The sequence below is a fragment of the Clupea harengus genome, chromosome 4 (genome assembly GCF_900700415.2).
Source record: "Clupea harengus chromosome 4, Ch_v2.0.2, whole genome shotgun sequence".
Classification (NCBI taxonomy): domain Eukaryota; kingdom Metazoa; phylum Chordata; class Actinopteri; order Clupeiformes; family Clupeidae; genus Clupea; species Clupea harengus.
The window spans coordinates 12132465-12199491 of NC_045155.1; the positions used below are offsets into that span (position 1 = coordinate 12132465).

At 42.4% G+C, this 67027-nt stretch overlaps 1 protein-coding gene across 1 annotated transcript; it reads left to right on the forward strand.

Annotated features, from left to right (window-relative positions):
* Nucleotides 1-45677: 45677 nt before the first annotated feature.
* npbwr2b (neuropeptides B/W receptor 2b) lies at nt 45678-48277 on the forward strand. Its single transcript, XM_012826101.3, has 2 exons — nt 45678-45881; nt 46292-48277. Exon 2 carries the CDS (start codon nt 46424-46426, stop codon nt 47435-47437), a length of 1014 nt encoding a protein of 337 aa, XP_012681555.1. The 5' UTR covers nt 45678-45881; nt 46292-46423; the 3' UTR covers nt 47438-48277.
* The last annotated feature ends 18750 nt before the right edge of the window (nt 48278-67027 follow it).

Consider the following 67027-nt stretch of genomic DNA (forward strand, 5'->3'; position numbering starts at 1 on the left):
CTTTCTAGTGACGTGCCGTAGTAACAGAGATGTTGATGGTATTGACAGCACTGGCTATCAGGAAATATTATATGAACTTTAAAAAAAAAAGATCTAAGCATTTGAAGCATCACATATACACATTTCACTAAAGACTGAAGTTTGATACAGGTGCACAAGTTATGAGTATGTCAACATGTACATCAAGGTTTGTACTTTGGGTCTATCATAGTTGCTAGATAAATATAAGGAATTTAAAGAACCACATGTTACAAACATTAGTGATGCATGGGTTACTCTAACTCTAAAAGCAAAATGACTGGAACAGTTTGTTTAGGCATAATGGTTTTGAGCTGACAGTGATTCAGGGATTCAGAAGATCAGATGTGGACGGTGGAGGAAGCACATCAGAATTAAGATTTCATGTCACTCTTCTTTCCCATCACCTTGGGCAGAATGGATCATAGCTGGTAAGTGTGGTGCTGTTGGTCCCTTTGAAGGCCGTCTTCAAAGACTTGATAAAGCTACAGAGGCCTGCTGCTCTGAGATGAAAAGAGGGTGAGGTGCTCTTTTCCGCTGACTAAAAACCAGGCATGCATCCACGTTCTGAATTACACGCAGGAGGTTTTGGTGGTGCACGCTGGCAGAATGGCCTGTAGGGCACTGTAGTAGCCTGGTTGTGTAATGAGATGACAATTGGCTTGACAAGGAGTTTCACAGCATACCATGGTTTTGCACCATGAGAAGTGAAGTAGGCCAAATGCAATGCAAATCCTGGTGCATATGCTCAGTTGCTTGCACTGCTTGCACTGTCGCCTCACAGCAAGAAGGTCATGGGTTCGCAGAAAATAAATTCAGAAAAGCAGAAAATAAATTCACCGCGACCTCAGGCCTACCTGCGTGTGTGTGTGTGTGTCCTGTGTCGGCTCCATATATGCACGTGTGTGTTCCAGTGTGTCGTGTGTGCCATTAAAAAAACCTGACAAAGGTCTTAATTATTAATTATTATTATTATATGGTATGATGTGGACATCTCTCCCAGCCATGACACTTTGAAGTATCATTTACAGAGCTAAGCCTCAAACCAGTGGAGAGCAACACCAGCAATGACCAGTTCAAGGGTGAACAAGAAGATAATCACTGACATCACTGTGTTGAAGGGTGGACACAGGTTCAGCAGGGTGAACATTGACAACTTGGAAGCAGGTCTTGACAAGGGTGTGAATTAAGAGCTACATGTGGGAAAGATGGCTAGAGAAGAAGTTTGGAGTACATGGTCTGACAGTGGTGTGGGTGGATGGCTGTAAAAAGGTGTTGAATGTGGAGAATAATTTAGATGTCTTTCGAGCTGCTGTTTATTAAACTACCTTGGGATGCATCAGCTTCATCACTGACTTGTGAAAATGTTGGAGGCACTGATCAGTAATGTGCAACATCACTTTAGGTTTTAGCAGCTCCTTGAAGACTCTAAAAATGTGTAATTTCAGTCAGGGTAATACATATATTTTATCACCCTGTAGCGAAGGGAGAGCTTAGTCACCCCACCCTGACTTGAACCCAGGTCTACAGGGTGCCAAACATGCACTCTGACCACAATGCCAAAGAGCGAGGCTTGTTGGTATGGCAGTCAGAGCACACAATCATGTGTAGTGACGGCACATCATCACACTGCCCTCACCTTCGGGAAGCGCACCCTTGAGCTTCACACACACAGGCTTTCCTCACGCATCCACCAACCGTACTTCTCCCATCCAAAGGCGCCCCATACACAAGTGCTTCACCAATCTATGGGGTCCCTCACACAGGGGTCAACCAACCTGGGGGTCCTTCATACATTTTACGGGCACGCCTCTGATGACCTCACGGCAAGCCATCCCACTTCTGACACCATTTGTGGCGAAGGGAGAGCATAGTCACCCCACCCGGACTCGAACCCAGGTCTACAGGGTGCCAAATGCACTCTGACTGCAACGCCAAAGAGCCAGGCTCGTTGGTATAGCTGTCAGAGCACATACTCATGTGTAGTGATGGCATATCACCGATCACACAAAAAAACACTGTTTAAATACAGAACTTAAGCGGAGTTAAGCGTTGACAGCTTTACAATGCCATGCTAATTCAGCATCCCAATGTACAACAGCTAATGCTAATTCAAACATTTTTCACCACTAGCTCAATCACTCTGATCTCGAAAGAATGCAATTACCATTTTATGAGGACCTGCCTGCTGAGAATTAGTACATTGGTTCAGGCCTTATTAATGCAGACCCATTCTATGTCACATGTCAGAACCAGTTTGCCCCACCATCACACTTCTAACTCCAGCCTCATCCTAATTGCGCTGCTGAATGACAATGGCCCCTGTGAGACCTGACCAACTGCTCCTCTGTTAACATCGGCTGCCTAACTCCACCGAGCTGCTGATGAGAATGTGTTGCCAGCCGAGGTGAGTAGAGGAAGCAAAAGCTGCACTCAAGTAAAAGTATTGTTACTTTATAATAATAGTAATAATAATAATAATAATAATAATAATAATAATAACTCAAGCAGAAGTAAAAGTATCTGTCAAAATACTTACTTGAGTAAGGGTAAAAATCTATCTCATAAAATGACTACGACATATGATGATATTTGATATACCTATTAGGTGTATGTATTATATTCAAATGTGGGGTTATGCCAGAAAAAATTATACAATTTGAAAAGGCTTACCGTAGCTGCACATTCAAGTACTCAATCACATTTAACCAAATAAACAAATAATAAATGGTGGGCTGGCCAATATAACCTAATGTTGTAGGCCTATTATTAGTGTACAGGCTGCCCTTTCAAAAGGCGACACAAGTGACTCAGAAGAGCAATGACAAAAGAGCAAAAAGATAATTTTCCATACATCTTCCATACAGTGCTACAATATGTACATCCCCATGCAGCTCATTTTCCCAGCAATATCCACTCAGACACTAATGATTGACTTCCAATGATTTCCACTGCCAAGTGCCCTGGTTCACAGCCTATCTACCACAGGTGGTCAGTGCCAGGACTATAATGTTTATGCTCTCTACCCTAAACACATATTTCTCCTTAGTGCCCACCTTCCATGACCTTTGAGCTGTGGTGAAGGTACAACTGCTGGACACTTTGGAGAGAGGGGAATGAAGTAGAATAGAGCAGTGAGAAAGAGACAGGTTTTTTTGGTGAGGCCTGAAACATAGACACATGCACGCACATAACCCCATAGTCAGCTTGCTGCAAGTTTCTTCTGTTCCATCTCTTACCACTGATTTGACAGCCATTTCAATCTCTATTCAAGATGAAAAACTGAGGATTAATTTTTCACAGAGGGGGATTATCCTTTACTCTCATGCAAGAATATACAGGGGGATGATACATATCCATGGATGTGCTTATGCTAGATAGTATTTAAATGTCTGCTGCAACACGTGAAAGCTTGAGTTTTCTGATGTGTTTTTGTACAGTGCTGTGCATGTCAGATTTCAGGGAGAGAGGCAATGTCCTCGGAGGAGCTGCGTCATCTAAGGGTTGCTATGCAGAGTGTGACCAAAAATAACTACGGAACAACTAAAGAAACACAACTAAGCCCATTATGTTGACTGGCAGATGTTTGAATGACTGCAGAACTCCACCTAAGACATCCATTCTTACCAAACGACTCCACACTCTAATCCTTAGTCCATTTGTTCATCAGCACCATGGAAACAAACTAATTCAAACAGGATGTGTTCCTGTGAAGAAAAGAATACAAAATAAAATAAAGAGCTGTGAAAAAAACTAGGACTTGAACATTTCATTTTGTTGCTGTAAAACTTCACCTTTCAAATAGAAATATTAATTTTTCTCTTCTCGGAGTTGAGGTGCAAATTGAACCATCATTAAAAGAGATGAATAGGATGATGAATGGCTCGATGAGTGCTCTCAGGATAATGTGGGGAGGAAATTAGATGGAGGGATGACTACACGTTCCTACTGTGGGTGGTAAAATAAGCTGCCTCTCTCTCTCTCTCTCTCTCTCTCTCTCCTTTCTACTATGTTGGAGAGGAGTATGAGAGGCACTCACCCCTGATCTGCTCTCCAAAAAGCTCCATCTGAAAAGGGTCAATCTTTTACCCCCAATCCCATGTTAGAAAAGGGCAAATACACTTATCAAATGCACTATTCTCATGTCTCTCCTGGAAAGTGTATTTTTCAACTACTTGGTGTGATGTACTGTATGTATCTGACTATCGTCTGCAGAAGGTACATTTTAAAGATACATTTACTCCAACTGTTAAACTGGAGAAGCTTTAACAATAATAGCTGCAGCTCTAATAACTTTGGTGTAGAAGTTAAGTATTAAAGCTCTATGGTGCCCGAAAAAGTGAATGACACTTTAAATTGATAAATTGAGGAATTAATAAATTGATTTTAAAAATGAAATTATCTGAAACCAGTTGAATCAATTATGATTATTATCTCATTGATGGTATTTCATGTATATTGGGAAGCTGTGCTGTTTTTGACGGAGAAGAGCTCGCAAAGAAATGCACAGCTTCTCCGTCTGCCTCTGAACAATTTCTGTCACCAAAGCCTGTTATGATAGAGTTACCAGACACGTCCATCTGCATTCAACGCAGACCTGACCCAGAAACTAGGGCCTGACAATGCGTTTATACAGAGCAGATGTTGGTGTAGGTATGATGGGTGTCCTCAGAGACAGAGGGTTTAAAAATAAGGCACAGACGGAAACAACGGCATCCTACTCGCTTGCAGACTTTTGATCTGAGCACTCCTCATGCCTGTAGATGTACAGAAAAGGGTAAACATAAAGGGTCAGAAAAAAGATTAAACATTAAGGGTCTTCTCTTTACTTCGAAAACCTTTGCATTTAGTAAATGCAATGTATGTGTGCTGACAGATTCATCAAGTAGTCAGAGTAATCTGTCTACCCCCCTGCCTACATGTCTTTTTAGCCATCTGACTGGCTGTCTTTGTATTCATGCATATATACTGTTCATGTTATGGATGACAGATGACAGAGGTTGCCAGGTGTTGTGAGGGAGCAGCCTGTGATTGGCTGAAAGCTCTCCCCTCACAGAGCTGGCTGCAAGTCTGAGAGGCCAAGCTCAGAGCCGGAGCTTTCCTCAGAGACACAACAGGCGACCCCGGAGGGCAGAGGCATGGAGGATCCAACTAGTGCAATATTTCAGAAGATCATTAAGGGGTTATGCTGCTGTGAAGGGGAATTTAAAATTGGAACGCACTGCCAAGGACGTCAGTGAAATGACCACAGAAATAACTAGATGGGCTGAGATGCAGACAGGAAAGTCATTATAGAACAGGACAGGATAGAGTGGTATGAGCTTTCTATTAGAATCAAGTTTCAGGGTCAAATTACAGTACTTTTTCCCCCAGAAATCCAAGGGCAGTTATGATTATTTGTAGGCAACAACTGTTCTGTCACAGTATGAGAAAAAGCCAGAGAACAGCATCGACCCAAAAGTAAAGTGTCATATGCTGTTATCAGAACAGGCAGTGGGGGAGAGAGAAACAGGGCCAGACACTGGCAACGCCGCTGAATATGATCAAACCTCAGGGGGGGCTTAAGAGGCAGCTCCACACTTAAATACAACCAGCATTTTACACAGATCTAAACAGTACCACACACCACTGTAGCTCACAAGGTGGGTAACTCACACAAATCACCTACACAGACATGACTGGACCTGACACAAGGAAAATAGTACAAATAATACACGCTATAAGATTTATAGCATTGTTGCACAGGGAGTCACCTATCAATGTATTGTTGGCCTAATTGGCAAAGCTGTTTTTAGTTTTGTTTCTTCTTCAGACAGTTATTGATTATTGAAGACTATTGAAGTATTTTCTCAGTCAGTGCAGCTTTGACATACAGAAGGGAAGAAAAAACCCACTCAAAATGGGAAATGGGAATATAGAGTGTGCTAGCTCCAGGTGTTGCATCTGATAACAACCCCAGGACTGTTCGAGAGGCCTATAAAGCTCACAGTGCCAGGATCAAGATGAAGGACGCGTCCCGGTTGCATTGAACAAGCCAAGGCCCATCTCCAGTGCAGGGTGGCGAGGGGTAATTTCCATCGCAGAAATCGGATTTGCACATCAAGCTGTGCTCCTCCATGGACCTCCACAATTTCATCATGGCTGTCCAGCCCAGAGAGGCGGTGAATTGTGAGCCAATTTTAAATCTTGAAGGGCCGAGGCATTCAGAAATGAGAAAAAGACTGGATTAAAGGAGGGAAGCGATGAGACACATGATGCTGCGACACATTTATGGGTAGATTTTAAAAAGATAAGGTCAATATGTTCATCTTGTTAACACATTGGATGATATATGTGCTCTTAAAAGCATCTCAAATTAAGACGAATAAACTTACACCGGTAACATTTTGTTCAATTACATAATTGACTCACATTAGTTACAACTCTCATTTACTAAAATGTTCAGTCAGGTCAGGTCCTTGTTTCTCAAAAGCAGTTTCAATCAGGCTAAATCATAGAATCCAATACAAATCAGTATACATTGCTGGACAGCTTCCAAGAATCTTTGTAACTAAACTAGTAGTAATTCAGAATGAGAATAAATGAATTCCAGAACTTTTTTACTAGCAATTAGTAACAATACTAAATACTTGTATAAACTGATTAGTTTTCAGTGTGCCACAGTATAATTGATAAAATAGGTTGTTGATGTTTATTTGTAACATGTAACATCTTAAAAATGGTCCACCAGATCCTTAATATTAACAGCTTCATAGACATACAATATAACAATGATAATGTAACTGCAATCCATGATTCATTAAGTGGTCATAAAAGAGGTTGACACTGAAAGGGTACTGCAGTGGGTATTTTTCAACTGACCTGAGACAAAGTTAAACTCTACAACAACTTTATTGATTAGTGTTCCTACAGGAAGTGGTGTCAGAAAGACCTGGTATGGGTGGGGCTATCTCAGTCTGACTCATCCAGTTTTTCCTGATTACTCATCCATGCTAGCCTGATTTATTTGAAGGCATAGCTTTGGATTACCTCATGATGTGGACGAGGGTGAGTTTTGCTGCTGACCTCTCTTGACCTCTCTCTCACGTCACGTTTGTCCGCTACGGTACACTGTAGACATCTGACCAAGTAAACTGTGGTCAGATAATGATCAAAGGATTCTCTCTGTATGAAAATAATATCAAACGGAATGTTTATTAAACAGCGTCTAGGCCTAATACCAAAGGGGATTACAAGAACAATGAATCAGTGGATCAACAAATTACAGACAACAATTTATTCTGCCAAACAGCCAAGGGATCAAACATCACCTGGCACCCTCTCATTACAAGTTGTTGGAGAACGAAATTGGTAAAATGGTATAAAAAAAAAAAAAAGATTGTTCACCCCTATTACGTATTGGTACATGAAGTAACATATCTTAGGTCCAGACCAAGTAAACCAACTGAATGTAAAAATGGTAAGATGATGGGAAAATTGAACTACAATATGTTTTTTTTCTATGTGCCCCCTGAATAAATACATTTAGCCTGAAAGTCAACAACATGTACAGAGAGCTCCAAATACTTCTACCATTGCTTATATTTTAATTGTCCTCATTTGTTAAGATCAATATTGGCAACTATAAGGCATGAAGATGAATCTTTTAAGGACGGTGTCGACTCATCCAACAATACATGATTTAATATTTAAAGTGTTTTGTCTGTTTGATCAGTAAGATTAGGATTAATGACCAAGATTAAACAGGAATACATAATACATGAACAATTGTCAAAGAAGATTTTTTTTTGCAAATATTACAAATAGTTCTTCAAATATTTGAACCAAGGCCAGCTACCAAGCCAAACATGCTTATTACCACCACTCTCAATCAAGCATTCTGATGGGTGATACAGTGAAACTTCACTTAATGTCCCACTTAATGTCCCCAGTCATATATCACAATTTTAGAGGCAGCTGTAACTCTGTGGCCAGAGTATTTGTATAAACTCTGTCCATCAACTGTGAGAATGGAATGTGTCGTGATATAACAACTTTAAGATTTCCAAATTAATACATGAGAGTATAAGAAATATCCATTAGTATTGCTATTGCCATCTGGCAGTCAAAAGTAAACCTATCACCCCATTTTTGTTCTTTACTCTTCAAACATTGTGTGCTTGATTGAGCAATCCATTGCTTCATCTTTGGACTTGACTGTTCTGGCATCTCTAAAAGACAGCTTTGCTTTTTTATAATGGCTGGTCACAATTCAATTTTAAGCTTATCACAATCTGTCATGTGTGTCATTCCTGTTCAAATGTGTATTACTCAGTCCATGTGAAGGGAAGAAAAAAATATCTACACTTTAAGGCCTCACAGACGCAGTTTCAGAGACACAACCCAACTCCCAACTAGCTTGACAGTCTTTATTTTTCAAGTGCTCTTGCGTAATTCTGTTCTGAAAGATTACTTACATGGAGTGAGACCCTATCTTACTAGTGAGAAAAGTGATGCACTTATTGATTTTCTTCAGCTTTCACACCTGGTACAACAGGCGGCATGTCTTTTCATGAAATAGAGTCATAGGGACTGGCTTGAACGGTTTAATAGAATAGACAGGACAATTCATCTGACATTAGCTGAACTGGGAGGTTATCTAACCTGTGGTGTCGATACATTTCATAAGAGGCTACTAGGTATCTTATGCAATAGGCTGGCTGACTGATCAGAACCCTGAGATTCACTTATTTGTTTGTCGTCATGGTTGCTATAAGGGTGTCTGTCAGTTTGTTTGTTTTTTACATCCAGCTTTAATTAAATGTGATTTTTACAATGCAATAACTATATTGCAAATTTGTTTTAAGATCTCCATGACATACCAAATTGAGTTTCCTTCCCTCTCCTGGGAAAGGCAAACGCATTTAATCATAAATGGGATCCCAGCTAATTATATGAGCTACAAAGATAACATTTACCATGCATGACATTCCCTGAGCTATATTTCAAAAGTGCATGATGAACCAAATACATTAACACGGTGAACATGTTTGACACTGCAACCTGATTTAAGTAGTTTCCTAGTTGGAGGCTTCAGTGGCTCTTCAATCATTTCAGTCAGGCAAAGCTGTGGGACAGAAGAGGGCCACACCAAGATAATGTACGTCAGAAGATTAAAAATGCCTGTCTGTCCTTAGCTTTTGTGATGAGTTAGCCTCTACGATGTAGACTGAATTTTTGTGTCCCTTTCAGGGAAGAATTCGTTTTTTTAATTCAGTGGTTCCCAAAGTTTCAATGGCAGCACTGTCAAACTTAATTTGACCAGTAATTGGTCGTTTAGAGTTCTCATTCCATTTTCTGCAGTCAACCAGCATACACAACAGATCAATACTCAGTTACAGAGCCTATAAAAAGACACAAACTATTTAGATTTTGTGGTGGAAAAAATGTAAACTCATTAATCAATGTATATTAACCAGTGTGTAGATTATTAACTCATGTAATAATCAGTATAAGTAGAACATTTCATGTACTCATGTATATTAACCAGTGTGTAGATTATTAACACTCAGTATAAAAGGTCATTATAAATGGAACACGAGCAAATCAACATAATCACTGGGATTTACACAAAAACATCATTGTCAAAATGATTGTGCTATTATAAAATAAGTTAGAATGCCCAATCTGTGCTCAAATATAGGGCTGGGCACAGTGAGAGTAAGGAATCAGTACATCAAGGACTATTAGATCCGCTACATACAGGCCGGAAGGTCTGAAGACCATGTAACTCAACCCTGTTACTGGGCAAAACTTCTAAACTTCAACTCAGAGTTCATCTAGGGACAGTGCATGATTCCAACCTAGAGGTTACTTAGAGTATATCTTGGTGCAGGTGGCCCAAGACCCATCCCTCAAGGCCTGTTTTGAGTTTCCAAAGGGTCAGAGGTTTTCAAAAATTTTACTGTCATGCCATAGCTATAGCCGCGGTCATACAGGCCCAATTAATATTAAGTGATACATGGTGACAGGATAAGCACCAATGCCAAGCTAATGTATAAAAGGATGTTCAAACCATTGTAACAGCAGTATAGTCTTGCGGCTTGCTCAGGTTTATGATGTTGGTATTGCACTGGCAAAATAAACCTTTTTTGCTCCACACCTTGCCAGTTTGCTGAAATTATTGAAGACGTCTTCCGAAACCAACAAGAACAATGAATTTTAATCGGGTCAGAAAACAGAGTTTTTTCCTTATCTCAAACCTACAAATCTGACACAACAATATGAAGAAAATGCACTAAGATGAGGTAGGAAGATAAAGAGTGGCTGTCTGTCCTTTTCCCTGCTGATGAATGATCCTAAGCCATTTAGGAGCATGACTGCATTTCTGTGTGTCTTTCAGGGGCAGAAAGGCTGAATGCCAGCCACATAAATTGTTATACACGCATAATATATCAATGATCAGTTTCAGAGCAGAGAAAATGACAACATTACAATGACAACATTATACTCACAAGGACAACATTTTACTAATCCAGAGATAAACATGCTGAAGTCATCGACCAGGGCATCCAGCCAAACAAAAACTTAATCCAGCCGTTGCATATTTGTGTGACTATACCAGGAGGGAAGATCAGGCATTTCTTTGCCCGTTGGCAAATGTGACTCATACTGTACTTCATTGTTAAGTTTGTTAACATTGTCACAGCGCTTGATTTTGTCACTGTTCACCAGAGCTTGCATAATTTGTTCATTTCACAGAAAGGATGAAAGGAACAGGATGTTCAGTGTAATTTAATGCGTTGCAATGCATTGTTCAGGACATATGTACGTGTCTTACAATGCACATGAAAAACATCAGATGACTTTGTTTTAAGGTAAGCATTTCATTTGCTGCAAAAAGCTGCATTGCCAAAAAGACTCATAGTTTGCAAGATGCTTTTTAGACTCAGACAGATGTAGTATTTTGTCTTGTAGAAACTTACAACATACTTTTTTGAGAAGATATCTGATTGTTTTACACCCACAAAGCCATACATAATTTCTGTGCATCAGGGAAGCTATTAAAGTCTATCTGTCAACCTGGGAGCCTTTTCTGTGATATTTCTCAGGACTGATAAAAACAAAAAACATTTACCGCAGTTTCTGTATTTTCTTGTTGACTTGAAGATGATCTCTTGTTATAAGAACTATGTTTGTCTCGTGAAACAGCACACTTTTGCACATGCACTCTGTATTAAATGTTAATTCACATTTACATAAAATCTTCAAATGACTTTTGAAATTACAAAAATCACACAAGCTGTTCATCACTTGTGTTATCTTAAAGCTTTATTTTTGGTTAATGGTGAAAAGAGCCATAGCTGTTGGTCACCTTGGTTACCGTGGGTTGTCAGTGCAATTTCATTTTCTACCCTGATAGTCCCTTCCCTGTGCAGTAGTGTGAGAAAAAGGAAGACGATTAAAGTCTTGCATGGTCAAACCATCTTCACACTCAACAAAATAGTGCTAATTCCGTGGGAGTTTCATCCCACTTCCAGCTTGTAATGTGCAGAGGTTAACAAGGATATGACAACTTCAAATACATTGTATGCAGCTACTCCCATATTGAAGGCCATAAAAGAGATGCCATAAAAAGAGAAGAGAGGAGTTGGCTAATGAGACTGAAGCAGGACTGAAACCCCAAAGTTGAATTGATGCTGTGTTCATTGTACTGTTGCACACTGATTTTTAATAGTGTCAAAGCCAGATCGTTAACCGTGTAGAGGAGGTAATCAGGAAGGTCAACTTTATGACACACACACTTTTGGCTTTCCCAATAGTTGGTAGGATAATTACAGAAGGCATTTTACAGAAGATTATTTCACTCTAAATGAATCATTGCCATCCATGAATTCAACATGTAATGTTTTAATTGGTGCACCTAGTCGTAGCATTTCGATATCTAAATTGGTACTGTTATCCAAGCAATGTGTTCCATTTTCCATCCGTTACATTAAGAGACAGACCAATTTACATCTATCAAATAAATCCAGTAGATTACAAGATAAAAAATCATGGACCCTTGGCACAGCAGAGTTGCTGTAGATTTAAGGATTTAAAATGAAAGGGAAGCTAACCAGAAGAAAAGTTAAAAGAAACAGTATGTCTCTTTTATAGGTGCATATAACTCGATGGCACTCTTAATAATTTATTATGTGTTGACTCCTCTTTTTTAACCTTTTGCTATTTGTGCTCATTTCAAAATACTGCAAGTGAAAGACACACATACACACACACACAAACACACCTTCATTCATTTTAATGCATTCTATCCAGTTCTGGTTGCCCCACCACCATGCATCGCATTAGCATTCAATACGATAGCCAGTAGCTTAACCTCACCTTGCCTGAACCTTGCCACCCCTCCACCCTACTGGCTTGTCATGGCAGGGTGACTCTAACACCAAAATGTATTGACAATAAACTGCAAAATCAATAAAGTGTGGAGTTCTGGCCACTAATACCATCTGTGACGTCAACTGGAGTGGGAAGTAGTGATGGCAGCATTGAGAGACCTTGGTCTTGGGTGTGTTTTGTAAGGGACTTCTATACTTGGTCACGCTTGCACAGTCCTTGAGGGCAACAGGGTGTGATGCAGCTTGTCATGAACCCAAACAGGGAACAGAATTGGTTCGCTAAGGCAGGTTCACACCACACCATCCAATGTGATCAGATCCCCTCTGGGCAGGCCAAGACCTGGCTAAGCCCTATTTGCCATTGCCACATATTGGCCCCTATTTGTTGGGATCGATCCTTTGGCCTGTGAATTAGTAATAGCAAGGGAGTCAATGCTGACAACTTTGGATTGGTATAAAGTGATGACTCATGGAAAGGTCAGGTCACCACATGAGTTTTTAGGGTGGCCAGCATCTTTGGGTGCTTTTCCACTGCAGGAACTGCTCTTGTGGGACCTGTTTCATGGCTGTTTTCGGGGGCAAAATATATGAATGAACACAAGCAAAAGATCAGCTGAATATGCTTATATAAATCATGAAGCCATTTCATCGAGTGTCACACAACTTCATAGCAAAATTGTGATGATACGCTATCTGGCATAAGAGGCCTGGGAAGTTTTCTCATCTGTATCTGTCCTCCACTGTACTACAGAATATATCACTCTTTTATCAAGATGTCCTGGAAGTCTCCTGAAGAGACAACTGTTTCAATTCGAAGGAGCTATAGTTCTGGAATGAAGGCCACAAGTAGTATATGCCATGCTTCTCTCTACTTTCCTGAACCTGTGAAGACTGTAAACATTACACATTTGTCATCTGTAGCATTTAGTTATCCTCCAAGAGCCCCCAGACTTTACAGATTTTATGAAGGCTCACTCCCATGAAGTGTCAGAAAGTGCAAATTGTAAAGCTTCACATGCCCAGATGGCAATATTTCTTACATCTTCCCATTAATGTCCTCCAAACTAATAGTTGTTGTTAATATCCACTAATGAGGAGATATGATGCTGTTGTAGGGCCTCTGCAGGCCATTTGGGTGCCCTCAGCGGTCAGTGCTGTCATCAACTAATAGCTAACACTGATCATTTCAGGAGGGGCTCTTGAAACTAGTAATTTACCAGACAGGGACATTGCTACTTGCCATAGAAAAACAGAGTATATCTGTCCCTGTTGTTGAGGCAAGCATTATCAGGATGTAATTACATTTTTTACATCTTTTTTCTTAAGCCAAAGAAAAGCCTGACACCTGCGCAATTGCTACAATATTCTACTTCCACATTTGCCTCTATTATTAACAGTGCAATGTATGTAGTACCTGTGCTTCTAAATATATGTTGCATTGCATTGGCTTTCTTAAGTCTTTTCACAGCATTTAGCATTTAGAACAACTAAGCTGTTTTAAGTGCCAATGCACCCATATCTGGTTACTGACAAGTTTGAAGTGGTCCTCATGCTGAAATGATAATTATTATTCATAAGTTGATGGTGGTTGTGACGCGTGTGATCCGTGTTTAGCGCAAGGTGTCAGAGGCACTGGCCATAAGTAGCCATACCCTGGAGCAAATTATATCTGGGTGAAGTTTTGTGATAGGTGATATTCATTATAGGGCAGGGACTTACAAAAAAGTCTGGCCAAGGCTTTTTTCAGGCTACACAGAGCATGGAAACATTGGGGGGGGGGGGGGGGGGGGGGGGTGGACTCTTCCATTGTATTACATCAGGACTACATCAGGTTCTGTGAGGAGAGCATTGTACCGACCAAAAAGGTACGCTGCTTTCCCAACAACAATCCCTGGATCAATGGGGACATTAAAGCCCCGTTGAACAGGAAGAAGAGGGCTTTCATGGCAGGGGACACTGAAGAAGGAGCTGAGGGCAGCCAAGGACAGCTACAAAGGCAAAGTAGAGGGTAGGCTACAGGTCCAAAGGTCCAGGGCGGTGTGTGTGTGTGTGTGTGACCCTGGAACATGCTAACGAGCTGAACCAGTTTTTCAACAGGTTTGACCTCCCAACCCCCATGAGCTCAGCAGGGCAGACTGGGTCCAAACTCATCACCTCCACATGTGCCCCCATTAACACCTCGCCTCCCGCCGCCCCCAACCTCCCAGCCCGGAATGGATCCTCACTCACCACCACCAGTGCCCAGACTCACACCTTGTCTTTAGTAAACATCTTTAGTAAATTGTAGCAAATATCCTTCATATCATCACTGAGGGTTGTCAGGTGCAAACAAAAACACAGGGAGAGAGGAGGGGGCTCCACAATCTTTCATGTTATTATTTCAGTAAAATATACTGTATGTCACAGGTTGAAACTGAGACCCTTAACTCCACCCGACACAGGTGGATATATAACCTCTCCACACCCTACTCCACACAGAAGACCAGGACAGTGTTTAAAATAAATATCTTTATTTATTGCCCACACGGAGCAACATGTATAAGGTCTCCCACACCCTCCCCTACTCAGCTCTCATGGGGCAAAGAACCTCCCTCACCTTGTCAATGGGGGTGGGCATACGCTTGGAACCCGAGCAGGACAAGTCACACAACACACGTGATAAACATTAACAACCTCAAACAATCAGGCAATGCAGACAGTCTACCTAGGGCACTGCGAGGGAAAAGTGAAGGCACTCCACTGCACTCTAAAATATTTGGGCACTGCAATTTATTTCCAAGGCCCTTGTAGAACCTAGCCCAACCCGCACCCCCTTAACTTGGGACCCCCAATGGCGATGGAAATGCAGGAGGGGCAAGGAGACACACACAAGACAGACAACAAGAAAGTTAAAAAAGTGGGGATCGACCCTCGAATCCCCACAAATAAAAGAAAAACAATACAAATTGTCCATTAGTGGCTCCCGCGATGCCACTTCCCTCTGCTAGGCACGGTCCTGGTGACGTCACCCACTGCTCCGTGTCCGCGACCAGGGAAGAAGGAATCCAGCAGTAGATACGGTGAATGGCACAGCAGAGAAGCCTGAGGAGTGCACAGCCTTCAGTGTGGACAGTAACGAGAGGCAAATAAAAAGAGACTAGCCACCAGAGTAGAATGGACACGTTCCTTACTGTTTGGAGCTTAGCTCCAGTTGTGCGGTGTATAGCCCCATCGTCGCCGATCTGCCCAGCTGTCACTGCCTCCTCGTCCCAATCACGAACCGGGAAAACAGCCACCGCTCTCTCCCGTGAAATCAGCAGACGCACAGTTGCAGACGCACAGTTCACAGTTGCAGACGTCCAGAGTGCCAACCTGCACCTAAATCCACCAACCTCCCGCACACCAACACAGGGCCTTTTAAAAGAGGATAAACCTATCCCCACCATGCTCTACCAATGAATGAAATGGGCAACAGCTGTGTCTCAATCACTGCCAATGCCAATCACTGGCATGGGCAACAGCTGGGCCCAACTCCCTACCAATTCACCCTGTGACACTCAGGAAGATTGGTACCTACTTGGTGGTCTCCGATTCTCCCTTTGAGATCTACGAACTGACCCATCTCCCCCTCACCTCTATTCGGTTGAACCTCTGGGGAAGTGGCAGACTCTCTGTGGGCAAGTGGGGCCACCGGGGCATATACTGGGTACCAGGTATAGTTGCGCCAGTCAGCATTGGGTAGCTGGAGGACCTGGGGGTCATCTGGTCGACTTGGTTCTGAGGAGTCGGTCTCTAGGGGTGGATGTGGTACAGCATAGGGGCATGGCCGCACATTATTCCGATGTATCGTCCGTTCGGGTCCCCCTCCCTCTGGTCGGATCCGCAGAACAGGCATCCCAGGGCAGAGATGTCCTAGAACAACAAAGGGCTGGGGCTGCCATCGAGGAGCCAATTTACCTTGGTTGCGCCGTCTGAAGTTCCTCAGCAGCACTCGCCAGGCATTAATGGGAGGTCCTTGACTCGCCGATCATACCGCCGTTTGTCTCGGTCTTGCTGGTGCCGGGCTCTGGCCTCCACTTGGCTGTAGGCTCGGATGAGCTGGTCGTGGTGATACTGCACCCACCCATCCAGGTCCATTCGAGGCCTTGGAAACTCCACACCTGAAATCACATCCACAGGAAGTCTGGCATGTCTGCCACACATTACAAAAAAAGGGGTTAGGCCAGTAGTGCTGTGTTCAGAGTTGTTGTATGCCTGGAGGAGCCGAGGCAATTGTTCAGGCCAGTGTCTCTGCTCATTGTCCCCAAGCGACCCTAGAAGAGACAGAACTGTTTGGTTAAATATCTTGCAGGCCCCATTCCCCTGAGGGTGATAGGGAGTGGTACGCATCTTGGTGCACCCATAGAGCTTACAGAACTGGGCCAAGAGGTCTGACTCAAAGGCTGCCCCTCGATCAGTCAGGATCTGTTCAGGACAACCCCAATGCTGTACAACAGCTGACCAAAGGGATTTCACAGTCGTGGTTGCCGTTTGGTCCTTAGTGGGGACAGCCCACCCGTATCTTGATAACAGATCTGTCATTACAAGTAGGTAAGGGTAAGTGTCATTAGGCCGTCCAAGAGAAAGATAGTCAATAGCCAGCGTCTCCATGGGGTAGCTTGTGGTGATTGGCACTAAAGGTGCCCTTACCTCAGGTCCAGGCTTCCTCTGAACACACTGGGGGCACTCTGCAACCCAACATCTGACGTCCTCCCCTAGCTTAGGCCAGTAGAATCCTCGCCTCAGCGCTGCTTCGGTCCGACCCGCACTTAAATGTCCTAGGGCACCATGGTACCTTTGAAACAGACCCTTAGTGGCAGCCCTGGGGACTAGGATCTGCCACCACCAGGTGTCCCCAACGGCATCCCACACCTTCCGGCCAATGACCCCTTCTCGCACACTTAACCGCTCCCACTCTCTCCACCATCGCCTTTCTTCAGGGTGAGCCTCTTTCCTTATAATCCCAGTAGGTGGTCCGCCTTGGCCAAGCCTTTCAGCAAGCTGGCGGAGAGATGGGTCCTCTTGCTGGACTTCCCGCCAGGCAGGTCCACCCCCATCTGCTTCGTTCAGCAGCCGACCTTCTCCTGTTGCCTCCATAGTCAAGCACACCTGCCCCTCAGTCCTGGGTAATCTGGAAAGAAGGTCAGCGTTTTGATTATTATGACCAGAGCGGTACTTCACTTGGAACTGGAAGCTGGCCAGCTGTGACACCCAGCGTTGTTCAACCGCCCCCAGTTTGGCAGTGTCCAGGTGGACCAAGGGATTATTGTCAGTATATACTGTGAAATCTGTCCCCCACAGATAGTCCTTGAACTTATCAGTCACTGCCCATTTCAGGGCCAAACGCCTGTTGGCACTCTGGGGTCCAGTCTACAGGGCGGCTCTTCTTCCCCAGGGGTGCCATGCCAGATGTTAGACTAGCAACCTTAGAAAAAGAGGGGACAAAACAGTGGTACAGGAGGTAAAGAAGTCGTTTAGTAATCAGAAGGTTGCTAGTTCGATTCCCTGTCGAAGCGTCCTTGAGCAAGACACTGAACCCCTAATTGCTCCTGATGTGCAGTGTGCCATCAGTGTAAATGTAAAATGTGTATACATTGTAAGTCGCACTTAAGTCGCACTAAGTCGCAATTCAAAGAGGCCCAAGGGTGTGGTGAACGCCGTCTTCTCCCTGTCTAGCGGATTCACCTCGACTTGCCAGTAGCCACTGGCCAAGTCAAGGGTCGAGTACCAGGTGGCCTCCTTCAAACAGGTCAAAGACTCTTCTATGCGGGGAGAGGGTACGCATCTTTGTGCGTAACAGCGTTGAGGCGGCGATAGTCGACGCAGAATCTCCAACTCCCATCTTTCTTCTTTACTAGGACCACAGGTGCAGCCCAGGGACTGGAGCTTTCTGTGACGACCCCCGACTGTAGCATTTCCTCCAGTAGCTGTCGCAGTTCTGGATACAAACTCGGTGGAACGGGCCGGTGACGTTCACGACTGGGAGGAGCAGTGCCCGTAGGAATGTGGTGTAAGAGAGCATCTTTTCGGCCATAATCCTCTTCGTCCGCAGCAAATACCCCGGCTCAGCGAGAGAGGAGGGCATCAAATCTTTGCTGTTGTGTTGGATCCAGGCCTTCTACTGGGTGTGGGTTGAGGTTATGGCCCTTTTCCGGCTGCATTTGGACAGACCGCACTGACCTCGACTTCCCCTGGCCCCTGAGGGTGAAGCTCCAGATCCAGCTCTCCACCTATTTGAATGGGGTCCAGAGGGGTGACGTTGGCCAGTGGTCGTCTCCTTGGTAGATCAAGGGGGTACGGATTCAGGTTCAACAGTCGTAGGGGCAGCCGCCCTCCTTGTACCCTCACAACAGCACGAGCCACCTGCCACCCAGGCCCAGCCGCGGAATCCTCAACCAGAGCATAGTAGTCTTGCAAGGGGCTTCCTCCAACCACCCTTGCCCACAGAAGCTTCTCACAACTGGCTGGAATGCAGTTTGGGTCTTTCTTGAACAGACGTGCAGTACCAGCCGGTTCTTCGGTTTCACAGGTTGGTACAGCTGGTACAGGTATTTTGACCCCACTCACCTCCACTTGAGGGCAGGTCCCGACAAAAGCGGATTGTTCAGGGCTCTCCACTTTCCCGCTGCCTATATCCCCGACCGCTCGGCCTACAGTGGCCAGGGATTCCGGTTTAACGGGGCCGATTCACCCCTCAAGGTGAATGGGCAATTGCGCTGGACATGGCCGGATTGCCCACACTCCGAACAGATGGGTCTGCCCTGTTCGTCCCACCGAAATGGAGTCCTCCTCTGGTTGGAAAAAGGAATGTACTGTCCCCCCGTTACATTTCCCCTTGGCTCACCTCTACATTGAGTAGGGGCAACGGCTGGACCAGCATGGTGCCGAACCTCCTTCACCAAGGTCTCGGTCAGGCTGCTCAGCTGTTCCCTCATTTCCTGGCGTAGCTCAGCTTGCAGGGTTCCCTTCCACTCCTCCAAGTCTGCAATGGTCACAGTGGCTGGGACACCTGGCAATGGGGGGGCAACGGTACGGCAAACCTGACAATCTCTACTTCCCATTTCCCAAGCCAGTACTTCCGCTTCTGCACTAATCTGCTCAAATGTCATTTCTGGTTGTCTTCGCATGTGCCTCTGGAGCTCCTGTTTCAGTGGGCCCTCTCAGCCATAGATATATATAAAGACTAGATGTCTTACGGCGGAGTCTAGAACGTCCGCACCAGTGTTAATTTCGTTGACGAAAACTATGACGAAAAATATTCGTTAACGACCTTTTTCCCGTGACTAAGACGAGACTAAGACGTGACGAAAACGGATCTTTATAAATAAAAACTATGACTAAATCTATTTTAACTTTCGTTGACGAGACGAGACGAGACGAAAATGTTGGTGGTTGACTAAGTCACAATTGTTTTTTTTTGCACATCATTGGTTGAATGTTGCCCGGTCCTGTATCTATCCCTCCTCCACTCCCTGAGATGGCCAGACATGCAAGTGACGCCCTATGGCTGAACGTTATGATGGCTGAAGTTCAAGCACTCGGTACTGGAAGACAAATAAGAATAGATATCTGGACAGTCTTTAATTATAACTTGACAGAAAATAAAACACAATGCACCGCAATAACCGGAGAAAAACCGTGTGGCTTCAAAATAGATGGGAAGAACACAACAAGAGGCACCTGAAAGCGCACAAGAAAACCCTGCCATTTATGCCAAGGTAAATTAGCTAGTAACTGTCAATGATAATTAGCTAATGTTAACTAGTTATTCGAATATATTAGCCAACGTTAAGTTAACTTCAAAGGGGCAGTCGAGTGTATAGGTTGTGTCAGCTTGGATAACTAGCTAGTCATTTTCGATTGAAACCTCCCGTTTGGCTTGGCAAATGAGTTCCAAAACTTTTAGCTAGCTAACGTTGGCTAACTATGAGGTAGCATAGCTAAGTTATACTAGCTATCGATAACTAGCTAGTAAACACATTGCAGAATGGACTATAGGACAGGCCACGCATGACATTAATCAAGAAAAAATAAATGAATATGTGATTGGTTTACATATCCTTGTCTATTTATGCAATTGTTATTATCATTGGCACTACTTTCAACTCTCAAACTATCCGTCTAGCTAAATACTGTATGTTGGTTATCAGATTGCACAGCAATTCATATGGAGGATATGTGGTTGATTTAACTAAGGCCAGGTAGGCATAGTAGTTGTATTGTGTTATCAGATCATTTGAATCTTCAAAATCTAGACTTGATATTCTCTTATATTTTAATGATAATACTGTTAATTAAGTATTGCCTTAAAATTATTATTTACATTGAATTCATTGGAATTCAGCTGTAGGCATAGGAGATCTGTATCTTAGAGACTAATTGCATCCTCAGTTTAAGTACTGCAAGCTTGACTATTATGCAGTTGTAGACACAACACAAGGGGTCCCCGGGCCTGAGAAGGGATGGAAAGGAGTTTAATGTGACTATAAGATGGACTTAATTTTTTGTTAAATGTGACTAAAACTAGACTAAAATGTAATGAGACTTCGTCGACGAAAACTAGACTAAAACTAAGCAGGATAAAAATGACTAAAAGTGACTAAAACTAATATGCATTTTCGTCTAAAGACTAAGACTAAATCTAAAATAGCTGCCAAAATTAACACTGGTCCGCACATGGCGGCCATCTTGCTCCAGGCAAGCTTTCTGTCAGGATCAATGGTATCTGATGTAAGGTGACCAGACGTTCCCGGTTTCCGGGGACAGTGCCCGTTTTTTGGTGACCTGTCCCCGGCTGGCGCTGTCCCACTGTGACCAACAACAGACTGAACACAAATTAAAAATTAAAAAAAGAGAGAAAAGAAAACAATGACCAAATGTTTAGTTGCGTAGCCTACACGCCACGGGCTCAAGCAAGCCAGCCAGGCAGGGCGGCAAGCTCTAGCTCAGAGCTCAAAATATGTTCTAGAATGCCCGTCTTTGTAGTATTTTGATTGGCTTTGATATATATATATTTGAATATGTAGCGCGAGAGATCACGTCCATTCATTCAGCCAGCTCTAACAAATCGAGTAGCCTACAAGACAAGATTGCATTGCGGCTGACGAACGGTGTTTCTTGTAAGTATCATTGTTTATCATCTATGTCATATATTATTTAACCTATAATTATTATATAGATAATATGTATGCACAATTTGCGACAATGTGTGTGTCAACTGTCAACAATGTATCTGTCGGTCAGGTGTCAGCCACAGCTGTAGGCTACTTGCTAACTAACTAACATTAGCAGAGATACTATCGCTAACTTACTAACCAGTACTATGACATTTCAGTTTCACTAGTCTGTGTTGCTTCGTTGGCAACTTGTCATTAAATTAAACCACTGAAAGCCGAGGAGGATATTATTAACCTATACTGTGTATCGTTCCCTACCTCTGCCCCTTCCCCAACCCCGCCCCTTACGTGTACGTGTTGTTGATTTCTGTGTGTAAAGAATTACAGTTGTACAGCGTAATTAAGTGTACTAGACAGTGATGTATTTGTTGTTTATACAAATTGTCATAGACGAACTATATGAATTTGATTTCACGACAAGAATTTTTGTGGGACATACAGTCTTTCAACCGACACCGATACCTCTCTCTCTCTTTAAATTGAGGGTTTCCCGCCTTTCGCAGCTGACGGCAGAATTAGATGTTCACGAGAGGACCCCCCCCCCCCCTGTATCAGCTAATTTTGCGTGCTAGTCTACACAAAAACTCAAAACGTAAAACACGTTTCAGTTGAATTCCAAACATGATACCAGTCGTAATCTATACAGCCACCACTACTGAAACATGTCAGGTTGTTAATTAATTAAAGATTTTTCGATCTATAAATATTTGGTTTGTCACTTTTTTAATCGCGGGGGCGGAACTAAGGGAACACTACGATATGTAGCCTGTGATCTACAATTTGCAACAATGTGTGTGTAAAGCAGCGGCTATCTGTCGGTCAGCTGTCAGGCACGGCTCCATGCAGCTGACTAACTAACACTAGCAGTGATACTTACTACAGTACTATGACATTTCAGCACAAACGCTAATACTCTTATCTCGCTGAAATCTTGACGGATTTACAAATGGTTTGGTTTCTTACAAACGTTATTAACGTGGTTATAATTCTGGATGCTTGTACATGTTGAAATCGCAGCTTTTCTCTTTGAAAAACGACTTAATCGTGCAGCTTAGTTGTGTATCACGGCTTGGCTACTACCCAGTAATTTTACATCAGTGGGAGAGGCAGAATTGTTCTTTCTTTTCAATATAACTTAAGGTGAGTTTGTTAAAAACATCTTACATTATGATTTCTACAGGAAATTGCTGACTTTGTTGCAAGTGAAGATGCCAGACTTTTGTGCAGCCTACGGATGCACTAATCGCCGTTGTCTCAAAACGAGAACCATTGGAATCACCTTTCACGTGTATGATATTACAATATTATGATTTATTTTTAGGATAATCATTAGTTACTTAATGGAAGTATATACAGGAACAGCGGGGCTATGACATATTATTATTGCTAGATTGTTGTTAAAAGAAGGCTTTTAAGAATATGTTTGTTTACACAATCACTGAATGTTTCTTTTGTTTCTTAAAGTAAATACATGCATGCATGCATACATACATATATACATCCATCCATACATACAATTACCCCAAAAATATGATCATTTAGGTGTGTATTTGTGTCCTTACCCTTAATGTAAATGGAAATACGGATTGAAAATGTTGACTAATTTATATATCTGGGTACATTTCTCACTTTTTTAAGGTTTCCCAAAACCAGAGAGAGGAGGAGGAAGTGGGAAGTTGCCCTAAGAAGGGACGGTTTTGCTGCCTCTGATAGTTCACTGCTCTGCAGTGAGCACTTCAGGAGTGAGGATTTTGACAGAACGGGGCAGACTGTCCGGCTTAAAGACGGTGTTGGGCCAACCATTTTCAAATTTCCAGCTCATCTTCAGAGGGTATGTGTATCACTGAGCAACAATACTTTAAGGTGTATAAGATTGATGTAACAATATAAATATGTGATTAAATGTCACACTTTATTTTTTTTTGTTTCTGCAAGTTATATAATGTGTTGTTTATTACAACACAATTTAGACACTTAAAACTTCTTTACTGTTTATTTTAGTCGGTAGCAACAAGAAGCACAACCACTTCAAGTAGAGCGGATGACAACCTGCCAATGAACTCCACTGGAGAGAGGAGATTGAGGCGCAAGCGGCAGGCCACTGACCACTTGTATGCATTGCCTGCTTCCCCTAAGGCTATAAAGGCCAAACTTGCAGAAGCCTCAGCGAGAGTGAGGAAACTGCAGCGGGAGAAGAGCAATGCCGTGAGGAGAGAAAAGAGGGCCAAGAACAACATGCAGGCTCTTCTGGAGGAACTGAAGGAGAAAAATCTCATCAACGAGGAGCTGAAAGACAAGCTTGAATGCTACTCAGGTAAAATACAAATATTACATTGAATATTTTGTGTATTTTATGTTCTTTGTTGACTTCCTAGTTACTATTAAAAGGAAACCTACTGAATCACTTTTGCTAATTGAATTTCAGATCTTCCGGTTCATCTCCTGTCGAGGCAGGGCGTAGAGTACACCAAGGCCCAGAGAGATTTTGCCCTTACGCTCCATCTGCATGGTCCAAAGGCATATCACTACCTGAGAGATACTCTTCATATTCACCTGCCACATCCCAGTTCATTGCAAAGGTATTCTTCATGATGTCTACATTTACACTGAATTACATTAAGCACTACAGACAATATGGGGATGCTTGGGTTAGTGGTTAAATGGCTCTTGGTTAAATGTCTACTTTTTAATTATACAAGGTGGCTGAGCTCTCTTGATGCCAGACCTGGTCTCAATACAATGATGTTGGACATGCTGGAAAGACGCCGTCAGGAAGATGAGGTTAAATATGGATGTGTCACTCTGATGCTGGATGCCATGTCCATTAAAAAACATGTTCAACATGATCCTCAGACACAAACAATGTTTGGATATGTGGACATGGGGGATCGTTTGAATGAGACTGACATAGCTTCGGAGGTGCTTGTGTTTATGGTGGTTGGGCTTCAAGGTTATTGGAAAGCTCCGATTGCTTATTATTTGACCAAGTCCCTCACACCAGAATCACAGAAGGTGCTAGTAGAACATGCATTAGACGAGCTGCATCATCGTCAGATACGGGTGGTGTGCATGACAATGGATGGTCATGCATCAAATGTCAGCATGTGCTCCCAACTTGGGTGCAATCTAAAAGCAGACCCCTGTGAGCCCTTGAAGACCCATTTCCCACATCCAGTAACCCATGACAATGTTTTTGTTATGATGGACGCTTGCCACATGCTGAAGCTGACACGCAATATGTTGCAGGTACATGCTCATTTTTGCCTATCTGCTCTGGTTGGCTGTTCTGCTTTTTATACATTTTGATTGTATTTACATAATTGTGCAGACTATGGTGCTTTTTAGTTGACGTGTGCAGTAAAAAAAAAATCTGATTCTGCAGGCATACAGCCCAATTAGAAGCATAACTGGCAGTATCAATTGGAAATACATTGTTCAGCTGAACAATGTCCAAAAGAAAAGTGGACTACATGCTGCCAACCGAGTCACAGATAAGCATGTGAACTTTGCTAATCAGAAGATGAAGGTATGTTTGCATGATGATTTATGTATAGAGGGCCGCAATAGAAATGGGCTTTAGGGCTTTATTGTGTTTTTATTCTTTTTGATGATGTTTGTAGTTGTAGTGCTAATGTGCTCTTATAAACTCAATCAAGGTCTCCCTGGCTGCTCAGACTTTGAGTAACTCTGTGGCAGTGGCGCTCCGCACCTTGCAGGACGTGGGCTATGCAGAGTTCAGAGATAGTGAGGCAACTTCAGAATTTATTAAGGTAATGCAGCTGATCTGTTGGTCAGCTACAAAACGAGGGTGGTTGTTAAATGTGAATGCAGGTTTAAAGCAATGCAGCAATTTAATTTTAAAAAGCATCATACTTGGGTGTTTACTATCTGACACCTGTTGACACTAAGTTAAAGTGATGATTTTCAGTGCTTTCAGTTAATTTAGATATTTGTTTATAGATAACAGACAGGCTGTTTGATATCTTGAACAGTCGCAATCCCAGAGCCAAAGGGTTCAAAGCCCCCCTTGGTTCTAGGAATTGGACAAGCACCAGGGAGTTCTTGGTAAAAGCCAGGGGGTACTTGCTCACTTTGAAGATGGAGGATGGCAAACCCCTTTACCGAACAAAGAGGTCTTTTAAAATAATGACTGTTCAATTATATATAAGTTCAACAGATTCTCTGTTCTCTTGTTTATCTACTATCTTCTGCATCGAGTTCAGATGCTCTGTCCTCCTGTCTGCATCGAGTTCATAAGATGCTCTGTCCTGTAAGATGTTCTGTCCTGTCTGCATCGAGTTCATAAGATGCTCTGTCCTGTAAGATGTTCTGTCCTGTCTGCATCGAGTTCATGAGATGCTCTTTTCTGTCTGCGTCAAGTTCATAAAGTGGTACGTATATATATTATTCATATGATACTATTTTGCTCCAATGTGTTTGCTGTCTGCAAATTTGTCTGTGCTGCAATTCTCTTGTATTTAGTTTTTTTCTCCCCAGATGTCGGTGTCATAATGGTATGTATTGCATGGTCTGCATGTTATGTTGTGAATTGATTCAAGAAGGTTTAGTGTCCTAAAAGTAATTTTGAGGATCTTAAACCTCACACTGATTATACTTTAAGGTCGTCAGGGATGCAAACTAGTCAGCTTTACCCCCCCCCCCCCCCCACAAATGTGGCAATGAAGTGAATTGTTTGAAATGTGGATTTGTGTCTGCCCTGAGAAGTGCTGCTCTGGGAGCACTCACTATTTTCACCATATACTGTTAGTTTGTATACCTGCATTCTTGTGTCCTGTTTTGGCAGAATCATCATAGTAATACAATATTTGCTTTTGAAGGTTCCTCTCTGTCCTGGGCTACATAATAAACATTGACACGTTGATGTCGATGGTTCCTGTGCTGCTTGAAGGACAGCTATATGTCCTGACCTACAGATTCAGCCAGGACCACTTGGAGCTTCTCTTTAACTCCATCAGAGCATCCGGTAGGGTTCATAATTTATATTTACCAGCCGCAACACTACGTGTCACAAAGTTTCAGCAAATGCTTGTATTGTTTTCAGTTTGTCGTTCCATATGTTTTTTTGTGTCACAAACTATTTTGAGTATTTAGAAAAATGTCTGTGTGTTTGACTATCTGTTTGCAGAATTTATCACCACTGATACAATCTGAATTGTTTGATAATGTTATTCAACATAATTTATGTGGAAAGATCATTCAGGGGTGGCCAGTTCTAATTTGTCTTTTTTTTAAGCATAAAACATTTTAAAGCATATATTGAATATCTGTGTAATATACTCGTATATCTTGTGTTTTTTTTTAAGGTGGCTGGAATAACAACCCTAATGCCAGCCAGTTCAAGTTTATCTTCAGAAAGCTGATGGCCCGGTGTGGAGTTGTTGAATCATGCAGAGGCAATGTAACAGCACAGGATGAGACAGAGTCCCTAGCAGCGGTCATCGACACCTCTACAAGCATATCAGCTGTAGATATGTCCTCTGCAGCAGGAGAAGATCTTCCATCCCCGTTTGATGACATTCCTGCCCTAGTACACGACCACAGCTACCTTCCCGTCCGCTTCGATGGTCTTGTGGACAACGCTCTTGTGTACATTTCAGGTAAAGGCTGACTGAAAGTCAATTTTGCCTATAACCGATAGAGCCAATAGTAAAATCTGTGGGAAAACAATCTGATATTAATTATTATTATTATTATAAGTTATGATATTATTATACTAACTCAAATTTCAGGATTTGTTTTGTCGACGGGCTCTGAAAAAGCTCCCATGTGATGTCTGCCGTGCCAGCCTGGTGACAGACGCTGCATCTGCCATTAAGGACCAGAGCTACCACCTGCTGTCACTAAAAAACAATGGAGGCCTGGTGATTCCATCAGAGGGCACAGTGAGGGTCATCAGGGCAGCAGAGTGGGTCATTCGCCAGGCTTCATCCTTTAGACGATCACAGCCCATCAAACTGCTTGAGGTCATCTACCTTGTACGGAAGAGGATCGGGTCTGAGGATGTGTTTGTGCTCGGGGAGCACATCGGCGACACGCAGTATGGCATAGACAGCCACCACCATACGCTGCTAACAATAGTTGTGTCCCTGTTTTTTAAGCTGAGGCTACACCACATCGCTAAAATGACCACACTTAGCTTACAGAGCAACAACATGCGACAAAAGCTCAACAAAACAGTCCTTTTCAAAGGGCATTAGCTCTCTGTCGGCCCGCCCATTTTCTTTTTTCTCTTTCTCTCTCTCGCAGGAGTTCTCAGGTGCGCGAAAAGGCTTGCCTAGTCTGTGCTCGAGGCTGCTTCTCTCCCCTCTGTGTTTTGACTTTTTGTTTGGTTTTACAGGACTGATCTTTGCACCACACTTTTGGTTCTCTTCCATTTACTGATTTACACCACACTCCTGTTACTTTACATTTAGTAGACACTTTTATCCAAAGGAGCAGTTTAGGGGTTCGGTATCTTGCTCAAGGACCATACACACTTGGTAACACAAGGGGTTTCCTCCACTAAGAACCCCAACAGAAAAACATGCAAAAAGAATTCACAGCGACCTCAGGCCTGCGTGTGTGTCCTGTGTGTCCTCCATATATAACATGTGTGTGTTGCAGTGAGTCGTTTGTTGTTTGTTTGTATTTTGTAAGGAGGAGTGGGAAATCGAACTAGCAACCGTCCAACCTCCCGATTACTAAACGACTCCTCTACCTCCTGTACCACTTTATATTCTTGTTTATTGTTATTTTTAATCCTTATCGTTTAATAAATATTATTTATTTTTTATTGATTTCACTGTTTTTTGGGTCATTTTTTTTATCTCTATCCTCCATGTGTATACCTCCACAGTAGTCTAGTTTTCTCTAGAGGGTGGGGATTTTCAACATGCAGCATTTCTTGATTTATATTTTGTAAAGGGAAATCTTAATCTTAATAAATGTCACTTTTATAAAAAGAATATTACTAATATAATACAATAAACTGAATTATTACTTGTTTAAACTAAACATGTAATAATTCAAATTATTGTATTATATTAGTAATATTCCTATTATAAAAGTATACATATATCTCATGTTGCCATTTTGTATGCTGAGTTTTAGTAGCCTATATATTGATTTAACATAAATACCTTGTGCAAATGTGTTAATGTTAAATTGTGTTTAATGTTATTTTCATATGAAAACCCAGATTATAATTATAACTATTTATAAGTATGCAGTGTTATAAATACATCTCTGTACAGGGATTTAAACATGCAACATGTCTTGATGTATTTGATAAAGGGAAATGTTGTACCTATTTTAGATCATTATTCTATTTTTTAGAACACAACATAATTATTCATACGTATGCAGTGTCATAACTACATAACTGACGTTTATAACAAACCAACCCGTTTAAAAATCGGTTGAAAATTGAGCAAGTTATGGTTATTTAAAAAGTACATACCAATACCAACACAATGTTGTGGGTGAGCGAACTGACTGGAGCAAGATGGCCGCCATGTGCGGACGTTCGACTCCGTTGGCCGGCAACGCAGACGAGACATCTAGTCTTTATATATATCTATGCTCTCAGCCCCTTAACGAACTGGTGGATTTGTCCTTGGCAGAGCCATCCGGTTCTGACTTGAGCCACCGACTGAAGAGCTCCCTTGTATGCAGGAGATAATCCTGGAGGGACTCTTCCCCATTCTGTTTAGAGTCGAAGAATCAAGACCGGAGGGTGGGTATAGGGGTGAGGCTGCCATACCGGCCCTGTAAGGCAGTCCACAAAGAAGCAGGTGAGTGTTTCTGCTCTGGGCTAAACAACATGGCTTCTCTCTTTGCACGTCCATCTAGCGCCCCCTTGATGAGATCAGTCTGTTGCTGTTCCACTAGCCCTTGTGCCCTCAATATAGCCTCTATCTGTGTCCGCCACTCCCCAAAACCCATCCCACTAACCTCACCAGTAAACCTTGGGACCCAGGGTGAGCACATAAACCAGGGCATTGCTAGTGGGGTAAATTGGGGTGCTACACTTAACCCAGATGCTCCTGGCAAACTAGGGTTTGACCCCCCCCCCCTATCGCCCTGACTTTTCCATGATACCCCTGCGTGCGAGCAGTGTGTGAGAGGTCCTGCCGACTACGCCACTAAAAGGTGTCACAGGTTGAAACTGAGACCCTTAACTCCACCCGACACAGGTGGATATATAACCTCTCCACACCCTACTCCACACAGAAGACCAGGACAGTGTTTAAAATAAATATCTTTATTTATTGCCCACACCGAGCAACATGTATAAGGTCTCCCACACCCTCCCCTACTCAGCTCTCATGGGGCAAAGAACCTTCCTCACCTTGTCAATGGGGGTGGGCATACGCTTGGAACCCGAGCAGGACAAGTCACACAACACACGTGATAAACATTAACAACCTCAAACAATCAGGCAATGCAGACAGTCTATCTAGGGCACTGCGAGGGAAAAGTGAAGGCACTCCACTGCACTCTAAAATATTTGGGCACTGCAATCTATTTCCAAGACCCACGCTAGAACCTAGTCCAACCCGCACCCCCTTAACTTGGGACCCCCAATGGCAATGGAAATGCAGGAGGGGCAAGGAGACAGACACACAAGACAGACAACAAGAAAGTTCAAAAAGTGGGGATCGAACCTCGAATCAGCCTTCAGTGTGGACAGTAACGAGAGGCAAATAAAAAGAGACTAGCCAACAGAGTAGAATGGACACGTTCCTTACTGTTTGGAGCTTAGCTCCAGTTGTGCGGTGTATAGCCCCGTCGTCACCGATCTGCCCAGCTGTCACTGCCTCGTCGTCCCAATCACGAACCGGGGAAAAAGCCACCGCTCTCTCCCGTGAAATCAGCAGACGCACAGTTCACAGTTGCAGACATCCAGAGTGCCAACCTGCACCTAAATCCACCAACCTCCCGCATACCAACACAGGGCCTTTTAAAAGAGGATAAACCTATCCCCACCATGCTCTACCAATGAATGAAATGGGCAACAGCTGTGTCTCAATCACTGCCAATGCCAATCACTGGCATGGGCAACAGCTGGGCCCAACTCCCTACCAATTCACCCTGTGACATATAGCCTATATTAATTTAATGGTGTAGTAGTCTGTAAGGTAGATTCTATTTACTTTTATGTTTATGTTTGTTTTTATGTATTTATTTTATGGTGCCCCTCCATAAACAGATACGTGCCTTGTGACAATTTTATTGTTTTGGCGCTATGTAAATACAATTTAGTTGAATTGAATTGAGTGCATTTGCAGCCCTGTGCTATTGAGAAAGAAATAGCCATACCATGTTTGAAAATGTTCTGATGAACAATTTTGTATCACCTGCAGAGGATGTGAAAGGCTGCCAGAGTCGTGACAGGTGAGAATCCTAGACTCTGAGCAGTTGCTGAGTTCCTCCACGGTTTCACACACACATACACTCTCTCTCTCTCTCTCTCTCTCTCTCTCTCTCTCTCTCTCTCTCTCCCCTCCTTCTCTCTCTCTCTCTCTCTCTCTGATCTTTTTTCAATGTTTCTTTTCAATGTATTTCAAATGGAGTTTTAAATAAAGGGTTTTAAAAGTCAAAAGCCTTTCTGAACTTCCAAGGAATCCTAAAACGTTTAATTTAACACTTGGCATTTAGTACTATATGTCCTAGATTTTACATTAGCTTTGCCAGTGGAGAGTGGCCTTTGATCATACTTGTTAATAAATGCATTACAGCAGGACAGCCGTCACTCCCACTACTCTAAACTTTCATGATTTTTAATGGAAAATTGTAGTTTTAATGGAAAAGTCTGTTGCTGATTTTTATTGTGCAAGGTGTCATTGAGTGCCTTGCAAGGGGCCTATAAATAAAATGCATTATTATTATTATTATTATTATATATAATAATACTAATAATACAATAAGTTACAGATTGCTGCTGACTGCTAACTAGTGTGTTATGATTTTTTACAGCTGTGGCTTATGTCAAATTGCTGTACAACTTACTGAGTTTGAGATTCCATTTACAATGCACCGCCATGCCCTTACCAGAGCAGAGGGCTTAACTGACAGGGCCAGAAGCTCTGGGTAACTGCCTCGCCTAAGCGAAGTGAGGCTTCAAGCAAGTGTCACGTTCTGGAAGGATAAGAAGTTCAGGTCAATTACAACTTGAGTTCCCAGGGCTGTGTGCTGGCTGAGCGGGTGGGTGGGCTGTTGGATTCATTACAGAGCCGTCCTGTTGACAGTGAGGGTGAGTCAGTTCCAACCCAGCACTACTAATTATCTAGGACAGTTTGATTATGTCTCTGCGGTGGCCAAAGATTCCCTGCCTGTGATGCCCACAAAATCTCCTGTTACCTTCTCACAGTGATTGCTGATTTGTGACTTCTTGTGCTAATTTGGTCTTATTTCAACACTGTCTGTCGACACAGACAGACCATAATTAGCTACATAGCAATGAGAAACATGAGTTAATAGTTACTTCATACTTCCAATTATGTCAAATAGATTGCCTGCAAAGAATTGCGGTCAACCTAAAGCCGTGAAGGAGGAGCATAGAGAGCAAAAGTGAGTATAGAACTGAATGGACGAATGCAGGTAGACGGGTGCTGATCTGGTACCTACTCTGTGAGCAAGCATAAGTGAGAATGTGATGTGAGCAGACACAGGGAACGAGTGGAGGGTGATGAATAGGAGAAGTGACGTGCCCTTCCTTAGCTGATCAAAGACCACACACACTGCAGAGTCCAGGACCATTTGCAGAAGTTTCACCTAGCACCACACTAAAAGAGACACACTTCTTTGAAAAACAAGTCGAGAAATATAGTCCACCTAAGAACTAGAGGGCCTTTAAGTCCTACTTTGATTTAACATCTCACACTGTGCTGTTTGACTTCTGTTTTTTGCCATGGTTACCGCGCCCAATACTTGTACATTTGCAGTCATCTTTATTGTTTCCTGACACCATGTCCAGAGCTTTTCATTTTGTGGCCACTTCATTTAGTCCCTGACCAGTATTTCAGTGTTGTGCCAGAACTGCAATTTCCCTGAGCACAACCACTGTTACTACTACTAAATGTGAGCCTCACAGATCAATTTTCTTTGGTCTGGTAACTATAGCACTTTAAGATACTAAAAGAATATCAACAAATGGAAAAACTAAATATTTAAAATGTAAATATTTCCTTAAGTTATCTATTTGTAATTGAACAGAAATGTCTGTTACTTTGTGCCTGAGAGGGGCAGGGTTGTAGGTAGAAATTTGGGGCACGCACATGAAATATTTTAATGTCTATAGTTTGAAGGTACCTACTTGCCATGTGTTTTCTTCAGAATCAATTTAATGTCGATTACATTTGCAGGTGGTCATTTATGTCATTGAGTCAGTGTGCTTTTCTAATCCAGTCTCCATTATGAACTTGCATGCTGTCACAACGTACTCCTGGTGCCCCTCTGCTAAGTCAACCTCCTGCTTGAAGACCAGAGACGCTAATTTCATTGATGGGCATCGCAACTGGCAACATGCACAGTCCGCCGCACAGGACTGAAAAGCTAATTTAATAACTTGGCAAAATCATTTCGCTAATTTAATAACACGAGAAAGATTTTAAGCGCAAACATGATTGGGTCGGCGTCATGCTGGTTTGTGTCTGTGCACAGATGTGGGAGTTCCATGGATAAATTAGTTCCTTCAAAGCAACACCTGTTTCGTGAAACCTCTAAATTATTTCATGTCATGCAAACCTCCCGCACGAGAACCTCAATCATTGTGATAGGCTGATAAAGAATGACTTCATTGCCACTTTCACTAAATACTGAACCCATTTATGTTTGCACCCGGCTTTGTGTCAATGCAATTTGAAAACCTCCTCAACACATCCTCACCTATTCTCACTGCGCGATTGCTGATGCGCAAAGCCCATTCACGCGCCTGTTACACTCTCAAATTAGGGGTTGTCAAAATCCCACAGTGCTCTACAGGAAACAGGAACAGGAACAATTACAAGGCTGCATGGAGATAAAACGTCAGTGAATCCAGTGCTGGGTAAACATTACAGCGGTGCCTGGCATGGCTCCTGCCTTCAAGGATTCAAGCATTTGAAAATGTTAGAGGTGAAGATTAATCCTTCCGTTTAATAGCTAATTTTACTAAGTAAAATATATGAAGACAGTTTTCACCCCTGTGACTGTACAAGGCCCTGAAATAAACAATTATAATACATTATTATTGTTCTCCAACTTAATCTCTACCTGTGAATAGTCTATCTTTAGTGAAAATACTATGGTAATATTGAGGCCATTTTAAATCGGTTAAAAAACATGAAAAGATATGACTGATTCATATCTCTCTGGTTAAACCTTAGCTACAGTCATTCATTCATAAAATCACACATTGATAATGGAAAGCCCTGGATTAAACATATTCAAAGACTGAATTGACATTAAATAATGAGTCATTAGTGTTCAATAACAGATTTTTCTGTTCTCTTGTGGGTGCATGAGGCAAAATGATTTTCTGTGATAATAGACAGTTCAATGCCAAAGAGGCGGATGTAGTTTTTGGGTCAAAAAGCGTTCAACTTGTCCTTGCACACTCACATTATGTAACTTATCATCAGCAAGTGCACAGGTAAACCTGGATAGAGATGATTGCCAATCAGTGTGTTCGTCTGAAAGGGTCTGATTCACAGGCATCGGCAGGGTGTTTTTGTTTCATGTCATTTTCTTAGACATCTGCTTGTGCCATCTGTTCCAACCTGTTCCCAAGGTTTAGATTTTTTTGCTTTCCAGAAATGTAAAAAGCACCTGTCAGATCAAATCACTCTCGGATTTCTCGTAAAAGCCACAGTGCCTCTACTATCATCATACATCAGTTGGATTAACTGCTTTAGAACTAGAAGTCTGTTCTTCCCCAGTGCTACATTTAGGCTATATTTATCACTTGATGAGAGCTGTTATGAGTTTGTTTTTATTTCAATTCAAAGCTTTATTTTAATGGTAAGCATTGTTGAACAATACAAATGATCAACATCACCCCTCCCTGTATGTAGGAGAGTTGTGGAGGCAGAATGCCAAATGAAGAGGTCACTAATCATTTACACTTGATATGTACTTACTCGTTTTTCACTTAATCAGTCTGCCTGCCATAGAAATGTATGGTTTTACACTCTTTAGGGGTTTGTTAAATGCACGGCTCAATGCATGAACATGAAGGGGAGGCCACATAGGTTTAACTAATAATACAAATGTATTAAATGATAAAGGTTATTTTAAAGTATAAAGAGTGCAAAAGTGTGGTGCATATCAGTATTATGAGGAGTAACCCAAAATGTCATGCAAAGTCAGTCTAGGGGAATAACAAAACAAAAGACAACGGAAAACCAAAATCCAAATGCCGGGATGACCAGAGCAGCCTGGACTGCCAGCTGGTCAGGGTTTTTATAGCCCAGCTAATCAGGAACACACCTGTCCCCAATCACCTGCTGCAGAGACAGAGAGATTGAGAAATTCAGAGACAGAGAACAGGCATGCCAATATCACAGGGCAGGGCCTAGACCCGCCAGGGTCGTTAGAGGTTGCATGAGTATATCGTTTCCAAAATGGAGTACTCGTGGGTGGGGTGTGATGGGGTTGTTTTCAGCACATAGAGAAAAACATAAATTATATGATATAAAGATAACGCTTGTCTAATCGTACGCAATAGTGAAGTATGGACGATACTTCAACGTTATTGTTACCAACATTTCACAGTAGCCCAAGAGAGAGAATTCAGTCAAGAAGTTGTTTTTTGAATAACAGTTCTTATTGTGTTTACATACAGTGTATTTACTGTATATATATATAGATATGTATTAAATTTTTTTGTAAACTGTGAAATCTGGTCATCCCATCTGGTAAGCCCAACAAATAAAAAAATGAAATTAGTCATATTTGCTTTAAAAAAAAAACCCATTAATTTGTTTATTTGCTTGCTTCTATTTAACCAAATTACTTTGTTTAGCTGCATTAATACATTAGTGTAGCCTAGTCGATTATATGATAGACTCAATGTTACAGCTATCCTTGAGAAACCGATCCACAAGTGACAATTGTTGCACATTTATTTCATCACAAGGACAGTTGGGAAATAAAATTTGCCATTTTCTGTTTTATCAAAGAACTTCCAAGCAATTTATTATCCTTTTCTGCTGTCACCATCCTTTCTCCTTAGCTTACCAAGGGCTCCAACTGGAAACTGAGTGTGTGACACATCTAGCATGACATGATTATCGAGTGCAAGATGTTAATGTAGAAACTCAAGAATTGATGCAACTGCTTGAGTACTCTATGCAACACGATCTTAATATATGTAAGCATTCACACCATGGATACAAGCATCTGCTAACTAAATCATTTTAACCTGTAACTGCAGGCTGTGGTTCTGACTTGTAAACGGAAATATGTATGAATTACATTGTCCACAGAAGCCTAAATTCATCACAGCAATGCTTGCACAGAGTTTTAGCTTTTAGCGTATAGAGATGAGTGACTCTGTTAGTATCCTCTCTAATGTTCAAGGGACTCTGGCGGTTACGTGTCTATTGTGTTTGTTTTGACATGTGCTCCGTGTGTTTTTGTTATGCCATGTGTTTTCTGTTTTGTTCTGACACTCCGCCCCACCTGCCTTGTCACTTCCTGCATTTCCCTGTGATCATCTACCACACCTGTCCTGTTAATCAGTCTACTTGTTGTCTTGATTAGTTTCCCCTGCCTCCTGTTTGCTTCCCACCAATTATCTGTTTCCCCTCCAGTATTTAAGTTCAGTCTGCCCTTTGTTCTATGTCTGGTCGTAACCTAAGATCTGTCTGAAGAACCTGGATTGTAACTCGTCTGTTTTCTGACTATCTGCTGGCTTGAGATAAGTTGTTGTTTTTGGTTTTCTTCGTCTGCTCTGACTGCTCTGAGTTTTTTGGATCTTTTGTGCGTTACCTTTTTGGATCTTTTGTGCGTTACCCTTTTGAATTTTTTGGATCTTTTGCGTGTTGATTTTTTGAACTTTTTATTGACCTTTGCTGTACAAATAAACCCTATTTTTTTCCCCCCGCATTTTTGGTCTGCATTTGGGTCTCTTTTTCCCCGGAGCGTAACAGTACGACCAGACCAAGATGGACCCAGCAGACCCAAACCAGGTGAAGGCTGTCCTAGAGCAACAAGGCATTGTCCTGGGGCGGCACCAGTCTCAGCTGGAGGCTGTCGCTTCAAGCATCAGAGACCTGGCCGCCCAGATCCAGCCACTTCAACTCTCTCAGTTGTCTGCGGCTGCTCCAAACACCTCATCTTCACCGCCAGTTCATGAACCCAAACTGCCTCCTCCTGAAAAGTACTCTGGCGAACCTGGTACCTGCCGTTCCTTCCTGTCCCAATGTTCCCTCATCTTTGAGCTGCAACCGACCACCTTTCCCTCTGAACGTGCCAAGGTGGCCTATGTCATCACCCAGCTGTCCGGACGGGCCAGAGAATGGGGAACCGCTCTCTGGGAGGCCAGGTCACCTTCCTGTGGTAATTTCGAGGTATTGGCAGCTGAGATGAGGAGAATCTTTGACCGCTCTAAGCACGGTCATGAGGCTGCACGAGAGTTGCTACACATGCACCAGGGACGCAGGTCAGTGTCTGATTTCGCCATTGACTTTCAAACCCTTGCAACATCTTCAGGTTGGAATCCTGAGGCTCTGTTCGACACCTTCCTGAACGGGCTGTCTGAAGAGATCAAGGACGAGCTCGTCGCCCATAACCTGCCCGACACCTGCGAGGGCCTAGTGGACCTTGCCATTCGCATCGACACACAGCTACAACAGCGCCGACGAGCAAGAGCCCTTAGGGGTCCCTCTCAGACCTTTTTTCCCACTCCTGCCACCCAGCCAACATTCCTGTCTGCCTCTGACTCCTCTGGGTCAGAACCCATGCAAATTGACCGCACCCGCCTGACCACGGCTGAGCGACAAAGAAGACTCAGCTCCCGCTCTTGCCTGTACTGCGGCCAGCCAGGGCACTTCATTTCCTCCTGCCCGGTAAAAGCCAACACTCACCAGTAAGAGGGGTACTGGTGAGTGTGACCCCCGTACAACCCTCATCACAGCAACGAACTCTCCTCCCTACCATCTTGAAGTGGAGGGACCAACAACAGGAGGTGGTGGCACTGATCGACTCTGGTGCAGAGGAGAACTTCATGGACTCCTGCTTTGTCGCTCAGTGGGGGTTACCGACCATTGAGCTCAGGACTCCAATGATGGCCAATGCATTGAATGGCCAGAAGTTGGCCAAAATTACACAAGCCAGCGTTCCTGTGGACCTTTGCCTTTCGGGCAACCATCATGAACAAGTGAGTTTTTTTTATTATTGATTCCCCGCATGCTCCCATGGTCCTTGGCCACCCCTGGCTTGCCAAACACAACCCACATATTGACTGGGTGAGTAGGAGCATTGTGGGATGGAGCCCATTCTGTCATTCCCACTGTCTCCGTCGTGCCCAGACCCCACTGTCTATAGCGCCAGGGACTTCGGAGGAATTCCCAGACCTGTCAGCTGTTCCCCCAGAGTATTTGGACCTAAAGGCGGTCTTCAGCAAGTCTAGGGCTTCTTCCTTGCCTCCTCATCGTCCCTACGACTGTGGCATCGACCTCCTACCTGGCACATCTCCCCCTAGAGGTCGTCTTTATTCCTTGTCCCGACCTGAGACTCAAGCCATGGACAAGTATGTCCAGGAGTCCCTAGCAGCAGGCATAATCCGCCCGTCTTCCTCTCCTGCAGGGGCAGGATTCTTTTTTGTTGGCAAGAAAGACGGCTCCTTACGCCCATGTATTGACTATCGGGGCCTCAATGACATAACGGTCAAGAACCGTTATCCTCTACCACTCATGTCCTCTGCCTTTGAGTTGCTTCAAGGGGCTTCTGTTTTTACCAAGCTTGACCTACGGAATGCTTATCATCTCGTCCGCATCCGTGAGGGGGACGAATGGAAGACAGCATTCAATACCTCATCTGGCCACTATGAATACCTGGTGTTACCCTTTGGTCTTACTAATGCCCCAGCTGTGTTTCAAGCGTTGATAAATGATGTTCTCAGAGATATGCTTAATCAGTTTGTTTTTGTGTACCTTGATGATATTTTAATTTTTTCCAAGTCATTATCAGAACATGTCCTTCATGTCCGTAGGGTCCTTCAGCGGCTGCTCGAGAATCAGTTGTTTGTTAAAGCTGAGAAGTGTGAGTACCATCGGGACACTGTTGCTTTTCTGGGGTATGTCATCTCACCCGGTGCCATCCAGATGGACCAACAAAAGGTCAGAGCGGTACTGGAGTGGCCTGCGCCCTCTAGCCGCAAGGAGCTTCAGAGTTTCCTTGGCTTTGCAAACTTTTACCGCCGTTTTATTCGTAATTACGGTACATTGGCAGCCCCCCTCACGGCTCTGACTTCGCCGGCTGTCAAGTTCGTCTGGTCCTCCTCAGCAGAGGGAGCGTTCTGCGCCCTAAAGCAACGGTTCACCTCAGCCCCCATTCTGATCCAACCTGATCCCGACCGGCAGTTCATTGTGGAGGTGGATGCCTCGGACATTGGCATTGGAGCTGTGCTTTCCCAACGTTCGGCCAAGGATAACAAGGTCCACCCTTGTGCTTTCCTTTCCCACCGACTCACCCCCACTGAACATAATTATGATGTTGGCAATAGGGAACTGCTAGCAGTAAAGATGGCCTTGGAAGAGTGGAGACACTGGCTGGAAGGTTCCTCCGTGCCATTTCTGGTCTGGACGGACCATAAGAACCTAGAGTACATTCGCACCGCCAAAAGACTCAACCCCCGCCAAGCCCGCTGGTCCCTGTTCTTCTCCCGGTTCAACTTCACCTTATCCTTCTGCCCTGGCCACAAGAACGTGAAGCCCGATGCGCTGTCCCGAAGGTTCAGTCCTTATGAAAAGACCCAAGAGCCTGACACCATCCTTCCCCCGCATTGTGTTTTAGGGGCAGCACAGTTTGATATCGAGTCCATTGTAACTGCAGCCCTGGTTAATGAAGCAGGGCCCAGTCAATGTCCTAATAACCGTCTGTATGTCCCTAGTGCTGTCCGCCCACAGGTCTTGCAGTGGGGCCATTCTACCCAGCTGTCCGGCCACCCGGGATCCAGACGGACTCAAGCCTTCATCGGCCGAAGGTTCTGGTGGCCTTCCATGAAGGAGGAGGTCCACCGATTTGTCCAAGCCTGCCCAGTCTGTGCCCGCAATAAGACTTCCACCCGACCACCTGCCGGCCTGCTGCAACCTCTGCCGGTTCCGAGAAGACCTTGGTCACACATCTCTCTTGACTTTGTCACTGGACTACCCCCATCGGAGGGTAACACGACGATCCTCACTGTTGTGGATCGTTTTTCTAAGTCTGTTCATTTTATTCCTCTGCCTAAGCTTCCTTCTGCCAAGGAGACGGCTACGGCAATGGTCCAACATGTTTTTAAGTTCCATGGGCTACCTATTGAGGTAGTATCAGACAGGGGACCACAATTTACCTCCAGTTTTTGGAAAGCATTCTGTAAATTGATTGGTGCCTCTGTTTGTTTAACATCTGGGTTTCATCCGCAGTCTAATGGCCAGGCCGAGAGGGCGAACCAACAGCTGGAGACGGTGCTGCGCTGCATGGCTTCCCAGAATCCCACCTCTTGGAGCCAGCAGTTACCGTGGGCCGAGTATGCCATTAACTCACACATTTCGTCCTCCACAGGGCTGTCCCCCTTCGAGTGTTCCCTGGGCTATCAACCACCACTTTTCCCAGACCAGGAGAGAGAGGTGGGGGTACCCTCTGCGGAGGCACACATCCGCCGCTGCCGCCGGACGTGGAGGCGCACACGCTCAGCTCTTCTCCGTTCCTCAGCTAGGATGAAGGTTCAGGCCGACAGACGTCGCTCTCAACCTCCCCCATATCGCCAGGGACAACGCGTGTGGCTCTCCACCAAAGACCTTCCTCTCAAAACTGAGTCCCGCAAGCTCACTTCCCGCTTCATCGGACCCTTCCCCATCACCAAGGTCATCAGTCCCACCGCAGTCCGTCTCAACCTCCCTGGTCCCCTGCGCCGTATCCATCCCACCTTCCATGTTTCCAAAATCAAACCGTTCATCTGTAGCCCGTTGCATCCTGCCCCCAAACCCCCCCCACCCCCACGCCTCATTGACGGTTCAGAGGTGTACACGGTACGCCGACTACTTGATGTTCGCCGCCGGGGCCGGGGACTCCAGTACCTCGTTGACTGGGAGGGCTACGGTCCTGAAGAGAGGTGCTGGGTTCCGACCCGGTACATCATGGACCCCTCGCTCCGCAAGGACTTCCATCGCCAGCATCCCATTCCACCCAAGAAAGCGCCTAGAGGCGTTCATTAGGGGGGGGGGTACTGTTAGTATCCTCTCTAATGTTCAAGGGACTCTGGCGGTTACGTGTCTATTGTGTTTGTTTTGACATGTGCTCCGTGTGTTTTTGTTATGCCATGTGTTTTCTGTTTTGTTCTGACACTCCGCCCCACCTGCCTTGTCACTTCCTGCATTTCCCTGTGATCATCTACCACACCTGTCCTGTTAATCAGTCTACTTGTTGTCTTGATTAGTTTCCCCTGCCTCCTGTTTGCTTCCCACCAATTATCTGTTTCCCCTCCAGTATTTAAGTTCAGTCTGCCCTTTGTTCTATGTCTGGTCGTAACCTAAGATCTGTCTGAAGAACCTGGATTGTAACTCGTCTGTTTTCTGACTATCTGCTGGCTTGAGATAAGTTGTTGTTTTTGGTTTTCTTCGTCTGCTCTGACTGCTCTGAGTTTTTTGGATCTTTTGTGCGTTACCTTTTTGGATCTTTTGTGCGTTACCCTTTTGAATTTTTTGGATCTTTTGCGTGTTGATTTTTTGAACTTTTTATTGACCTTTGCTGTACAAATAAACCCTATTTTTTTCCCCCCGCATTTTTGGTCTGCATTTGGGTCTCTTTTTCCCCGGAGCGTAACAGACTCATGTGTTTCCAGATGGGTTGAGCACAAACATTAAATAGGCAATAGGTATTCAGTCACGAAAGTAGAGAGAGGGGGGGGGGGTATTCAGTTGAAGTTGGAGGCTGAGTACTCTTTGGCAACCACTTCACTAAACTTACTGTAAGTGTCAGTCAGGAACCAGCACCTTGGCATCTTCTAGAGGAGCAGATGAAAAAACATCAGATGAAAAGGATTTCTAAAACAGCTGATGGCACATAGTGCTTAAATTTAAATGCGCCAGATTCAAATTTCTGGCAATTAGGGTTTAGCTTTTGATCATTCAAGATTTGCTGAACTGTGATGATGACTTTACAGATAATGTTACAGTTTCTTTTTTCAGCTTTAAAAATGGAGCAGGAGTAATAAACCCTGTGTGATCAGCTATATGTGCAAACTTAGCAGAACACAGTTTGGAAGAAACCAAAGAAGAAGTCAAAACCCCCAAGGAAAGGCAGACATCTTTGTTACAATAGTTTGTGGAATTGCATTCTTAAATAATAAAGTTTAAAAACTAAAGCTGTCTTCGAAAACGAAATAACTCTTCTATAAACTGACTCATCCAAGAAAGTCTTCTGGGATCTGACATTGGTGGTTTGTGCTGAGAGTACACATTTGGGGACTTAATGTTTTGGCGTTGAATCAAACTGTGATGAGAACAGAACAAGCTTTTCCTGTAAAAGCAATCAAAAACTTGGCATAAATCCCCGGGTTGAGTTTGAATCTGCAATGCTACTTTGGGGCTCTAGACACATGAGATGGTGGATTGGGTTGCAACTTTCATACACACTAAACAATTATCTGTCCCCACCTACATTTATACCAACTTAAATAATGGTGCACAGCAGTATGCGTCTGACTCTGAGAGCCTCCATTCAGGTCCCTGTCCTGTTATCCGGGAGTAAGCTCCATGCACCTGCCATCCGTCCGCAGCTGGATCTCTACATGTGACTAAGACACCTGGACAATAGCAGAGGTCAGGGCACTTTGGTGTAAATTATTTTACAGTAAACATTTTCAAAACATTTCTGTATTCTTTTTGGTCAACGTGCTAGTATTCTGTGTTCAAACATTCCTGGCTTCTGACTTAATACATGCAGTTCAGTTCTTCAAGGCAGTGATTGATTATATGTCAAATTTAAAAACAGCTGTGCAGTTTATCACTACAGTTGCCAGTGAAGAAGGATACACCGAAATAAAATCATCTTTTGTTTTTAGTGGGTGTGCACACTAAATATTTCAGAACCTATGCAGGCAATGTCCCATATGACACTATAACAACAATGAAATTGTAACGTGTAAAAGTGCTAATCACATTCCAAATTTTATATTAAATCTACAGTATATGAAATCAGCACTATTCTAATTAGACATTTAATAAAAAAAAATATCACAAGGATAACTGAAGAATTACCTGAGTTTTAATGACAAACGTGGAATCAAGGAAGTGGATAAGATAGGCAACTCTAATTGATATATTGGAACTTCTATGACCTTCCACAAAGTTTGACAACTTTGAGCATTTGGGTTCCTGACAGATTTCATTGCCTAGTATAAGTTACTATCCTCCACCCCCGAGCACACTTCCTTTTCTATTCTACTCCAGTTAGCTTCACTTTGACTGATTGCCTGCAGGACCTAATCTCAGCTGAACCCATTCATGTCCCAGACAGCCCTCATACAAATACCAGTAAATGACCATCTTCCGGCTCTTCCCAGATTGAGTGTGACATGAGAAAAAAAGGAGAAAAAAAGGACTGATCACTCATGTCGTGTCCAAAATGAGAGGGGAAAATCACTCCAGCCGCACAAAAACACTTGCTTGTGAATAGCTCTTTTCACACTTTGAATTGCATCAGGGATTGACAGAAACACATTGGAGTTTTGGGCAATAAATGTCGGAATTAAAGAAGCATAGTCTAACCTGGATTTGTGGATGACTTTCATGCCTGTTTACTGAAGAACAACACAAGTTTGTCTTGTTTTTATTGCAGGCACATTCTTAGGTAAACAACACGGGCAAGATAGTGAAAGTGCCAACCAAGAGCCAATCAAGACAGTGAAACCAAGAAAGTGCAGGGGAAACATTTCCACCAGTCCTTAGTAAGCATTAAATGAAGTTCAAAGGAAATATGGCCCAGTGTGACGCTGGAGAATATATCAAAATCAGTGCACTCCTTCATATATTGATTAAGGGCCTCCATCCCAGCTTCTGAAAAAACAAGACAAAGATCAAGGTACAGAGAAGAAAAAACATGCGATTTACAAGAAAGTAAATGCCACTCTTCTGTCCCTCTTGGTACTGTAAATATGCATTTGCTTGGGATTTACATGGAGCAAGAATGGTCAGATTAGTTTCTTAATTCACAAATAAATGTCAAGCAATTCACAAATGTATTTCTTAATTCACAAATAAATGTCATGTATTTCGTGATTCACATATAAATGCCATGTGATTCATAAATGTAAACGCTGTTTTACATTTAGTTGGATCAAGTAACTGAACTAACATCAGAATTTAGCCAGATTAAGTATCCGTAGTTCAAGCCTAACCACAGCCTACTTATTGAAATGAAATGAACAGTGTCTTTTCCACAATGTCTGTTCTTTCACTGTCCAACGCCTTTTGTCTTGCAAATAGATAGTAGGCTACCTGTGGTTATAGATAATACATGACAGTACCCCATTTCTTTTTCCAGGTTAAGACATGGTTGTATCCAAGGTGTCTGGTATCCAAGGTGACTGATTTAGTAGGCCTATACATGTATTTACTTGCCCTGATACTGACACTGCAACCACCATGACGTACCAACTAAGCCACAACAACACAAGCTGATCCTCAACCCAGTGATCATTTGCTTATATGTGTGTGTGGATGCTAATTCCTCACATCACACAGCTTCCTTATTGTACTGTACAGGTTTAGCCTCTGAGGTATGTCATTTCAGTCTCTTGTGTAACATATACATCAAATATGTAATAAAATATAATAATATATATATATATTCCTTTAGTTATTAAAGCAATACACATTATAACCACACAACCAATACTTGCAAATTTAACAGGAATTATGTTTCTACTCTGAGTGCTTCTCTAATCAACAGCAGAGGGCTGTGTTTACAAGTGCAGAGCGAATGCGCTTATTTGCAGCTTACTGCATGGTACTGTCTTGAACTACTAGCCTGAAGGTGTTCTGAATGGAAACTGCCAGGGGGCTAACATGGATTCGCTGGAATTAAGCTGTAGGTCCCTGTATACTTTGAGCAAAAATAAATGTAATACATTTTGAACTCCTAATTTTTTTCCTTTTGTATCCTTTATTCATATAACTGATGGACTGTATCTAGGTCACATTTGTTTAGTTTGGTAGTTGGCTAGTTACTCAGGTAACAGGTCTTTGTGTGAACTTTGCAACCAGTGGTTTTGTTATTCAACCACAGTACAATCGAAGAGATGATGGTCCCAATTTGTGGGCAGGTACGCCCAAGAAAGCTATGGTATGACACCAAGGTGGCAGTGCCATGCAGTATTTTTTATATAGTTTTGTCATTTGTTTTAAGATATTTGAATGCAACGTAGGCCTATTCCACTGGTAACTCTAATGTATCAAAAATTGATTATTACTGATCATCAATAATAATCAGTTTTTACGGATTCACCGAAGATCACTGTTTTCATCATTAATTACTCCAACTGCTGGTCACAAGAAAAGGTTTAATACCAGCTACTAAGATAATTGTTTGTTCCAGACATGTATTGTGGACATGTAGTGATTTGTGAAAGAGGAAGAACATGTTGGGTAATCAGGACACCTGGTTTATAAGAAGGAGGATCATCGAAACAGCTCAGTGATATGAGAATGTATATAAGAGTATTCTCCAATCCATTATTAAAATGTAGTAATACAAAAGAATGGCCTTCAAGGCTTTCACATCTGCCTCACTCTCCCATCTAACATCATTAGTGATTAAACTCACTCAGCTTCTTTTTTACAGTTTTTTCGTGTTTATGATCCACAAACCATCAGAAAATACAACTTCACAATGTCTTGCAGGCAACAGTGTCAACAACGCTGGCTGGATGGGTATCTGTGATTCATTTGAGTTCCTCCTCAGTCAGTTTAACAGCGTCGAAGCGCTTTAACGACAATGACGTCACCCGTTGCCGCTGTACTCTCCAACTTGTTAGGAAACGACGGAGCCGCGCTGCTCAGCGACAGTTGAAGGACTACGCAGGGAGAGGGAGCTAGCTTGCATGGTAAGGAAATGATTTAATTCACAAGTGGAATTTGTTCATTCGTTAAATACATACAGCATTTAGAGTCAATGCACTGTTGGTGAATCAAGAGCTGAATCTTTTATCCTGTTTTTTTTTTCTCATTAGCTTGTGCAAAAATATTTATTCGGAAAGAAAATGCAAATATACTTTTGCAGTTTTAAAATGGTGAATGCTGTGCCATGTTTTCAATGCTTTTTCTTATTAGGTTATATAAGGGGATGTTCACATGTGATTGGGTTACTGTTAATCTAGGAACATTGCCGTTGTGAATATGTTGGGCATGTGGATGTGATATGTACACTTTCATATAATTTGTTTGTATTAAATACCTCTAAAAATGATCACAAATCATGTCTTATCTAACTGTTCCATCTGGTTTTCTTTTGTAGGTGGGATGGCCAAGACGTAAATTATGATTGCTCTGGACCATCTTAAAGCCCAGGACGCCACTAATCTGCGAACATAAGAAATGAACATTTCTTTTAAAGTAGAAAAAACACACTACCAGCCGTTGTTCAGAAATGGAAAACGTTACACTCGAACCCAACGCATATCCACCATGCAACACAAGTGTGGACTTCTACTCCTTCAATTCAATGAACCGAAGCGAGTTAAACTGCGTTCCGCCAGAAGACTTTTACTTCTACGCAGATTTCTATGTGGTTGTGCCCATAGTTTACTCGGTCATTTGCGCTGTCGGACTGACGGGCAACACGGCGGTCATCTATGTCATTCTAAAGGCACCCAAAATGAAAACGGTCACCAATATGTTCATCCTGAACCTGGCCATTGCAGATGAGTTATTCACGCTTGTTCTGCCACTCAACATAGCTGAACATCTTTTGCACAGCTGGCCTTTTGGTGAAGTGCTTTGCAAGATGATATTGAGTATTGACCACTATAACATCTTCTCCAGTCTTTATTTTCTGACCGTGATGAGTGTCGATCGCTACCTGGTGGTCCTAGCCACTGTAAAGTCTAAACGGATGCCATATCGCACATACAGAGCAGCCAGGATTGTCAGTCTGTGTGTGTGGCTTTTGGTCATTCTTATAGTCATGCCCTTTACTGTGTTTGCAGGAGTTTACATCAGTCCAGATGACTCCAGTAGAAAAAACTGCCTGTTGAGTTTCCCTAGTCCCGAACATTTGTGGTTCAAGGCAAGTCGGATTTATACTCTCATTCTAGGCTTCGCTATTCCCGTATCCACTATATGCATCCTGTACACAATGATGCTCTACAGACTCCGGAACATGCGTCTGAACACGAACGCCAAAGCCCTGGACAAGGCGAAGAAAAAAGTTACAATTATGGTGTTTATCGTGGTGGCAGTATGCTTTTTCTGTTGGACACCTTTCCACCTCAGCACCATAGTTGCCCTTACTACTGACCTGCGGACAACTCCATTGCTGATTGGAATCTCCTACTTCATCGCATGTCTCAGCTACGCCAACTCGTGTCTAAATCCATTTTTGTATGCGTTCCTGGATGACAGCTTCAGAAAAGCGTTTAAGAAAATGCTAGAATGTAGATAAACTTGAAAGTGACATAATTTGTCCAACAGACGGCCGATAGAAAAGGCAGAGTAAAACGCGCAACTATAAACAAGTTGTTTTGCTCAAATAATACATTACAACTGCTCCTGCACATGCGTGTCCGAGCCGATTTACGTGCTACCATTTCATGGTGTGAGCATCTGTCTCCCTCTTGTGACGTGTAAAGGCACACGCACTCCAGGAGCCACTCGGCGCCCTGTTCACTGACATGATGGGCTAGTAACACTGGGGAACGACACTGGGGAAACTCTGTATATAACATTCACGTCGTTTTAAATGTATGGCCCTAGTAAGACATGCATTTGTAACCAAACTATTTACATTAATGTAAATGTTTGTTATGCCTACGTATGCTATTTCATATGTCTTCGTAATTTGGGCGTCGTTGGACTCAATAATGACAGAAGGGACGGTGTTCAGCGATATGTAAATTATGTCAGCCTTACGAGAACGGGACTTATGCGAAGCTTTACAATAATCAAATGGAGCTGGTCTTTAAAGTCTTTGAAGAAGTACTTGAAACACGAATATACCCTGAAAGCTGGATCTGAATCCTATTCACCCCTGCGGTCATGGACATTTATACACATATATCATACTGCTTCTCATATGTATATGGCAAAAATAAATGACTGAAATAATTAGTTTGGATAATTTACTTCATTTATTTATTTTGTCAAAACATGTTTCTGAAGTCTGTTTATTTTGGCAATTCAAAATAATGGTTATGCCAAAGGTATTTGAAGTTATGATCTAGATGTTCTTTCAAAAGGATTTTTTCTCAATCTGTCTACTTAAAAATAAATATGAAGGGCTCAAGTTAACATGTACTGAAATTCTTTCTCTTATACATACTTTTATGTACAGTGTGTTAATGCCTTTTACTCCAAGCTACCCAAATGCTCACACTTTGAACACAAAACATGAAAACTAAGCTTAGGCATGCAGCTTCATATATCACTATTGAAATAAATTCATACACTATCAGCTGTATCCCAAAGGTAATTATAGCTGCTCATTACATAATAATACAGTAATTAAGTCTGGTATCTGGTCAGGGAACACACAGTAGACTACATAAACATTTTATTCATATTGATTTAGCAGAAAGTGTTTGTTCAGAATGGTTTACAGAAGAGAGGAAAAGTAACCGTACAAGCACATGAAGAAAAACATATCATAGAAGGCTGCAAAACCAAACTTCAGTTTCATCAGATAGCTGTGAGTAACTGTACTGGATTAAAAGCAGCAAGGAACCAAGGCTAACGAGAAAGAAAGCTCAAGAAGAAGAGGGGCTTGGATTAGAGGTGAAAGCATGTTGGGTGTGTGATCTGTCATGGGGGAGTTGTTTACTGTTTTTGAGACAGAGAGGGATTCAGCAGATGGAGCTCAGAAAGCTGTTCCACCATCGCTGACGCACTGAGCAAAAGAGTCTAGACTGAGGCTTCATGTCACATAGTGGTGGAGCTAATTGAACACTTTTGGTTAGAAGATCATAATGAGCGTGATGACGTAGCCTGAAACTGGAGCTCAAATAGGAGGTTCACTTGATCAGGCTGATAAGAAGCCGATGAAGAGTGGTGACATGCTGTTTTTGTTTGATCAAACACCATGCATACCTCTGCGTTTTGAATCATCTGAAGAAGTTTGACTGGACATACTGGAATATCTGTGACCAGGACACTGAGGTAGTTGAGATGTGAGATGACAAATGCCAGGGCAAGGAGTTGTGCTGCATGCTTGGCTAGGTAGGGCCTAAGCTTCCTGAGAAAATAACTAAGATAAGAGTCCCCGTGGAGCTGGGCTGATCATGTTTTATTGTATGGAGAGACTGGCAGCAATGAATGAGACATCAGTCTGATAGCTATTAAGTGGAGGGTGACACTCCTCCATGTGGGGTTTGCCAAAATATGCGCTGAGGCTGTGGAGTTATGTGCCACGACACTTGGTGTGATCTGAGCAGCAGTGATAAGAAAAAAACATGAGTGGTGGATGGTTGGGCTCAGGGATTTTGTGTAGAACCTTTAAGGCACTCCAGTAGAAGGGCTGACACATCCCCCCACTTTGACACACTGGAAGATTAGCCTGACAGGGAGAAGGTATACCAACAGAGGGCTACCCAATTGAGAGAGGTGCGCCTGGTTGTTCACACTGTGAATGGTGAAGAGTGTTTTTGTTTGTTTAAGCTAAGCCAATAGAAACAGACACTGAGAAAAGGTATTTGACTCTGCATGATGTGGTATGAATATGGCTGACTGATGCTGGACCGTTTAGATTCTGTTTTAGAAAAAAGAGAAGTGGCAATCTTTGCACTTTAGAGGCTACTGTGATGGTACAGAGGTTTTTCAGCATTACGTAAACAGTGCAGCTGGCATGCCAAGAGCTAGCAATAAGCCAGGCTCAGAAGGCCTGTTGAGTCAGTAACCTTTGGTTAGGCTCTGCGTCATGAGTGACTCAGACGCATGTCCTTTAGCCTGGTCGAGACCGCCTTCATATACTGAGTGATACTTATGTTATGGCCTTCACTTTAGTCACTGAGATGTGAATGTATCACTAAATGACCCATTCCTGCACTGGCACTCAGGTAATAATTGGATGAACTTGAGATTTGAGTATTGGGCATATCTGAAAGATGAGCGGACCAGAGTTGAGGCAATGTGATGTTTTGCATTTAGGCTACTTATTTCATAAATAGTGGACAATGAAACCACTGCATAACCATGCTATTTCACTGACAAGCCCTGACATCGTAGGCTACTTTTTTATAAATATTATTAATTCATAAATTATATATAAACAGCAGATTATGATACATAGATGGTGTACAACAGTATCTCTGGGGACTTCTGCAAAATAAAGCTGAGGTAAGAATGACAATTTTGCATTTTGGTCATTTTACCCAATAACAGGGGACATTTGGAAACATCATTAATAACTCATACATACAGGCAGCAATATGAAGCAAGCTTTAGCACTTTAGTTTAAGGATATCAGAAACATGCATTGAATGAAATATACTGACTTATGTGGGTTGTTAATAAAAGTCTCTCATAAAGACTCTTAATATGGAAAATAAAAATGCATTGTTACAGTGCTATTTAAACAAACAAACTTTATCCGTGCCACCTCCCCCATGAAGCAAGACTCAGGAGAGTATTAACAACCTACCATTAAACTGGACCTGGAAGATGGATGTGTATGTAAATGTGCAGTGGAACATACAAGAAAAACATAAAGTATAAAACTACTTATTAATGTTATATTTTACATTCAGGACTGTATCATTAACTATTATGTCCTTTGAAGTGATATGTGCTATGAAGGGATATGCCATCTGTATGTCATCTGAGGTGAAGTTTTCACACAAATCAAATGTCATGCATCAGCACATCAAACAAGTGCAACATAGCATCAAGTGGTTCACAGACGGTTCTCACTGGATCCTGCTGGAAAGACATATCAGGGATGAGGAGTCTGTACCCCGGTCACCAGTAGCAAGAACCAAGCTGATGTTAGGTAGGAACCTAAACACAGGAGAGAACTAAAAACAGAGACACCAAATGGAATTGCAAATTACATTGTGTAGCCTTTAGTGACTCCTCAATCTCGTATTTGAGTTTGTACAGTGAGTTGTTGCACCGAGTGACAAATGCAAATGAATAGAACTGTTTTTCTTTCACTTTTGCCTTACTTTTATATTTATATAGTCTTATAGTATATAGATGTATGTAGTCTGTCACAGTATGATGGGAATACACAGCATTTGCTTTTTGGATGTGTTATTCAGTGCTTATGACTGAGTTATAAAGTCTCCAATTGGAAACTCTTCGACACTTTACCTGAGCACTTACAGGAATGTTATAGTATACAGCATTTACGTTTGGTTGTTTTAACCACATCATCATCATTCAAAGACTTCTAGGCTAAGCTCTTTCAATGGTAGAACCAAGAAAAAACATAAAACAATATTAAATGTACCTGGCTTATTAATTGAACAAAAAAGCAGACATATATCAAACTGTACCTGAGGCTAGAAATTCAAGATGATCACACAATTTATGCCTGTCCAATTTGTATATACATAATGATTCATGATGTGAAGTATGTCTGATATAGATAACTGCAATTTAGGTTTTTGGATGAGGTGTGCCTCCTGGTGGTGGAATTTATGAAGTTCATGCATTCACAAGAGGAGACCATATTACAGTAACTAAGAACATTATGCATTCAGCTGGGATACAGAGAGATAGATAGAGAGAGAGAGAGAGAGAGAGAGAGAGAGAGAGAGAGAGAGAGAGAGAGAGGTGCCTCTGGCTCAGTTGTCTTTCAGTTAGTGAATGTCTGTCTGGTAAATCACAAACATACACACTAGGGGCAGTGATTGCACCTTGACATGACCAGAGAGCAGCATGGCATTGGTGCAGCATTGTCCTGTACGTAAACACTGAATTTGGGTTTCACTGCTTTCACCCCTGATATCTTTATCTCTGCAAAGAGACCCCCCCCCCCCATTTCAAAACATCTTTACACTCCCAGCTTTGAAAGTGAGAAACATTAAACTCACTCTGTCCTCTCAGTCTGGCACTGACATTAGACGTGTAAGTCTTTTTTGACAGTGTATTTCTTACCATTCATGACACAAAATACAGGTTTTCTCTGCTTTTTTATTCATTTCACCAGTATGAAAAGACTGTACATAGTGTGCATTGCCCTACTGAAACTCTAGATGGCACTCATTCATCATATTTTATCCCACTACAGGCTTGTGCTTGAATGTTTTGCTTTAGAAAAATGTGCATAGATGGAATGGTTGGTTAAATTAATCAAGAGATAAGAGAAACTAAGAAGGAGACAGTAGGCAGTGAGATATATAGATAGACAAATATATACATAGAAGGATATAAATGTATGTATTGACACAGAGCATACAGAGAGATACGCCACCACCCATTTCACAATCCACCAATCCAACCAATGACTATAAATACATTTAATTTAATAATATCTATAAAAGCCTTCTTGTATATTCACAACAAGTGGCCATACACTGTGATGGGAAATAGAAGTCCCTGGCACTGACGCAGGCAGCATTTAAAGGTTGCCATTGTCATTAACTTTCCTCAGGGAAAACATCAGGGTCCCAACCTTCATTGCCATTAGATCGTTGGCAAGACACAGCTTTGTTCTCTATCCAGCCAAACTCAAACAAACAGCGGCCATCCTATGAAAAAAACTCAATTGACCTAAGCCTCCCTAGAGATCAATGCCATCGACTTCCTGCTGACTTGTACCTGTCATGCGATGTATGGTCATCTGCGATAACCAAACAGATCGCTGTGAATGTGTGTGACCTGCCACCAAACTCACACCAACCAGCACTATCTCTGTGACTTGGGCTGTAGATCACTGTGATCTATAAAAGCAAAAAAAAAAAACACTGCAGCATATCAATCCAGCAAAACAACACATGAATCGCAAGCCAACTAAACTTGGTCTTTTAAGATGCAGTCTCTATGGCTGCCAGAAAATACACTCTTCACTTTCAAGACAAAAGTGCCCTGTTAAATGTCCTCTCTGAGCACTTATGTTGTTTCACTATCAAATGCAATCTGCTTTTGCATGCAAACGCCTTTGGTGTAGCACATCCAATGGGCCACACCAGTTTAATTTCAGTTAGACTTGTTTATACAATCAGCTTCAATGAGCCGTTGAGCAACTGTTCCCAAGCCTTAATAGAAAGAGCTTTTATCGTGAGAGATACATTTGCCTCAGAGATTGTTATCACCCCCAGCACGATACATGTGTTTAGATCCTTATTGCCAAAGTGTACACAATACTAGGAACCTTGACCTTGAAACAAAGCACAGACAGGTAGTCTGTCTACCATGCATTCTGAATTCAATACAGACCAAGTTAGTATTATTAATATAGCTGATTGATCATCTTCAATCATCATTCACATCAAGTCTAGCTCTTTAATACAATTCCAAAGTGGCTAACACTATAGACTGAAATCTTGAATCCTTTAAACCTTTATTGTGGTACAGTTAATTTTCAAAGATAACAATTTGACTGTGTTCATAACTTTGGGTGTGTGAGAATGTGAAGTTCTGCTCATGTTTTTTTAGGTGACAATGTTCCGTGATATTTTGATTTTGGAGAGGCTTCTATTCAACTCTGCGTTATTCTGACAGCAAGTACTTATCTCTCACATCCTTTTATTTCCTTGCTCTCACATCGGCATTTCTTATGTCTTGGTTGTGGTGAAACATTAATTGTGACTCCTGCAGGCTGTTGAATGTTTCTTTCTATTGAACCGAAACCAGTGGTATGATAAGCTTACAATCCACTGATCTCTACAAGAGACTGATAACTATGTGCCATTGAATCTGTTGCGTACGTGTAGTCTCAGTACTCTGTGTCAGCACAAATGCAGGTTAATGTCAGGAGCCAATGGCCAGATGAGGATGTACTAACAGGTTTGTTAACACTAACTTTGCTTTTCACGACAGAGGTGTGTAGGACACTGTAATGGATCCTATTAGTCGTGAATTTAAGAGAGAGGATTTCTAATTCCAGTTTCACTTAAGCCAGAGCTTGTTGTTGTCGTCAGTTGCAAAAACCAGGGGTCTGAGATGACTAAATTGATAAGTGTGTTGTTTCTATGTGCACCTCAAAATCAAGCCTTATTACATTAAAACATTTAATTTGGTTTAATTCAGTCTTATCCATTTATAGCTCCGTGACCTGAGCAGATCAGGATGTAAGGGAATTTACTGATTTTGTCTTCTATCAAATAAGGTGGTGATAAACATGTCTAGAAGGCTGTTCCTATGGTTACGTCAGTTGGTACACCAGAGCAACAGAGCAAATACAAATAATTTTTTTTTTATATCATGTGAAGGTAAACAACAAAGTGTGTCTTGCACCAGGAATCAATATTCTGTCAATACATGGGAGGGAGGTAAAATATTCAATTGGTATCTATAAGAACTATGTGTGCCTCTGGTAAATGGCAATTTTCATGATTCTGCCTGTTTTTTTTAGAAAGTGCTCAGTATTCCCCTGTGTAAGCAGCACTGACAGCTAATTTGGCTGAGAAATGTAATTCAGATGCAGAGGGAATCAGTCTGAGTAAGTAGTTTAGATTTCAAACAATCCTATTAAATCTGAGACATTCTGCCAGGCCATCAATCAGTCATTCCTCCCCCTTCTTCCATCACTTTCAGGCAAGTATGTGAGTGTTGATAGAAAGGGAAAGGATAGACTCTTAGTCATTTCCATTGTTTGCTTAAAAAAAAAAAAATTTATAAAAAAAATAACAGGAGACCACAAGGATGAAATCCATCATATTTGTGTTGTATTGGAGATGGCAGCAGATTGACAGTGACCACAAGGCATTCACTCTATCACAGTAACCCCCCACACACACCACAACCCCCCCCCCCCCCCTTCAAAAAGTGCTCTAACACACATAGTGACCTCAGTTTTGAGTTCCCTACACCAACCACCGATCTCCCCTTCCCCTGCAGACCCTCCTACCTCTCCATCACTGATCCCAGAAAAGTGAGACGCAGCGCTGCAGCTGCTGCCGCCTCTGCTTGCACAGCCACATCCCCCATTCCCCAGTGACCTTTGAGTGATGGCACTCACATGGCTGTGCGTAGACAGTGGATAGAGCGTGGGGATGGAGGGAGGGAGAGAGGAGGGAGAGAGGGGGGGAGGGAGGGGGGGGGGGGGCTGGGTACAAGGACCAATAAGCATTAGTCTGCAACGTCGCTCTCGCCTTTTATTGCCCCACACATCTTACCGCTGTCACCGCGTGCCCGACATACAGACATCTGGCTTCAGGGCAGGAGAGGTGCACTGTGGGAGATTTATGTTTGGCTCATCCCCTCCAGGGTGGGAGGTGTTGGGGAGTTGGGGGTTGGGTAACATGGATGATAAAGACGTAAGTAGGAGCATTTCCCCAGTTCCTGTGGTGAGCATGTTAGAGCATATAAACACAAGCTGGGAGAAGTGAGAGTGATTTAGGAGCCTTGGTAAAGCCAAAAAGGGTCAACAAATGCAGGCCCGCGCGCGCGTGTGTATGTGTGTGTGTGTGTGTGTGTGTGTGTCCATCTGAATCGAGGAAGGGAATGTTACTGCATTAATGAAAGTGCCATGTGACACAGTCTGCATAAACTGCTTACAAGCTTAATGGAAATGTAATGGGAAGTCAAGATGAGATGATGGGTGGGTCGAAAATGTATGTATGTATTTTGATTTTGTACATACACACATCTAAGGACATACTGTTCAATGGTGTTCAGTGTGTTTTCTTCCCAATCAAATTAGAGGAATTCAGACTCACTGAAAGTGATGACAACAGGGTTCCTAATCAAATTAGAGGAATTCAGACTCACTGAAAGTGATGACAACAGGGTTCCTAGCCAGTCTCAATTTAGCACAGACACAGCAATGATCTAAGACATTAATAATCTAATCTATTCATTGATTCTGGCAATGGATTCCTGTACTCTGTACATTGCTATTGATTATATTCTGCAAGTACAGTAGGTCTACTCTGGGTTCACCACCTACTTTGTGTTGAATCTAACACACTGGGCTGGCATAAGCTTACCTTTCACATAACCTTCATGTTGTAAATGTAAATAATGAAAAGGTTGTTGCTTTCTCTTGGACATTTTAAACTCAAATAGTGACATTATTAATCCAATCTCATCTAATCTAATTCTGGCAATGAATATTTTACACATTACTGTAATAGATACATCATATTTTACAACTGTGGCTCACCACCTGAGTTAAGGGAAATACACTGGGCTGGCATAGGCTGGTCTATGTTGTAAATGTCATGTGGTAAATGTAAATAAGCAATCCACCAATCACTCAAAAGTGAAGTATAGAGGTCCACATGGATCAGTTCTTGGACCTCAGCAGTTTCTGTTATTTCTATGACCCCTAGGCACTGGTAGCACAGCAATTTTTCAACCATCCACCCCAGTACTCCCCACTAGTCACACTACCAGTCAATACATACCTGATGAAACCATACCACCTTACTAACATTTTGCCTCTAATCTCAGGTGATTTGTTGCCCACTCATGAACCCCCACTCATTCTCATAACACTTTAGAAAACTGTTGCGCTGCACTGTACAATGGTCCACCTTTATGTTTGCGCCAATTCACATTGAACTAGACTGCTGTCTACCTGCTGTATGCAAACCTGGTCTCATGTGTTTGTGTGTGATCACTATAACATCCATCATATTTCACATGCCTCAGATATTACATGTTCTTTCTTTTCTCTTCCTCCTCTGATTCCAGGGGCTTTCAGCTTTTTTTCATGTCACAGCTGTACCTCTCTTCTGGACACGCCTGCAGCCATCTTCCACACCCAGGACCCTGTGGTTTGGGTGAATGGCAAGAGTGCTTGCCTAATACACTAATATAATGGCGCTGGAAATGGATCACATTCAAAAACATTTCCAATATGCATTTTATACACATCACATACACATTCCTGGCAAACAGACACTGACCACTAAAATGGTTTGGGTTGGCTCCTCATCACGTCATTACCAGAAAGGCTCTTGAGCTATATAGCACTAAAGACTGTCACTGTGGTTCAGGCTTAAGTGTGAATCCCCACCTCAAAGTTAGACCACACCTTACAGGGAAGGGCCCTTTTAAAAGCCTAAAAGCCTCACATTGCTCCTAAATGGCACATAACTGGGTCAAATCAAGGACAAGATCACCCACAACCAAAATAATGGGATCTTCTCATGATTTATTCATTCAAGCTTTTATTGTAAGTTTGTAGGTTTAGCAAATACCTGTACATTAGAGGAAGGTGTTCTTTTGGTAAACATGCAGAAGGTCATATTTATGTTGAGTTTCATATTGTCAATTCTTTGCTACTAAAATTCTGCCCTCTACTTCTTAAAGTTATGATACATTCCTAGCGACAAGGAAGAGAGAGTGTCATAAAATATATATGCATATGTGCAATATCTAGCAAGAGATGTAAGCATAACTGAAAGAAATAAAATGTCAAAATGAAGAGTGTTATTATGGAAATGCATTCATGTGTGACTGAATTTGCATTTGAGAATATATCTACTATGCTCATGTCTAGCTGGTGGTGAATTTTAACTCAATGTTTATTTGACCAGTTATAAAATTGTAACTACCTACAGTCAAGTCTTGTTAGTTCCACGTAGGATGAGACCTTTTAGTTCCACGTAGGATAAGACTTGTTTGTTCCATGTAGGATAAGAACAAGAGAGCTGAAAAATGGAATCAAGTGGAAGTTGGATTGAAGGCCTTGTTAGGTTGAAGAATCTCATGATTCTCTTGTATAAGGTAACATTTTCACCCTTTAGTTTATGTAGACAAAACAAAAACAAAATAACACAAAACTACAAAGCGATCAACACATTCTTTTGCGCAGAAAGAAACCTGAGAGAAAGACACTTCAGAAGGAAATGAGATATTATTGCAGTACTGCCCAGGCTGTTGGGGCCAGATGTCTATACCAGATACAACCTTTGAACACATTTCAATCAAGACAAACAACGTACATGCCGTGGCTGTAATAGTGCTTTTTCTATGCGTGTGCTGTAACAAGATGTACTGTCTTAGGGTTAGTATTACAAAAATATTGGGTTAAGTGAGAAGTCAATTTTATAATTACATAATGATCAATTAACTAATTATTTCACTTTAAATAAACATAAAGGAATAGGTAATTAACTAGATATATATGTCCGCACGTACGCAAACACACAGTATACAGTACATGCATATATCGTAATTACAGATACATACACGTATAGATGCTCACACCTTAAGACAGCCATGTCATGGTGAGGCATTGAGCTTCAAAATGAGAAATCCTGAAGGGAGAAATGCCGAAAATGAGTTTGACAGAAAAACAATATGGACAGATTAAGTAATACTTTTCAAATCGATCCATCACCAAAATACACTCATTCAGAAGTTTTTGACCTTTTATTGTGGTAACACAACTTTATTCTTTTTGAGCTAAAGTAAATGCCATAGCTGTGTTTCATTGATAAATAACACTGTTTACTGGGAAACCATAATTAAGAAAATTGATCTTGAAATTGCCACTGAGCTGTGGTATTTAACTTCTGTCCACTAATGACAATCTGTCTTACAAATGAGTCAGCTCGCTCCACACACACACACACACACACACACACACACACACACACACACACACACACACACACACACACACACACACACACACACACACGCACGCTTTGTTTTACACGGTCAGTAACATAATGAAACATTTAAAACATTAAACTTTCTTTCATTACATTTTTGCTTTACTTTTCTGTCAGTTTGACAATGCATATCCGTTTGGATTGCAATCACCTTGCTGTGTAAACCACCCCACACCCCATGAAACCAAAAAAAAAATCCCTCACAATGCAAAGTAAAAATAGAACTTATTGAACAGCAAGGATGGAGAAATAGCACTGTGAATGGGGTGGCCTCAATGCAATCAGCCAGCAATGCAGAGAGCACACCATAGGGAAGAATGGCATCTCATTCTCTCCGTGACAGCACTCTTTCCATCTCATGCTGGGCCCCGTAATGCAAGCCCTGGGTGTCATGGGCTGGATAACCACAGACTCCCTATCCTGTCTTTGTTCTCCTTCTCTGCGTGCGTGGAAAAAAACCCCATTGCTTTCAGACAGAATAGATAGCCTACACTTAGACACCGTGTCTCCTCAAGAGAGTCATTTTCAGTACATTGTACATCGAGGGCCCTTTGAAAGGTAATAGGTGTGTGTATAGCATCACCAAAGTGTTCCCCATATGAAACCAATATGCAGTGATAACTTTTTGAGAGATGGGTCGTAAATTGGTGTTGTAAGATGTGATGATTTGCAAAGTCTGCAAAGAAATAAAAACAGAGGCAGGCTCTGAGCCTCTGTGCATTGGCTGTTCCATACTGGGCAGGCAACTCGCCACTGTGATACAGCATGAACGTTGGTGCATTCGCATGTGTGGGGTGGTCCTGGTCTGTCAGATTACTGCTCTGGACTTCAGAGCCGCGTGCTCTCCCTGAGACAGAGCAAGCCAAGCCTGCCGAAGGCTATTCCAGTTCATATCAAACAGAAAGTTTAATAACAACTCCCACAATTTTATTTCTTTATTTATTCATCGTCATTTATTTTCCCCTCTCTCTTTTCCTCACACATGCTGGAGCTTCTGCCGCAATGTGCCGCATACACCAGCTCCACTGCCTTCTCCACCCCCACAGTAAACCCCACCACCACCACACAGCAGCTCAGCTTCTCTCTCTCCCTCTCCATCTCTCTCTCTAACACTCTCCTTTCTCTCTGATTTTCCTCCACCCCTAAAACCACGACCCTCTGCTCAGAAAAGGCATGTCTTCCTCGAGGCCTGTGTCTCAGTGTTCAGCCACCTTAAGAGCAGCAGGGGCAGTAGTTGCCTGGCACAAGACCCCACCTATCAGTTGCAGTTAGCATCGTCTCGGCACAAATCGCTTAAGACTCTCCTCACGCCGGCAGCGGTGTGCAATCCATCTGCTGTCGCATTAGCAGCTATATCCCACCAAGAGCCTATCCTGGCCGTCAGAAGTGGTAATAACACCTGTTATTTGAAGGATGAGCTTGTCGCTAATAAACCCGACTCTCACACTGCATCACATTGTGTAAGTAAATGCTGCATTGTCGTGCTCTCTCTCTCTTTCTCTCTCTCTCTCAGTTCTCGTTTTCTCTGATGGCCTTCATAAAGATGTCATACAGTGCATTCATTTGGGCTGGAATAACTATTCACGGCTGTTCATTGGGAGCATTCGAGCATGAAGCTATTACATGAGGAAAGGTCCTCACAGTGGTTTTGTCATCTGATGTCACAATGAGGAAGAGTCCGTGGCTTCTTTGAATGGTCTTCACGGCATGGCATTGATTGAAAAGCAATTATATGCCATCGCTTCACTGCTGTTAAGAACAACATGACAAATACATGAATGTGTCTGTGAATCCCACCGTGAATCCAGGGCCCAATTTATCATCTGCCATTCACAATGCTGTCGGCATAGTGATTGATTATTTTGCGTTCTGGACTTTTGCTTCATCCCCAAGCAAGCTACCGCGGATATCTTTCAGTAATACGTTTGCTCAATGTAAAAAAAAAAATGTTTACGTTCCAGGAGAGTCACATGTGATGAGCGATGGTATAGTCTCTCACCTGCACACACCCATAAGAAAATTATTTCCCCTATCCGTGAACGGCGCTCAGAGGCTTTTCTAGCTATCAGGGGCTAACACAAGTTTGCCTGGGGCTTGTTTTTTGTTTGGTTTTGATTGTTTTTTGTTTTTTTTTTAAGGTAGAGAGAGAGAGAAACCTTCACTTGACAGACTTGGCTGTCAGTTCACCGTAGGCTAATTATTCGTGTTAGGGCTATTTACACCATGGGCTATTTTGGCATCAACATAATTTAATACATTGAGTAAAACCCTCTGTTTTCAGTGTGACAATGCTTGAGGCTAATCATTTGGGGCTATAGCTGGTGGTGCTGACATTACTGGTGGACACAAATGAAGAATCAAATCTGACAGCCGCGAAAGATCAGCCAAAACGAAGGGCCATCAAACCAATGAGGTGAGAGTAATGTGCTGTATGTCTGACAATGACAATATTCATATACTTGTTTACAAAGGTTAATTGCTACAAAAAGTCAAAAGTAAACGTAAATAAAGCTTGAAATGAACACACCTCTATCTTCATAATTCCGGATAGGCTATTTGACTTCATGGTGAACATGAGAGATGACACTTTTCTATATCTGAAATAATGTAAAAACTCCAAATTATCATAAACCACACCACTGCATACCCACATATGTGTCTCTTAATATGAGGTGTCCCTTCAACAGGGTTAGTTTCTATATTTTAAGTTGTGGTGTCTGCCCTTAAATGCCAAAAAAATGGTGGCAATAATGTTGGCAGTGGAGTATGAAGGTGTCTGATACATATACTGCCATGCTCCAATTTCATTAGAAATTATATGAAATAAGATTCATTGGCACAATGAATCACAATGTGATTTTCAGTAGGTAAACATGATAGTGAAATACAGAGATATACGCAGCTGTGTACCAGTGGTGGAGGAAGTACTGAAGTTTAGTACTTAAGTAAAAGTACAAGTACCCAGGAAGATAAAAGTAAAAGTAAAAGTACTACATCAACAATCCTACTTAAGTAAAAGTAAAAAGTACTTACTTTTAAATTTACTTTAAGTATTAAAAGTAAAAGTACTCACGCAATGGGTTGTCTCTCAATGTCTAGGCTGTGCCATTTTGATAAAGAAATAGCTACTGGTAATACATGCCTCTACAGATGTCACTACTAGTAATAATTATAAGCAACAACATTTGTTAATGGGAAAGGTTGGTGTACTTATTGTGCCTACCATCTGTAATACTGTTCACGCTATATCTTACAATTCTGCGGATGACAAGTTATCTACCAAAGTTAATACCATTAAGCCAAACCAATAAAGACACCATGTGATATCTTTACATCTTTTATTAAATGTAAACGTGTAAAAAAGGGGAACATGAAAAACAAATGTGATTGTAAAACTGGACAGAACCTACCAGCTAACCTACCAGCTTTATCTTACCACTACGTTAAATATATAATGAAGGTCCAATCATGTTTTTTTGATGCTATTGCTGTATGTCAACATGCATTTCGCTAGATAACATTATAATATCATGTCAGTAAACGAATTAAATACATATATCAATATTCAAAAGTCATGGACATTAACTTAGCATAGCAATCACTCTGCTTACCTCGATATGCTACTTTAAATTTGAGGGCGAATTATTGAAGGCTAGCAACTCCTTTTTTTGAGGGAGACAGGAAACGCATTGAAACCTCCAGGAGTCATTATTGGGGCCTTTAAACTCGAACATATCTTTTAAATAGGGCCAAGGGTGGCTCATATCAGAGGGCTCAGTTCAGGCCGACTCTGGATCCATGTTGAATAGGCAGTAGTCAGGTGAATGTTCAACTATAACAGGCAAAGCTACCGCTAGTGCTGCTGCCAAACGCGCACTCTGATATCATTGGAGTTGATAGAGCCACCTGATTGGTTTAAACTTCCAAAACAGCTACGCAATCCATAGTTTTGTGTAGGCAACATTTTGGCGAAACTATGTTCATAAAATGTAACGAGTAACAGCACATATTGTAGAAATGTTGCGGAGTAAAAGTATAGATAATAGCTAAAAAATGTAATGGAGTAAAAGTAAAAAGTATGCACTATTATTTTTACTTAAGTAAAGTACAGATACGTAAAAAATTACTTAAGTAAAGTAACGAAGTAAAAAATACTTCGTTACATTGCACCACTGCTGTGTACTAACCACAAATTTCCATGCCTGTGGTGTCATGCTGTCAGCCAAATTAGGTAATTCCCTCATCTCAGTCCTTCTAAATGTTCTCCCCTGCCTCCGATAACCAAAGCACCTCGGCCGCCCAAAGATTAATTTTGTTTTATTTATTTATTTATTTTTCTCTCTTTGACAGCTAGCTGTGTTTGAGGGGGTGTGTGCACTGTAATGGAAATGGCCGTTCCCCTGCCTCATCTTTCATGCTTAAAGAGCAGCATTTTTCACAGCCAAGAGCCTGAGAGAGCGCATTAATCTCCCTCCCCAGCGAGGGCCAGCCCGTCTCGGGTGCACTCCTCAGCCCCATCCCACTGACCCCCAAATGAAATCCGGACCCTGGTTAATGTCGTTCCCCATTATGTAATTGCGCTAATGACAGCAATGGCTAGTTAGCAATGACAGGAAGTGCTGTGCGGGGAAGTGGATTTTAGCCTGCCAGCTGCTTAGCATCAGGCCTGGAGATCTCTCACCAATGCCAGCTCCCATTGTCCATCCACCATCCACCTTGCGTGGGAGGGGAGGAAGTCTGCTTTAATTTAGTCAATGTGACTGTCATGCTAATCATGTTGCTATGGCTGTTTTTCACGTGAGCATGTTGTAAATACGGTGGCTTGCCAAAGTGTTAAGCCCCACTGAAAGTCATCACCATTTTCTGGTTTACAAAAGATACTTACACATATTGGCCCAGTCAGTATTTTCCTTGTGAACATAATAATAATTTGTAAAAGTTAATTGTTTACTAAAATAAAAGATTAATTAATTTAAAACTAAAATTGCATAAGTAGTCAACACCTATGCCTCAATACATGCTGCAGCAACAGCCTTAAGTCTTTTGAAGTAAGTAAGTACCGGCTTTACACATTGTTCTGCAGTGTTTTACTCCTTTCTTCTCGGTAAAATGTATATAGAACATCTAAATTGATGGGATGGCAGTCCTGGACTGTAGTGCCACAGAATCTCAGTAGGTTTTTGATCAAGGCTTTTGACCAAACCTTTTAAAGCCTTTGTTTTACAACAGACTTCAACAGGTTTTCTTTTGATATTGTGTAGAACTTATTTCCAATCATTTTCATTTCAATTCTAAAAAAAAAGTTTCCCAGCTGCTGCAGACAACAAATACCACTGCCATATTTCACAGTCAGGATGGTGTTTCTTGAGGCATGGGCAGTGTGTTAAGGACTGGCCTGAAAGCTTTATTTTTAAAGCTCTATACGTTCAAGCAGAACCATGTGCACTTAAGTATCTCGGGAGAATGTCTGGAGGAATCTGTGAGTGACAGCTGATTATATTGTCACTCACAGTGTTATTAAGCATCTCAAAACACACCACTCCATCTCATCAGGCACTCTAAAGGTTCCGAGGAACAGCTGCACTCACTCATGAACTGTTGAAATGTAAAACCTTTCTTACAGCAACATGACAATCGTACGTGTATTGGGCTTGGTCAGGTTGACACACTGAGATGAAACAGGATGCTGATAACAATACAGGATGGTATGAGGAAGGTAAAATGTAATATGTATAACCAAATTACACCAGTTTATAAGCAAGCTAGCTTTTAAAAGGGCCAATTATGCTGTTGTTAGTGTTTGCAATGTAGGTCTGGTAGCTTTTAGCCTACATTGCAGATATTGAAGGAAGGAAAATCCCACAGAAATTCTGTTTAGGTTGAATCTGATTTGCTTGTGACGTTCTCTCTGTCAGGAATCTCTTGCCTCACACCAGAAACAGAGGTGTCACTGGTCAACAGGTATGCACCAGGCCAGTGGGCAAGGTGACACATGGCCTATCTGGCTTTTTCCAAGGCAGAGTGGAAGCAGAGGGGAACAACAAAGGGGTGCCCTCTTTTCATCTGCCCGGAGAAGGGCTTTAACTTGCAGCTGCACAGGGTCCTCTCCTGTGCTTCAAGAGGACTCTTCAGTGCTGTGCCGGATGAAAACCTGGAGAACACTGACAACGCAAGCTCACTTACCGCCTGCTGCAATCGCTCACTGTGGAATTAATGAGATTACACTGCGGGGTGATCCTCTTCCCTTGTCTAACCACCCACCCACACATCCAACCTACCCAGACAGCAAGCACACAGCATATCCCCCTTCACACACACACACACACACACACACACACACACACACACACACACACACACACACACACATAGAGACACACACACACATTCACACCTTCTTCATTCTCTTAAGAATTCTGTGAATGAAGTGTTCAGGAACCTGCCCAGTACAGGTGAAAATTGCCACAGAAGTGACGATACTATCACAATATTTGGACCATGATACGATATTACTGCGATTCTTTACATTTTACGATACAGTTGATCTTGTGATTCGATTCTGTGTTACATTGCAATTTATTTCTCCCAGCTCTAGAGCTGAAAACCTAGAGCGGAATACAGGGAACCTGGATTGGACCTGAAAACCTGGAGCGGAATCCAGGGAACCTGGATTGGAGCTGAAAACCTGGAGCGTATTGAGTTTCGTACACTGGGAGTCTCTGCTACCATCTTGGAATGGTAAATTTGTTCTTGACTCGACTTCCTTTCCGATTTCCGCTGTGACACAAGTGAACAGCGAGGTCTTGCGCCATCTTATGGGCTTCAGAAGCAATGTTATCAGAGTAGACGTATACACCAAAATTAAATCATAATAACAAATAAATAAATATCAATACTTGGCTCTGCTGTATCAATATAATATGCCGTAAAAATAACGCAGTGCTACACTGTATCGATCTTTTTTTATCCCACTCTAATCCCCAGTCAACACTGAGTGATCTAAATATGAGGGCCGGATGAGGTAGTGCTTCTGAGGTGAACAGCACCTTGGAGTGCAATGTGGATGGCCATCTTGGGGTTTTATTTTGGTTGCTATGTTTTTTTTCCCACCAGACTGCTGCAATTACACCCAACAGAAAGCAACGACAACAAGGTAATGAGGTGAAACTCATGCAATCTGCCAGCAAGGATATCTCCTGCAGCCAGAGGATACAAAAGTACAATGCTAGAGCTGGGAGAAAGAGAGAGAGAGGACAGAGAGAGGGAGGGGAAGGGAAAATAAGACAGAAAAAAATAAACATGAAAAGAAGATACAAAGACTGGGATTGAGGCATATAACAGTCAAAGAGAAAAAGAAAATACGGACAGAGGAAGGTTGAGAGAAAAAGAAAGAGACAGACTCAAGGTGGAAAACAGATAAAAACCCAGGGATAAGCACGGAATTTGGGCGAGGTTGAATAACCAGCTGCAAGTGTCAACCCACATGTTGCCAGAACCAGAACATCTGTCAGAGGGCAACATGGAAACAAATCTAAGAGATGGTCTCTAAAAAATGTTTCTTCAGCTATTCCTTCAGACACACACACAATCCCCCTACCACCTCTCTCTCTCTCTCACACACACACACACACACACACACACACTCACATCCATATGTGTACATGCACAGTGCCATACACACTCAAAAATGTCTTACAATCCAGGAGGCGTGTGGCATCAGTGCGAGCTGCAGGTTAGTGGTGCGAGCGAGGCTGGAGTTTAATGAGAGAACGGAGCGAGATTTGAGAGATCAGAGATTGAGGTCACGGGTGGCAGTGCTGAAACCGACTCGTAGGAAGAGCAGTAATTTCAGTCCGAGCGGCAGACAGATGTCAGCGGCCAGGGGCAGATTGCATTTCAAATCTGGCCTGGGTTTGGTAAGGGTCACTGAATGGTGTTTGTAAGCGTGTTACATCCCAGAGACCACAGGCACAAAACCACCAGGGATGGCTTAAGGGGGGAGAACACATAGTCTAACATTAGTCCAACGCGGACCATGTTAGCAATATATTAATACCACCAGGTACTGGTGATTTATTCATTTGTTTGCTGAGTGTTTTGTCTCTGTTTTCGTGGGTGACATTCACTCTGTTTAATGGGCAAGGGCCTGTGTTATGCTGCATAAACATAAACCATTCCAGGGTAAATTAAAAAAAAAAAATACCAGGTGGTGAGCAAAAGTAATTTCGACCGAAATATTTTCCATTTAGCCCACCAGTCGCTTCCACTTTGCCCAAGATTTAATGTCACTGGAAGAAAAATGGTAG

Bases quoted from the DNA above. Each gene is read 5' to 3' on its own strand.
- npbwr2b (XM_012826101.3), top strand. From the start codon at position 46,424: ATGGAAAACGTTACACTCGAACCCAACGCATATCCACCATGCAACACA.